This window comes from Mustelus asterias, chromosome 16, assembly GCF_964213995.1.
Source record: "Mustelus asterias chromosome 16, sMusAst1.hap1.1, whole genome shotgun sequence".
NCBI lineage: Eukaryota > Metazoa > Chordata > Chondrichthyes > Carcharhiniformes > Triakidae > Mustelus > Mustelus asterias.
Window position 1 is genome coordinate 92,796,590 of NC_135816.1, and position 72,089 is coordinate 92,868,678.

The following is a 72,089-nucleotide window of genomic DNA, read 5'->3' on the forward strand; positions in this document are numbered from 1 at the left end:
GAAAATAAGGCACAGAGGTGAAAAGGTGTAGAAAGGCAATTCAAGTGTTTGGAGCCTATAGGGAATGCACTTGAGGTCCTGTGGAATGCAGATATCTTAAAGGATTGTAGGGTTGGAGGGGATGGCAGAAAGAGGCAAGAAAATGACACAAAGGGTTTTGAAATCAAGATTAGTACATTGGTATATAAGATTTGCATAACTGAGACTCTGTGTAGTTCAACAAACATGGTGGTGACAGGAGGATAGGAATTGCTGCAAATTGAGACATTGGCAGTAGAGATTTAAATCAATGAAATACACGAGGTTAGAGAATTGAAGACCAGACATGAGTGGCATGGAATAATGAAATCTGAAAGTACTGAAGACATGGATGACGTTTTATGTGTTCAAGGAGCTGAGACAAGAGCGAATTGGGGCTATGCGGTGGAGGTTGAAATAAGCGATCTTCGTGATCGCGCAGCTCATGTTAGAATCAAATGTGACATCAAACGTACCAATAAACTGGCTTTATCTCCGACTGTTAACAGAAAGTGAGGTGGACGGAATCAATAGCAAGGGAATGGAGTTCAGAGCCGGGAACGTAAACAATGTCTTCGGTATTCGCGATATTTTATTGAACCTCAAATGTAGTTCGTTGGCTGTAAACGTTTTTTGAAATGTCGTGAGATTGTGTAAGGTGTAGTAAAACATCAAGCATTTTAGTTATGAGGAAATTATTGTTTTCCCGTTTCGTGATTTTGTGCACGATTGTCTGCTATATGTTTCACCTTAAATCCAGTTACTATTACATAATTGGAACTGAAAACTATGCATGTTCACACTGAGGATGGTCATGGGGCGTGGCATTTTCACCCAGGAAAATAGTCCAGATTCAGTACGCATTTAACAGATCAAAAATCCACGAGTCGCTGTGGAACATCATCAGTAGAACTGTGTTGAGTCACACCATGTGATCTCAAGGACCGACACAACACTCCTGTTACTATTAGCAACAAACCAGGGGAGCAAACTGTGTTGAATGCAGAGTTCAGGAGAGAACGCAAAGAGCAGCACCAGGCATATATTACCATGAGCTGCCAAAAGGTGAAGCTGTAAACATAGGACTCCATACATGTTAGTCAATGGAAATACCATGCGCCCGAAAGACAACAATAATCCTAGAACTCACTAATCAGGTCAATGTTCTGTAGTCCTATGTTATTTATAGGTTAGTTTATAAAATGTGGAGGAACTGTGTCAGAGCACTGCTCATGAATTTTAACAATAACATTTCTTTCTTCAACTGAAACGATTGGATTACGATAAAATACTCCTTTACTTCCTCCTTATTTTAACAGAATACACACAGATTTTAAGTTTTACATGGATTACAAAGTACATTTTAAGATACAATGGTCTCAGTAACACAACGTCCCATTGCGCACAGAGATTGTCTGTGATCAAATGCACACATTCGGCTGTGAACCCAAGTTACTTTTTGTGGATTTCTCCTCAGAAAGCCAGAAGATGATTGTCACATTAGAGGTTCCGAGCTTCATTCCCAAAACGCGCTTTAACATCTCTCACAATAATGCTTTCCCTTAGTGGTTTGCATTCAAAGGGCACTTTATTATGTTATTCTTTGCAACTTCCTTTTTAACTCAGAACACATTGTTCAATCTTCCTCGAATTCTTCAGAAAATACCTTGAACAACGAACAAAGAACGGCACTGCACAGGAACAGACCCTTCAGCCAATAAGCCTGCGCCAATCACATTGTCCTACCCCGACCAACGGCCTGTATCCCTCTCAACTCCGTCTGTTCATGTGCCTGTCCAGATAAGTCTTAAATGTCGCTAACGTATCTGCATCAACCATCTCACTTGGCAGTGCATTCCAGGCCCCCATCACCCTCTGTGTAAAAAACCTTCCCCCAAATCTGTACTGAACCTTTCCCCCCTTACCATGAACTTGTGCCTCCCAGTGATTGTCATTTCTGCCCTTGGAAAAAGCTTCCAACTGTTCTCCTTATCTATGCCGCTCATAATTTTATAAACTTCTATCAGGTTGCCCCTCAGCCGCCGTCTTTCCAGGGAGAATAATGCCAGTTTATTCAAACTTTCCTCATAGTTATTACCCTCCATACCAGGCAACATCCTGGTAAACATTTTCTGTACTCCCTCCAAACCCACGACGTCTTTCTAGTAGTGTGGCGACCAGAATTGGACGTAGCATTCCAAATGTGGCCTAGCTAACGTTTTATATAAGTGTAACATAATTAGCAAATTTATAATTTTACTGTTCGTTATCTCTGGATATTTCATACTTCTGTGGATAATACTTCTGCTATACCTTACAAGGCTCCGAATCTATTTCTGGGGTACACCCTGATACGGCTCCCAGTTGTTGTACACATACTACCAATTATTGTGTGACTCAGAATAAATTCAAAAAACAGTTGAAGAACCTGGTGAAGTGTCCCTTTGGTGTATTTGCAAAATGCACTAAATACGAGTAAACACTTTAAAGCCTTTCCAGAAAAGGAACGAAGTCATGTATCATAAAGCGAATGGCCTTCAATATGCACTCCTGGATTCTGTGATAAAGGGGCAATTGGGTTGGTGACGCCCTCCCAGAGCTTTGTGATTCATGCAGAATGCAGTCGACCTGTTATCCACATAGGGTCTGGATTCAGAATGTAGTGTATCCAGTCAGTTCTCTTCCCTCATGACACAAGAATTGTAGGGCAGTGCGCGAGTGACAGATGCAGTGGATGTTACTCTCCCTTGAATTTTCTTTCCGCGATTAATAAGCCCACTCAAAATATTCCCACGCCTCAATAATCCTTCCCCACTTTGAAACTTGCTAGTCATTCCTGCTTTTGAAGCATCTACCGTTTTGATACTTCTCATTGTGAACTGCTCAGTGACAGTGAATCCACTGCCCCCATGAAGCAACACTCAGTGAAAAGACGCCCATGAAACTCTCCCAAAGTAAAACATTCCACTCAACTGTCTGGACAATTCACTGTCCATGACCCCTGCAATAGGGAAATCAGGTATATTATCTACACTGTCATCCACCACAGATTTGTACATTGCAATACTTTCTTGGGAAAGTCTTACTTGTCTTACAAAACTACACCTACAATTTTACTTGCAACAGTCTTGCTTGCCGAAACTGCACCCATTAAAACACACTAGCCTGGTTTGGGAATGAACCGAGCGTGGACATTTGAATCAAATATTAGCAGTTGAATCTTTAGTGGATCAATTGGCTGCCGTTAAAGAGTAAAAAGCTTGAGTGCAGATGAGATATATTCCCACAATATGAAAAGGTAGGACAACAAAAGATAGAATAGGATGAAGCGGAAAAGCGGTCTAATAATAATGTCAGATAAATAAAAGAAGTGAGAGGAGTAAAAGGAAGATCAGGGCCAATAAGAGATTGAAAAGGGGATTTATGAATGGAGGAAGAGAGCGCGATTGAGGCACTAAATGAATACTTTTCAGTTGTCTTTAACAAAAGGACGATGCTATCGACGTAGTTGCGAAAGAGCAGGTTGTTGATTCAAAGATTCAGCGAAGAATTGATCAACGAGAAATCATGGAAAGGGTGACTTTATTTAAAATTGAGGCTGGATTAAGTGACATGCATTCAACAAAACCGAGGAAAGTAAGTTCATGAATCATAGACCTGTAGAGTCATTGAATCCCGACAGCGCAGAAAGACTACATCTGGCCCATGAAGTCTGCACTGGCTCTCTGAAAGAGCACTCCACTTAGGCCCTCCGCTTCCCCCTATCTCCTTAACCCCACGCATTTACCATGGCTAATCCATCTAATATACATATCTTTGGACAACAATGCGCAATTTAGCAAGGCCAATCCATCTAATTTAAACATCTTTGGACTGTGGGAGGAAAGCCGAAAATCTGAAGGAAGCACACACATACATGTGTAGCTCCACAGAGGCAGTCATACAAGGCTGGAGTCAAAATCCCTGACGGTGTGATGAAGCAGTGCTAACCACTGGGCCACCTGGGAGGTGGTAAGAGCCAGTCTGCCCCAAAAGGGAAACGTGAATAGGCTATCATAACGATTTGCAATTAATATTTTATGAAAAGATATCTATATCCAGGAGGAAGAGTTAAAAATGGATTCAACTGAAACATTTATTTGAAAAGGAAAATATAAACTGGAAAAACTCCAAAGTATTACATTTACACAGTCAACAGTACTTTGACAAACATTTAGAAAAGCATGTATGCCTAATTAACTCAGATAGAGACATCCCTTTTAGGCAACATACTTCATAGATGTCAATCTATAACAACACTAGTAATATTGCCACAACTTCACTGTTAAAAACTAAACTTCTCACACGGGCCTTTCTCTCTCTCTCTCTCTGTCATCAAATACTGAGAGCCCAAAGCAGGTATCAAAACCCTGCAGATAGAAAAAGGTTCGCTGGGAGTGGTGGCCATTGCTTTTCCACACTTCTGTTTCCAGCACACACATCGTCTTCCATTTCTCTTTTAATATCTCTTTATCTTTCATCTATAGCTCTATTGTTTAACTTCCCTTAAAAATTCATTCTGCAGAATTTACAGGTATTCCATGGTATGTTATGCGGACTCCTTTTATGAATGAGCGAACTTATCACTCTGCTCCATCGCTTTATGATCTACGATAATTTAACATGTTCCACTTCGATGCACAACAGTTAACTTTAAATGACTTCCCTTATCTTCTTAAAGTAAATTTCTATTCATGCTGTGAACTGGTACTCCAACTAATCTCTGCTCATATCCACTTCATATTTCTTGCTTTGACTCGTAACCGCCACCTCCTTTATTATGTGAACCATACTGTTTTCAGTTCAATTAGGCTATTCATACCCAAAGGAAAACACACAAACCTGTTTCACAGTACATCACAGTGATATTGGGGAAATATTTAAAAATATATAATACTTTACCACAGAAAACATAATATTCCAGTCGTTCTTAGATGCAGAGGTACTTGTAGAAGTCTAGCTAATTTGAAATGCTACACTTTTGTAGCCATTCGTGGGTCTGAAACCATATAGAGGCAATAATTCTGGACAAAATTAGCAGTCAACTGGACAATGGGAATTTATTAGAAACATAGAAGATAGGAGCAGGAGGAGGTCATTTGGCCCTTGGAGCCTGTTCCACCATTCATCAGGATCATGGCTGATCACCCAGCTCAATAGCCTAATACTGCTTTCTCCCCTTAACGTTGGACCCCATTCGTCCCAAATAAGGAGGTCATTTGGTCCATCGAGCCTGCATCAACAACAATCCCACCCAGGCCCTATCCCTGTAACCCCACATATTTACCCTAAAAATCGACATGGATTTGTCAATGAGGAAACATATTTAAATATTCTTATTGAGTATTTTCATGAGGAGACTGAAGTGGTTGTAGAACATAATTGGGTTGATGCGGTGTAGATTAAAATCCAAAATGTATTTGCTAAGGTGCCACATAACAAACTTGTCAGCGAAGTGAAGGCCCATGAAATAAAAGGGAGTGTCATAGCATGACAGGTGGTTTTAAATGTTTGCTTCAATCAGGCGGATGGTATAAAAATTGTTTTCTCAGAGATCGTTGCCAATGCCCCTGCTTTGCTTGTTCTATATGAACGATCACAGTTTGAATGTGAGGCCACAAATACAAAATTTTCGATGACACAAAACGTATAAGCATTATGAACAGTGGTGCGAATTGTTAGGGTCGGAAGCCAGACTAGATCACAACAAGTTATTTTTTGGCAACAATGTGGGAAAAGGATATTTCATTCCAGGCATGATTCCTATGGCAAAACAGGAATATTTTATATGAAATAACATTTATTTATAACAGTTTAAATATCAGGCTAACAATGGAAACAGATTACCAATCAACCGTTGAACACTACTTAAAATTGAAAGGAAAACAACGTAATTGCTAACTTATCACTGTTCCAGTTCCAAATAAGCAACATTCAATTCCACACTGAAAAATGCCACTTTCAAATACAGTTAGAAAACAAAGATCTTCTTGCTGTAATATGGGTGGACAGTCTTAAAGTTTTCAGAGAGAGAGAGAGATGGGTGGCATGGTGACACAGTGGTTTGCAAATCTGCCTCACAGTGCCAGGGAGCCTGGTTCAATTCTAGCCTTGGGTGACTGTCTGTGTAGATTTTGTACGTTCTGTCTGTATTTGCATTGGTTTCCTCTGAATGTTTTAGTTTCCTCCCACAGTCCAAAGATGTGCAGGTTGTGTTGTTTGGCCATGCCAAATTTCCCGTTGGTGTCCCAAGATGTGTAGGTTAGGGAAGTAGCAGAGTAAATAGCGGGTTTACAGGGATAGGGCCTGGGTACAATGCTGTGACGGAGAGTCGGTGGAGGCTTGCTGGGCCGAATGGTCTCCTTCCACACTGTAGGCTTTCTATGAAAACAAGTTTTTTAAAGCCTGCTAAATCCTCCTAACTTCAACCAAACTCCTGATCAACAGCAATTGAAACCAAAACCAGCTCCAAATCCCTGCCATCGAACTAGCTCTTCCCATCAACTAGATCATCACATGACCCTTTCAAACAACTCCCCAGAGAACCTCCTTTTCGTAAACAGAAGTCCATTATCTCTGCCTAAGTAAACAAAATGAATAGCTGAAATGAATAATTATCCAACTGATACAATTCTTCAGCTGAATGTTTTCTCGACACACTGAATGCCTGTGGAATAAACCTGAGCGTTAAACATTTTCCTGAAACATAACAGAACTATACGTGTGTGTGTGCACGCACACCTGTCAATTGCACACTATCATCACAGGACAGAGATCATCCTCCTAAAACTTTATAATGAGATGAATGAAATTGATGCCGAGAAGTATGAAGTGATACATTTTGGTGGAAGAACGTGGGAGACAATTTGAAAGAAAGGATGCAATTCTGAAGGGGATGGAGGACCAGGGGGGCATTTGGGTATATTGAAACACTCATTTTCAGGTGGCATGATGATGCGCATCCTTGTTATTTCTTAATAACAAGGTAATCAGGATCGTTGATGTGAAGTGGAAGAGAGTTATAAATTTAGGCGCACATAATTCAAAACTAACGAATGACGAACAAGTATAGGCAGTGGATTTGGGGTATGCTGGTGCAAGGTGTCCATTTTTGGGTCTATGCTTTAGGAAAAAATCCAGAGATTAGGGATGGTGCAGAATTCTTTTTTTATCATTTGTGTTGTCAGCTGGGGAACTAGATTTCTTCGGAAAAATGGAGTGTCCGGACTTTTGTCCATAGATAACAGACGGTTGAAAGTAGATTCGGTGGAGCTGTTCAAAATCACAAGGGTGCAGGATAGATCGTGAGAAACTTCTTATTGACAAGAAACTGAAGATATTGATTTAAGCGAATTGGCAAAGAACCAAAGAGAACTGGATGAATAACTTCTTCACAGAATGACTGGTTAGAATATGAATGCCCTGCCTTGACGAATGTAAGAGGCAAATGTCGTTGTTGCTTTCAAAAGACAATTTGAAAGAAATGTGAATAAGGAAATATTGTAGGTTGCTGTGTAAATGTAGGCAGTGGGTCTAATTGAGATGGCACTTGCAGAGCCGGCATGGACTCAGGTGCTTTCAGGAGTCGATGATTCCATCATTCATCCAGGTGTTGATACTTCCTGGAGTATGAGAGCAGAGTCAAGTGATCGTGATGCTGATCCTCTGACGTCAGAATGGGAGATAGCGCAGACTCAGATCTGGATGTGAACAGTTCACTCAGGATAGGACATGAGGCTGGGACGTCCAAAACTGAGAGACAGAAAATCGCAGAAACTGTCCATGCAATGAACTCAGTCACGTTTATAAAATAAAATCATCCACTCCCACCAGTAATCTGAGTCTGGATTCCCGCAGTGACTTCAGATCTCTCTTTCCACCTTTACTGAACTGATTCCCCCACAGCCTGAAACACATGAAACAGAAAATAAGTCAGTTTCACAACAGTTTAAGTAATAAGCAGTTAATTTTTAAAAACTAATTTCAGACACATATAACTCATCAAACTGATTTTACAAACAGCATTTACAGATACTAACCCGACCCGCTCCAGGCTCTTGCAGGTTAGAATGAGGCGGCGAAGAGCGGGGACAGATACGTCTGTGAAGAAGTTTGATTCCAGGGACAGCACCATCAGTGACCGGTTTGTAGTAAGAGCAGAGGCAAGAACCTCGGCACAAGCATCTGTAAGAGCGTTTTCATCCAAGCTGAGATCAGACAAAGCGAAATAAAATGAATTATGTAAATGCTTGGCACCCCGTTAAATGTATGTTCCCTTAACCATCACAGCACAGTGAAAGCCGCGTGGGTCATATACAAGATTCACTGCAGTAACTCACCATGGGTGTTCGGACAACACTTCAAAACTTACGCCATCTTTCACCGAGAAAATTCAGGGCAATGAATGCATAGGAGCAATACCACCTTCAAGTTGCATTCCAAGCAAAGCACTATCCTGACTTGGAACGATAGCGCCGTTCCATCACTGGCGATGGGTCAAAATAATTTTGTGGCTGTACCTGCACTAAATAGGCTGCAGCTGTTCAAGTCAGCTGCTCACCCCCACCCCGTTGAAGGTTGGGGGTGAGCAGAAACACATTCTAGTCTTGCTCTCGACGCTCACTTGACATGGAAGAATGAAACGAAATGCGTAATGTTTCCTCATGGTGCAATTATTGGCGCTGAAAATAATGCTGATGGTATGTTCTTCGCACGTAAACAGAATGCTGCTAAAATATCTCTGAAAGTGTATCAAATGAGTGGGTGGGTGGGGGGGGGGGGGGTGGGTGAGGCGGCGTATTATCTCTTCAGGGGTTATGGGATACATACAGCTCGTTGCTCACTTCCTTTAGGTTAACACTGCTATTGATTTCTCCTGTAAAACCCATTGGACACTAAATAGGCTCTCAAAATGCGTTCAACATCGCTGCAAAGTGATCTATAAACACGATTGTGCCATCTCAAAATTACTGTGATGCCCACACGCAAGGTTTCATTTCATGATATGAAATCTTCCTTATCGTTATATGTTTGCAGCTCTTTTCGAGGGCTGTCCACCAATAGGCATTTTCGAACGACCTATAACGTCTGCACCGACTGTATGAAAAAGCATCTTACCCAGGTCTTTCCTCCGCCCTATCCCCATGGCCAATCCACCTAACCTGCGCAGCATGGACTGTGGGAGGATACTGGAGCACCCAGGAGAAAACAGATGCAGAACGTACAAGCTCTAGACAACCAGTCACCCAAGGTGGGAATTGAACCAGGTTCCCTGGAGTTGTGAGGCAGCAGTGCCACCGTCCCATCATGAGGCAACTCAGATGTTGGTTGCGATGTGTAGCAGGGTACATAACTTGCAACGTGCGTATCCTGGTCTTCATGTAGTCTATTGCGTCAGGAATGTTTATTTTGAGGAAGCTCGTTGACATTCATGTTATTTTCATCAAACCAATCTGGATTTCTTCAGGTTCTGAAACCAATCAATTCTGCAGCTGTTTCTTGTAGGACAGATTTCATCTGTTCCGTCTGCTCTGCTCGGTTACTTGCTTATTCATTTTGCACAGTGACACGAGAGACTTATTGGCTGTGCCATGTCAACCAGGCAACTTAAGCCAAGCAGCGTTTGGGTTATCTTTTCAAAGCCTGTCTTAATTAGGAGACAACAATGCAATATCTGGCGGAGGATGTTTGGCCACTCATAGTGCTGCGGGATGTCCCAGGTCAACTGACAATTAACACATGCTACTTAATCCTGCATGCAGCTTGAAGCTGCTGCTTTAGTGCAATGTTTTTGTCACACTTTCTCCTCTCCTCCGAGCTGAATGACTTTTATTCCCATCTACGTTGAGCCTTTGGTAATCCCAGCAAGGGAACTTTGCATATTTCAAATGCAAGGGACTGTTAGACGCAAATCCACATATGAACAACCAACTGAACGAACTTGAGGGTAGACTCATGAGGAAAGGCAAGGAGAAGGGCACTCCTAAATAATACCAACAACTTTGCAGTTACTGCTACTGCTGTCACATCAGCCTGCTGAGCCGTTGTGGGGAAACAAGTAGCTAAAAGTAATAGTGTACTATGTTTACTGATAACCTTATTAATTATTATAATAATAATGTATACGGTCAGTTATTCACTTGGTAAAAACAATATGACTTTTATCTGGTACTTACCGCAGATCCTGTATTATGCATTTTGGATTCCTTAGAGCTTCAGATAATAGCTTTATTCCTGAATCTCGCAGTTTATTGTAACTCAAGTTCAGAACCATCAGTGACATATTTACGCTGAGAGCAGAGGAGAGGTCCATGGCACAAGAATCTGTGAGGCCGACCACAGTCAACCTAGATATCAGACAGGGAGAGAATGATTAAGACAGTCAGTAAAATCACACTGCTGAATTATAGCTGTAATACCCTTCATAATGTACAGGATCATTAATCAATGATCAGCTTCACATCGCTGATCATTATGAATACACCAGCACAGTTTATTACTTACTGTAGTTCCTGTATTTTACACTTTGGGTTACTTAGAGCCGCAGACAGTAATTTCACTCCAGAATCTCCCAGTTTATTAATACCCAGGTTCAGGACAGTCAGTGATCTGTTTGTGCTGAGAGAAGAGGCGAGATCCTCAGCACCATAATTTGTGGCAGCAACAGATTCCAGTCTGTAGATCAGCGAATTGGAAGAATAACAGAAGAATGAGCGGAATGGTGTTTGATAATGATACGATCATTATTATAACAGTGTAATGCTAGTTTATTAACATCAATGATATTTATAAGACAGAGGATTTGATAACCACTTGACCAATTCTAACAACAATACAACATTATAAACAACAAATTGTAATAAGTAAAATCCCACTCAGTCTGGTACTTACTCCAGTTTCCTTATTTTACAGTCTGGGTTCCTGAGAGCCACAGACAACACTTTCATCCCGGAATCTCCCAGTTCATTATTACTCAACCTAAACACAGAACAAAACAGTGAGGAACGGCATGCAACAATCTCCATTCTCCTGTGAAAATCTCTGGCTCAGATGCCACAGGAAAATTGGAAGAAACATATTGAAATCAAAGCACTGAACGTTAAACTCAATGGTGACCTTACGGTCTTGTATCAAAGTTGTAGGTTGGGGTCTAACAGATCCACCGCGATTTCAACAACTCGCATGATTCGCCTCTTGGTTAGTCAGAGGACAATGAAAAATTAGCATAGTGCAAACTGATTGACTGTTCACACTCAGTCGTCTCAATTTATTGAGGAAGATTAATTTCTCTGCTCTCTATATCTATGAAGATATTAAATTATCTATGCAATATTTGACCATGTCGTTCATATTAAACAGGAAGTCTGTATAAATATTAAAATGCTCACAGTTTTTTAATGGAATCCTCATTTTTCACAACAAAATGTTAATGAAGCAAATTACCATGTTAAAACAGGATTAAAGCTACATTAACAAATAAACGGTTACCTCAAAATTTGACACTTATACAGTACTGGTTCCAGCCGTTGCAGTACTTCATACTGAATGTAGCAGTTCTGTAGGTCAAATGAGTCTATTTTATCACATATTCCAATAATTGGAGCCAACATTGCACAGTCAATGGGGGTGAGTCGTAAAGAATAATGTGGGTTTGAGTCTCCAAACTTAAGTTTTTGTATGGAACCCACGACGGCACGAGCCAGGGCATTGTTCTGAGACTCAAATAGATAATGCAACGCATTCAGGAGCTTCCTTTTACCAATTTTACTCTCTGCGCTTCCTATATGAGCGAGAAAATTCTCCTTCACCCAGTCGATCATTTCACACGTTGCTTTATGTAAAAAGGGACCCAAAATCTCCTCCAGAGGCCAAGCTGACTGTGGGGAAGAGAGACCAGCAGCAAAACGGAGAACTACTTCAAATCGTCCATCTTCCTTGCTGTGGGATTCTTGGAGCAGTTTCTGGATGTCTCTGGGTTCTGTCGTCAGGAATTGTGCGAGTGCTGCTACAAACTCTTGGAGGGTGATGTGTGGGAATGTGTAAACTACACTCTGAGCAGAATCATCGTTCTCCAAAAGTTCCACGAGAAACCCAGACAGGAACTGGGACGGTTGCAAATTATACTTGATGAAGTCTTTATTTCTGAACACAATCTTTTTCTCGGAGATTCCTGTGAAGGCCATCTTACCAACCTTCAATAAGACATCACGGGGACATACACTCTCTCGGCCATGGTTTTTCAGAATGTTGTAAATATAATAGGAATATAGTTGGGTGGTAGTCTTGGGAACTTTCTGTTCTTTCCTCTCTTTCTGTGTAAAGAATGGGCCCAGTGATAGCCCGAGGATCCAGCAGTAGGAAGGGTTGTAGCACATGGTGTACAGGATCTCGTTGTCCTCCATATGTTTGATAACAACTTCTGCCACTGCCTGATGCTCAAAAAACTTGTGGAAATATTCTTTCCGTTCTTCACCAACAAATCCCAGGATTTCAGCCCAGACACTGAACTCAGCTTTTTCCAATAAATGTAATGCAGTGGGGCGGCTAGTCACAAGCACTGAACATCCTGGGAGCAGCTTGTGCTGTATTAAACTGTACACAATTTCTGACACATCAGAAATACATTCAGGATCTGTGCACATGGACTGAGGTTGTGCATTTCTCTGACTGTCAGCAAAGTCAATACTGTCCTTGAATTCATCCAAACCATCAAATATAAACAACAATCCCTCTGGGTTCTTCCAAAGCTCACCCAGAAAATTCCCAAAGTAGGGATATTGATCCAGTACCAGTTTCTTCAGGGTTGTTTTGCATTTAATCACATTCAAATCCCGGAATTTAAAACTGAAAACAAATTGAAACTGTGGATATATTTTTCCAATGGACCAATCATAAATAAGCTTTTGCATCATCATTGTTTTTCCTATTCCTGGTATTCCACTCAAAGCTGCTGAAATGCCAGAACTCGATCGCTGAAAGAAATGTTTCATTTTCTGGAGCAAACTCCCAAATTGGGAAAAACTGCTCTGAAACAATTGATCAATTCGGATTTTTTCTAGTTCTCTCCGGAGATGCTTCTCTCTCCACTCTTCATGGACTCGGCCTCGTGCCAGCAGTTCATCTTCTACAAGCGTCCGATCTCGAACAGTAGAAATGACCGTCAGTTCAACATATCGATCAACCAGCTTGAACGTTTTAACCTTCGCTTTTATTAAGATAGTGTTCATTTTCAATGTTTCAGTTTGTACCCGGAGTGTCTCCTTGTGTTTCTGCTGAACACCTTCAATTAGAAAGGAAATAAAGTGTTTTTCACTGTTGCTTATCAATTTTAGAAATCACTTGAAATACGGTTTTTCACTACAGGGAGGTAGCAAGTAACAATTTAATTAATGTTTTTTGTAGGCAGGAGTGCAGAACCTTTAAAAACAGTGGATGTGAAATGTGGGTGCCAGACTTGGTGCAATCTAATTGGCTGATAGTGCAAAATGGGGGCTGTTGATTGGCACCATTTATATTGCAATTCCATCATTACAATTAATATTCAATAGTAAATGTTTCTAACCTTCAGATGATTCATTTACTTGTCAAAAATGAAGAGGTGAATCAATTTTCTTCGGAATATAATAACATAAAGTTAGACAGCTTATACAGCAGCAATTACGGCCAATTACTTCATTTAACACATTTTGGCATCGATTCTCCAGTCGAACATACTTCTATTTCCTCATTTTAACTTCTTTCGTAGAACCCTCTGCTTTATTTATGTTTGAGTACCTCTCTAGCTTTGCAAAGAATGCAAATACCACTTATTAATTTACTATTGTCAGGGAACGGATCAGAAACCCCAGGTATGTTATGAAGCCCGAAAAGCCTGCAACAGTTTTTTTTTTCCATTTTATCATGAGTGTGAGTATAAGGTGTCTCACTCCAGGTGTGATTTTATTGGCACACTAGGAAGGTTTTGTCAAAACAAACTTTATTTAACATATACGAATGGATCAGATTAACTTTTACCAATTAAAATACCGATGACAGGTGGCACAGTTGTTAGCACTGCTGCACCAGGGACCCGGGTTCAATTCTGGCCTTGGTGACTATTTGTGTGGAGTTTGCACGTTCTCCCTGTATCTGCGGGCGTTTCCTCCAGGTGCGCTTGTTGCCATCCCGCTCCAAAGCTATGTGGGTTAGGTTGATTGGCCATGCTAAATTGTCTATTAGTGTCAGGGGGATTAGCAGGGTAAATATGCGGGATCACGGGTTAGGCTCAAGGTGGGATTGTTGTTAGTGCAGGCCTCCTTCAGCACTGCAGAGATTCCATGATTCTTCTGTGAAGATATTTAAATCTTAACTGCTCATCCATCTCGACTAATTTGCAATTCAAACAATATTCCTCTATCGACTTAACATTTTCTTTAAAATCAGTTCGCACCACACAGGCTTACGTACTTGAGCCTGTACTTGAGTTGCCAGTCTTCGAGCCTCCAGAACACCTCTGGAGAGAGAAAGAGTCAGAGAGGGAGAGAGAGAGAGAGACCTATTTCACCTATCAGGTCCAATACAGCAGCGGCCGCAGAGAGAGGGCGAACTCTTGCTTTTTTTTCAGAACCCAGCAGTAACTGCTTGTTTTTCCCTGTAAGTGTTAGCTCTTCCACTTAATCATGAGACTGTTTCTGTCAATCGACCTCATCAAAACCCTACTCTAAAATCCCAAGCGAAAAACAAAATAAACAAAAATGCATTAACTTAAAACAAACAACTCTAGCTAAAATCCTTAGCCTGCATTCTCAGCATGTGAGCTGCCCAGTTTTGCAGACCAATGGGCAAAAGTTAACTGAAAATATAGTATTTTGTTCTCTGTACATGGTGTCTTTTTTTTAAATCTTTTTTTGTTTATTTAAAAAAGGGTCTCTACTCTTCTAAATTTGTTTTTAAAAGATGAAACAAAACTGAGTTGAACTTTAAAAATACCCCGCAAAAGTACCATAATATGAATATATTTCTTAAAGGCATAGTTTCATCACGCTACCTCTGGAACCGAGTTTCACATGATCACCACTCTCTTCGGTTTCTTCGAAATTGCTTACTGAACTTCTCGGAAATTTCTTATATGATCGGCTGTAAGTTTGCAATTCTGCTAGAAACACTCACTTGCTGTGCACTGTAGTAAGGCATCTTGCCTTTTTGCAGATCACCTCTCAGCTTTCTTTTTATTTAAGATAAAAGAAACCGACCATGTGAAACAATTCCTGATATGGATACTCCAGATTTCTGCATTAACTTTGTAAATCTTTATGTTTTGCATCTTCTCCATTGCACCTACATGCTTTATTTAACATGCGCATATAGTTGCCTTCCGTGGTATTATAATCTTTGATGTTGATTCGTTCAAAAACAAAATCGCATAAACACGAGTGGCAGAAATGCGCCGGATGTGCCCTGGAGTCAACTCCTTGATAAAGAAGATGATACTTTCTATATGATCTCCACTTTTCTATCATTGCCACGGATTCTATCTTTTCTTTTATGCCAAACCCTCCATCGATCTCAGTTTGAAAATATCCTGTGTCTCTACACACCACACAGCTAAAAGCAAAGAGAATTTTTAACAAACTGAATGAATACATTTCTTCGAATCGCAGCCCCAATTCTTAGCATCCACCCTATCAAGCCTTTCAAGAATTTAATGCATTTCAATCGAACGATTCTCATTTTGTTTCCTACAATCAAATGCATATAAAGTCATTCGACTATTTTCCCACTGGGGCAACTGTATTATCCCAGCAATCAATCTACTGAACCTTTACTCAAGTCCTTCGAAAGCAACCTTATTCTTCAATACGCCAAGATGTAAACAGTATTCCTCTTCCATTTTTGGGGTTACATTATTTTCAATTGCATATTCCGATTGATTGCCCAACTGAACTTTTACCTGGTTATTATTTTACTTAATTAGACATTAAATAATTGTGTTTTTCTGACACTCTGGTTTCAGAGCCGTGTTAACGTCATTTCATAATAGATTCATGCCTATTCCGAGTTAAATGGCAATGTTGTATTTTTGAATGGGATGGTCACAAGATCATAATTGAGTAATCCTCGGTTTTAATCACGGGTACGAATTTTGGTAGCATAAGACAGACAACTATGCTTCCCCTGCAGACATCTACCTCTGTTTATTGCAAATCTTCTCGGCTTCTCGCACAGCTCGAGCCAGAGCTAAATTGAGATTGGCAAGATTAGCAAATTATATAAAATTGTCCATCCAATTTACACCATAACTGTTCTTCTTTCTGATAATGTAATGCAGTGGCCGTTTATTTAATATGTTTCCCCAACCTGCAATACCAATGTCAGCAAAAAATGTTACTTCCTTCCTCGCCAATATTTCTCTGTTAGAACGTTGTCCTAAATTTAATCGGCTCGGCTTTGCAGCTCTTAGGTTGTTGTTCAGCTGCTGTGAATGCTTTGACTGCATCAGAGTAAGTATTCTTGGGCGGCATGATAGCACAGTAGTTAACACTGCTGCCTTAAAGCGCCAGAGACCCAGCCCCGATTCCCGGCTTGGGTCACTGTCTGTGTGGCGTTTGCACATTCTCCCCGTGTCTGCGTGGGTTTCTTCTGGGTGCTCCGATTTCCTTCCACATGCCAAAGATGTGCAGGTTAGTTAGATGTGCAATTTAGCCATGCTAAATTGCCCCTTAGAGTCAGGGGCCCAGGTAGGGTAAATGTTTGGTGTTATGGGAATAGGGCCCTGGATGAGGTTGTGGCTGGTGCAGACTCGATGGGCCGAACGGCCTCCTTCTGCACTATAGGGATTCTACTGCAAACATTGGCTCTTATAACAAGCCCACCATATCATGATGTTCATTTTGTACTTTCGTCCCTCACCTACCGAAAATAATCTATGCCATGTCTGTCTAATATGAAGAACTTCTGCACATTTGTTGTCTATCCTTTCCCGGTGATAGTCAAAACGTTATGTTCTATTTATCTATAAATGCACAGCAGTTATGGCTTCCTGCCTGTATTTCTAGGACAGCGTTCAAAAGGCTCACAACCTTCTGAGCGAAGAAATTCCTCTCCTGCACAATCTTAAATTGGTACCCCTTTATTATAAGAATGTGCCTTCTGGTCCTAGAGCCTCCCATGAAGGTGACCAGCCGCTCAGCATTTATCCCATCAATCCTCTTAAGAATCCTATATGTTTCAATGAAATCACCTCTTATTCTTCCAAATGCCAATGACAGCAGTCCAACCTGTTCAACCTTTGTGGGGATCATCCCAGTGAACCTTATCTGGACTGCGTATATTAAATAATATATTTCCTTAAATAAGGAGACCAAACCTTTTCACAGTACTCCAGATGCGATCTACCCAGTACCTTGTGCAGTTGTGTCAAGCCATCCCTACTCCTATTCTCCATCTCCATTGAAATAAGGACCAAACTTCCATTAGCCCTCCTGATTATCTGATGCATGAACTGTGTGCTAGCTTTCAGTGCTTCTTGCACAAGTACTCCCAAGTCCCCTTGTGTTGCAGCTTTTTGCAGTTTTTTAAATAATACTCCGTTCTTTTGTTCTCCCTTCCAAAATGAACAACTTCGCATTTTCCCACAATATGCTTCAATTGCGAGCTTTTTCCCAACGTACTTAACCTATCAATGTTTATTTGAAAACTGTTTGTATCCATCTCACAATTTTCCACCTATTTTTGTGTTGCAAATTTTGTCTGCAAATTTGTGTTCTTCTTCCAAGTCATTAATATGCATTGTAAATATTTGCAGACCCAGGACTGGTCCTTGTGGAAACTACTGGTTACATGTTGCCAACCCGAAAAAGAACACTTTAGCCCATTTGCTGTTTCCTGCCCATTAGCAAACTCTCTATCCGCGCCAATATACTACTTCCAACACCATGGACTCATCCCCTCACTTAACCTTCTGTGAGGTACCTTGTCGAATGCCTTCTGGAAGCCCAAATACAACACATCTACTGGTTCCCCCCTATCCACTCTGGTAGAGACTTTCTAGAAAAACACATGAAAATGTTTGACACGATTTCCCTTTCATGAAGCCATGCTGACTCTACTTGATCAGATTATGATTTTCCAAATGTGCTGCTATCACTTCCTTAACAATTGATTCCAACATTTTTCCAACAAAAGATATTTGGCTACTCAGCCTATCGTGGCCTTCTTTTTGCCTCCCTCCCTTTTTGAACAGGGTTGTCATTTGGCAGCTTTCCTATTCTCCTGTAATTTTCCAGAATTGAAATGTATTTGGTAAATTACGACAATGCATTCGTGATCTCGGCAACTATTTCTTTTAGAATACTAGAATGCAAGCCATCAGGGCCAAGGACATGTTTGCGTTTAGCCCCATTGGTTTGTTTGATACTACTTCTCCAGGGATGGTATTGAATTCCTTCACTATATCCTTCAGTATTAATGCGATGTTCAAAGAATCTTCTTCCATAATTAGCTATTTAACTTATCTCCATAACTATCTCCCCAGATTCATTTTCCTAAGGGGACTGTGTTCATTTTGACCTTTGTTTTCCTTTTGAAATGTTTAAATAATCTCTTATTGCCAGTTCTAATATCCTTTGCGAGTTGGCCCTCGTAATTTATTTTCTCCCTCTTTATTATCCTTTCCGTCCTCCTTTGTTGGATTCTGCATTTATCCAAATGTTCTCGGCTATCATTGACTTCTGCCTCCTTATATGCCTTTCCTTTCAGCTTAATACAATCTTTAACCTCCTTGGTTAGCCATTGTTAGTTTACCTCTCTCTTAAAACCTTTCCTTCTTGCCGGGATATATTTTTGCTGAGTCATGAATTAATCCTTAAATTGCCACTTGTTGCTTACCGTATTTCCTGCTAATCTGCCTGCCGAGTCCATTTTAGCCAGCTCTATTCCCTATTTAATTGTAATTCTCATTATTTCAGTTAAACACAGTTATTTACAACCCAGCTTTCTCTCTCACAAACTGAATATTCAATCCTATGATGTTATGATCACTACTTTCTAGAGGATACTTTACTCCGAGGTCATTCATTAAATTTACCTCATTACCATTTTAAAAATCCATGACAGCCTGTTCCCTGATTGGTTGCATGAAATATTGCTCCAGGAAATAATCTCAAAAGTACTCTTTGAATTAATTGTCGTAGCTTACCTTTCCAGCTTGATTAACCAAGTCAACGTGAAGATTAAAGTCACCCATAATTATTGCTCTATTCCTTTTACATACTCCTACTATTTGCTGATGTATGTCCTTTCTTATAGTGCGTCTACTGTTTGGGGGTGGGGGCGGGTGGTGGATACACAGTACTTGCTGTTTTTTTTACCTGCACCTTATGGACTTTACATAATCTGAGCGTAGATCATCTCTCACTGCTGACCTAATCTCTTACTAAGAGTACGACCCCAACGCCTTTTCCTTCCTTTCTGTCTTTCCGACAGGTCAAATATTTCTGGATATTAAGTTCCCAGTTTTGATCTCCTTTTAACCATGCTAAGATATCAAATACATTTACCTTGATTTGCATGATTTATTTGTTTACGTTAGCCGGAAAGCTTCATGCATTTAGGTACAAGGACTTTAGGTTTGCTTTTTTGCCATTATTAATCATCATAACTTTTCTTTGTACTTTACCCCTTTTTTTTAACCGGTCACCCTTGATTCACGATCTACCGTTTTTGCATTTTGCTGTTCTTTCTTTCATTCCTGCCGCTGTTTCTCTTTCCCTTGTCACCTTTCTTATGTTCCTATCACCCTGCCATTCTGGTTTCAACCCTCCCCAACCACACTTGCAAATTCTCGCCCGAGGACATCAGTTCAGTTGCTGTCCAGTTTTAACCCATCCAGGTTGTAATGCTCCCACCTCCCCCAGAATTGAAACGCTACTCCTTGCACCATCTTTCCAGCCCAGCATTCATCTCATACATTCTGGGATTTGTAATCTGAGCAGCATTGACTCTGGCAGTGATCCCTAGATCATTACCGTTGAGGTCCTACTTTTTAACATGGTTCCTAACTACCTATATCTGATTTTTCGGACCTGGTCCCGCTTTTCTACATATGTCATTGGTACCGATGTGTACCACTAACACTGGCTGTCCATCCTCACCCTTCAGAATGTCCTCATCCGATCAGACACATCTTTGATTCTAACATCTAGGAGGCAACATACCACCCTGGTGTCTTGTTGGCGACCACAGAAACGCCTATTTATTCCTCTTGCCATTGAATCACCTACTACTATTGGATTCCCACGTTTTGTCGTCCACTCCTGTGCAGCAGAGCCAACCGTGAGACAACGAATTGAACTGTCAGTCCTTCCCCCTGCGAGGCCATCTCCCCAGCAGTATCCAAAGAGGTGTATCTGTTCTGCAAGGGAATGGCCACAGGCGTTTGCTGCACTAACTATCCAGTCCTCGTATTTACCTGGTGACCACCCACTCTCTTTTTGCCTGTGCAGCCTTAGCCTGTGGTGTGACCACCTCTCTGTACGTGTTATCAACGATGCACTCAGCTTCTCAGATGCTCCATACTGTCCCCAGGCTTAGAGGAGCTGCAGCTGGAGACACTTGATGCACACATGCTGGCCCCAGGCACTGGAAACATCCCCGGTTTCAAACATGCAACAGGAAGTGCATGTTTGAAGCCGGGAGCTTTGATGTATCCTGCCACGACTAGTCTTTTAAATTAAACTTTAAAATCATTTACTCCAAGGTCATTCCTTCTGGATCCTCGTTAGTATAAAACATACAAACATACATAGGCCACAAAATAACTTGCAAACTGTAAGGGATAGATGTCGTAAATTATTCCGTGATGTTACCCACAACTTGTCAACCAACCTTCTCTCTTCGAGCCTCTACTGCTGCAGCAGGGCAAGACCATTATGAAGATTTCTTTTGGAAAACAAAAATAACATGCTGGGTGTTCCTCTCTTCCTCTGCACCAAGTTCCCACTGTGCTCCAAGTTCCCAAAGCCTATACTCAACTTGGCTGTTTTTCACTCACAAGAGGTTTCCCCACTGTTCAAGAGTTCTCAGAGTAAAGGTTCTACCAGTCCGAATTTTCAACTAACCCTTGCCCAATCATTGCAGAGAAAGTTTAGATTGATGAGTATTCAACATTGTATTCGTAAATCGTTAAAATATATATATTTCAAATAAACAAAAATAGACACATGGTTTTCAAGTTTTCCGAATGGTTAATTTGCTGAATAACCCTGTGCCAGGAATAAACAAGCTATCACGTATATTTTAGAAAATAATATGATCCGTTGACTTTCACTGGGAAAGAATAGGCAGTATATCTATTGAACTTTCATCATTGGTGTAGCAGGCATTGCATATGTTGTCATTATTTATCTTGGATAGTTTGTGCACTGTGTGACCGACTAAACTTACAACATGTACATGGTTATTGCATCGGGAGTTGTGTGTGCTGTCCGTTTTTCTGTATGTACATATAGTCAATTATTTCAGCAAGACTATTCTACGCAACGGGAAGGTAGAGAGGCGAAATTCCTTTGTCAAAAAATAGGTTGGGAAAAGTGCTGTTTGGTTTATTGATTCAGCAAGGGTTTGAAACATTGGAACTAACTTTCCAAAATTAATTCATGATATGGATATAGTTAGCATATAGTTAATAAAGACAGTGAAGCACAGTCTGGTTGGCTTTTTCATCTAAAGGAAAGAATGATGATTCATCTGGAAAGCGCAATGCATGGTCCATTGAAAAGTGATTAAGTGTCCATTGAAAATCACATTCAGAACGGTGGAGTGAAGAATCTCTGACAAAAATTCAAACAGTTTGTTGAACAGTTCCCCTGATTTACACTTGATACGATTTTACTGTATAATTTAGTTTTGGAAATCAAACTATTGATACAAATGATCTGTAAATTAGGAAAAATGGGTTCTGAAATTAAGTACTAATCTCTGTGCCCACTTTCATTGTTTCACTGCCATCCCACATAACATTGTCAATGTATAGATGTCTGATTATGTGCTAATCCGTACATCTTTCCAGTTGCACCAACTTCTGACAGCTCTGTCTCTTCAATTTTGCTTATTTCCCGTATGGCTGCTTTTATCGCAATTTACTTCCTTAAACATACGCTTACTCAGAATATGACTGCTATATATCAGTGGCCTATAGGACTTTTTTTGAGCTCTGAGCTTTCAGATTCTCAACCTCCTGTATGTTCGAGCTCACGATGTGTTATCAATCGGACAGTTCTGTATGGGGATTTTGGCCAATGTGATTGGGAATTCAATATTTAGAAGGATGCCGACAGTTAAGGCAGGTATGTATGCCATTCCAGAATGAATAGCGAAACACACAGGTGATATTTAGGGTAGTCGATTGTCTCGTGGTATTATCACTCGACTGTCAAAGAGAAAGAACAAAGAACAAAGGAAATTACAGCACAGGAACAAGCCCTTCGGCCTTCCAAGTCTGCACCGACAATGAATGTCAGTCCAGAAATTCCGCTAATGCTCTGGGGACCCGGGTTCGAATCCCACCACGGCTGATGGTAGACTTCCAATTCAATAAAATATATCCGGAATTAAGAATACACTGACGACAATAAAAACATTGTCGGACAAAGCCATCTGCTTCACTAATGTCCTTTAGGGAAGGAAATCTGCCGTCCTTCCCTGGTCTGCCTGCATGTGACTCCAGAGCCACAGCAATGTGGTTGACTCTCAACTCCCCTTGGGATGGGTCATAAATGCTGGCGAGCCAGCGCCGCCCCTGCCCCACGAATGAATAAAACATAAATGGGAATCTCACAGCTAAAATTGGAGCAATGATAGATCGGCAAATCTACAATGAACCTCTGAATTTTCTGTGCTCTGGGATTTAACTGTGCACAAAACATTTGGTTTCACAACAGGTCAATGCATGTCGATTCAATCCCCTGAACGTCAGAATCAGATATTCTGTCCATATTTCGAAAAACGGACAGGTTTACTCAGTTAGATACCCTGTTCAAAATCTTAATCGCATCATTTACCTTTTAATTGCTCCGGAACTTCAGATAGATTTTCTCTGAGATTTAAGTTTTCAAATGCATCAAAACCTGTTAAGACCAATTAGACCTCACGTTACCAGTTATAAACAATAGAACAGCAATGGCTAAACATCAAATGGAAAGCAATGGAATTTCGCGGTACCAATTTCTTCCAGCTCGTTCAGTATTTTGTCCAACTTTGGAACTGCGTGGCGCATTTTCACAAATGATTTCCACATCACCCTTCTGGCCCCAGCGTCCTTGTCCATCACCAGCCTGAGTAGAAGCTGGGAACTTTCCACCCTGTTTCCCTTCTCTGCGAGTTCAGTGATTTTCTATGAAGAACCATATTAATATATTAAGAAGAAAGCAAATAAAACACGCTGAGCATAAGAAGGAAAGGATTTGTTCCCTGATCGGATTTCACAAATGATCATGATTCTGTTGCGAACACATCGAAGGAACTGAATAGTACCCTATCATTGCTCTGCTCTGTGCTGCACATTCAACGATTGCTGGTCGGTAGTATCCAAAGAACTCAGTGTAGAGTAAAATTATCCTAGTTCTGCCAACTGACTGAACCGCAGCACAAATCAATACTGCTACGTGATAGACATACAATTATCATATATCTAACATGACAACCATTTTGCAATGCGCACGGAGCTATGGTAAATAGTGTTCGCTTTCGTGCACTACAGATGGGGATACTAATAAAATCGGTGATAAAAAAAAGACAAATTTGAAGGAGTGAAGAACTGTGGAGTTTTATAAATCCGGAGAACTGGCAGGGTGGGCAGAAGTCATGGAAGAATTTGAAAACAATTATGCACCTATTAAATGAAAGGAATTATAAAACCAGAGCAACCAATACAACTCAGCGACGAGAGAGGTACTAAATTAACAGAACTTGGCGATTGTCCTGATGTAAGCAGCAGTGCCCCGGCTGAGCTTAAACATATGCAGGGCGATGATTCTTTGGTGATCTGATTCAGTCGCACACAATTCTATTGGGGTCAATAGGGTAGTTGCAGGAGCAATGATTCCTCTGGCTGTGGTGTCTAGAGACAGGGGACACAGATCCAGGGAAAGTGGTCATTCATATAGAACTGAGGTCAGGAGGACTTGTCTCACTCAGAAGATGGTGATTCTTTTGAATTCTCTGCCCCAGAGGGCAGTGGAGTCTCAGTTGCATAGTTTGTTCAAGACTGAGATCTGTAGATTGCTGCATATTAAAAACATTAAGGGATATGGGGATAGCGCAAGAAAATGGAGCTTGAAGTAAAACATTAGCCATGATCTCATTGAATGGCCCGACACGAATGGCTCAATGGCCGATTCCTACTCCGATTTCTTATGATGAGAATTAGGGCAGGAGAGCACTCCACCAATCAGGTCTAGAATGAACGAAGAAGTAATAGTGGATGACCCGAAGCAGTTGTGATGGTGGCTGATGTTAAAATGGTCGAAATGGGCTGTCCTAGTGATGGTATAGATATGTCACAATCTCCTTTACAGAATACACACTAATCACTGTTCTGTACAATACATTAAACTAGTTGTAAAACATGATGATCACTGCTCTATGCAGTGCATTGTAGTAAATGCAGAATACGATCACAGCACACTGCACAAATTGTACATTCTATAAGGCACATTGCAATCGTTATAGGCACAATTACCCACTTCCTGTTGCAAAGCGTTGAACTATATGTAGAATATAATAGTCACGTCCCTGTGAGTTAAATTGAAATAACTGCACAATACAAAAACATACTCGCTACAATGCATTCAAGCAACTGGAAGACACAGAGAATTGTTCTCTGCACTGTACTCGAAGCTAAGTGTATTGAACGATGAGCAATGTTTTGTGCTATAAGCAATTGCAGGGCAGAAGGATCAGTGCTCTGCACTCTCCATTGATCAGCAGATTACGGTAATAACTTCGCTGAATCATAAATTAGCTGTAACACAATAAGCACTATTCTTAAAGCAGACTGGCAGAACCTCAGCAATAACTTATTTATGCTTTCCGCTGTGTTCTGTATATTTTGTGTCTGAACTGCCATCAAGGAATTAATTTGATAATAGCATCTTTTCACGTTCTAATGCCAGCATTTTTTTTCTAATTCAATCTAAACTTTCCTTTACTCATCTCTTCGTTTTTTTTTCATACCACATGCATTTTGATATGTTCAAGGATTGTTTATAGTTCTGGATTGAGCTCCAGCCTATTGTTTTCCCTTCTAAACAACGAATTTTGCATGGTGAAAATTGACACCACACCACACTCCCAACTCTACAATGTACTCTATTTCTTGATCCTGTTCATTCACTAACGGCCTCAGAGTAATCGGCAGGTTGCTTAGCGAATTGACTTTCCTCTGAAACTTGTCCTTTTTCATCATTGATGCTAATGCAATTTACCTTGACTTGTTTAAATCTCCACTGCCGTTGGGTTTGCAGTAATGTTTGTGCGAGGAGCATTAACCTCAAAGCGAGTGCGGCGGTGCTCATGGGACTGCTGCCTACTTTCACGGCTTGTATTATGTAAGAGTTGCCGTATTTCGGATTAACTGTCTGTCTACTTTATATTTTGTATTTCTATAATTCATGGATCCAATGCCTTGCCTTCATATTGAAGCTGCTTGAACTCTTTATATTTCAATCTTGCTACATCCGGAAATATTCTCTTTATGACCCGTGTTCAACTCCCGCCTCGACTGACTGTGTGGAGTTTGCACATTTTCCCGTGTCTGCGTTAGTTTCCTCTAGGTGCTCCTGTTTCCATCCACATCTCAAAGATGTGCGGGTTAGGTGGATTGGCCATGGTAAATTGTCCCTTTGTGTTCAAAAATGGGGAGGTTAGGTGAATTGGCCAGGGTAAATTGTCCCTTAATGTCGCAAGGCGTGTAGGTTAGGTGGATTGGCCACACTAAATTGTCCCTTAGTGTCCCAAAATGGGCAGGTTATGTGGATTGGCCATGATAAATGTGTGGAGTTACAGGGATAGGGCTGGATGAGGGGTGGGGTGTTGGTGGGCCTGGTATGATGGTGAATCGCTGTGGACTCGATGGGCCAAATGGTCTCCTTTTGCATTGTAGTGATCCAGTGGTGATCTTTGCAATTTTGGCATTCTTGCATTTGTCCTGATGAGTGCAGGATATAAAGTTGCGTCAGGATATCACTTGCTTGTTAGTAATAGTTATTTTTCCCTCCTACTTACCCGATGTTCTTGCCCATTGAATTGATTCTCGTATGTCAACAATGAGCTGACTCCATCCACACCCTTTTCAATCGCCTGTTCGAGTCTGTCCCTGTAGAATTTCGTCAACTGGAAAAGTTGGTAATCGTCGCACTTTTTCAGAATGTCATTGATTGAAGAGATCCGCTCTAAGCGAACAAAATGAAATGAACATATTTCTTAAGTTTTTTTCTCGGACCTGGATCTTAATGCAGCCTTTTCATTTTTGTATCTCTATTGTAATATGTTCATATTCTGCAGAGCACTCCTATAATTATCTCGTAAAATATCGGCCAAATCTACATTAAAGTACTTAATGGGAGATCTCAGAGGTGTATCTGCAGTTCTCAATTCCGAGGAATGTAGTTTGCCGAAGTCATGCCATTAGCCCTGCCACAATGCAATCCATTGGCCTAGCTTCGCACATCTGTCGACATGGTGGCCCCTGCATTCTATACAATGCTACCAATATTTTCAACTGACTAGCCGTTCCGTGTACTTCTATCGTTATTCCCACGTCCTGCTGAAGACCTGAAGCCCACAGAACATGAATGAAAATCGACGTTACAAATGCGAGAGATTGTGATTTGTAACACGTGAGTTACGGAGTATACATCAAAGGAAAGTGAAAATTACATTACAGACAATTGCTCATGAGTTCTTGGAGTCGGCTTACTGTGCAAGTGCCAATGTAAGACACATTGGTGAGCTGTATCTGTGTGGGGTTGTTGGTAATGATAGAACTAACAATTGAAACGTGCTTCTTTTTCTTGCATTATTTTTCTTACCGGTGACTTTCCTTGTTCTTGATAGAAATCTCACGTTTTCCTTTCGATTCGGACCTTCAGTCATTGTCGTGATCGACCTTCTGGTATTCTAATACACTGGCATAAATGTAATTGTTATATGACATTTAGACTGAACGGTTAACATGAGAACTATTTTAATTCACCTGACCTCGTCATTGGAGAAACTATTGGTTATGTGTTTTATGTATTCCTTCATAGAATGAATGCACCGCTGGCTGGATCAGCATTTACTGCCCATCCCTGGGGGTATTGTTGTGGGTTTGGAGTCACATTTAGGCCAGACGAGGTATGGAGGGCAGATTTCCTTCCCAAAAGGGCATTAGTGAACCAGGGGCCTCTTATGACAATCGATTCATGGTCATCAGCAGACTTTTAATTCCATTTTTTAATGAATTCAAAATTTAACCATCTGGTGTGGTAGGATTTGAACCAAGAGGATTAACAGGAGCGCCTGGATTATTAGTTTAGCGACGATATCATTACGCCACTGCCTACTTCCTATGACTTGTGATGCAGAACGTCCTGGTCCTTAGATGACTCACCCACTTCAGGTGCTGCCCAAAAAGTCGAAGAATAAAATCAGTTAAGCCCCCAATCCCACAAGGAGTTGGTCGGGTGAAGCCCCGACCAGCAGTGGGGTTCAGTGAAATTTCTTCCGGAAGTGCAGACGAGCTCTCCCCATCCCCTCCCCCTCGCCCCCATCCCCAGCCCCCGAAGCAACAAATGTTCCCCATGGAGATATGGGCTAATATGATTGCAGGAACAAAGGTAATTGTAATACCGTATCTAACCCATCATTTATTAGGGTCGGGGAGGTTATTGACAGATGTGGGCACTGTTAATATGTGCATATAGATTATTTGGAAATATTGAGATATTACAATACCCGCGAATAATTCACTTAGACCTATCAACGGCTGAAATTGAAAAAATCCTAATTTCTTCTAAAACACTCAATGTCCCTTGAAGCAAAATATTTTGTCTGAATGAGACGAACGACGCAATGCGCGGACAATTGCCAGACTGAACCCGACACTCGATTAGGCCAAAAGGAAAATCACCCTCAGTGCTGAAGGGATTCATGATTAGCTGTGATTCATGGCTGTATTATCAGATCGAAATGGAACGAAAAGACTTAGAGGAAAGAAATCTGGAACAATTGATGTTCTTTTTAGGAAGAAATGTTACAGATACAGGGTAGGTGCATTGCAGCAATATTGAAAGAAAACGGAACCAAAACAGCTCTCCTTTGAAAACGGGAGGGATGGGGACATGATGAAACAAAAGAGAAGAGGTGCATCATTAATGTTAATTGATTTTTTTTCCAAGCAAGAACCAAGCCAACAGTAAATAGGTGAATTAAAGAGGATAACGATACTGGGAAAGAAAACATGTGAGAATAGAGTGGCAAAAAGGACCCCAAAGTATTGCTTTCGCATTTCAACAATAAGGGGTAATGAGAAGGGTGTTGGGCGGGTCTGTTGAGGATAAAAAGGGTGATGCAAGGCAAGGCTACATGAAGTCATACATTTCTGTACAGGTTTTGACTAAAGGCAAGTTGCCGCTGAAATCGCAGAACCCCACTAATTTCTATGAGTTATGATACAATAGAGTCATAGAGATTTACAGCATGGAAACAGGCCCTTCGACCCAACTTGTCCATGCCGCCCTTTTTTTTTAAACCCCTAAGCTAGTCCCAATTGACCGCATTTGGCCCATATCCCTCTGCACCAATCTTACCCATGTAACTGCCTAAACGCTTTTCAAAACACAAAATTGTACCCGCCTCTACTACCACCTCTGGCAGCTTGTTCCACGCTCTGTGTGAAAACATTTCCTCTCTGGACCCTTTTGTATCTCTCCCCTCTCACCTTAAACCTATGCCCTCTAGTTTTATACACACATGCCTTTGGGAAAATATATTGACTATCTAGCTGATCTATGCCCCTCATTATTTTATAGATCTCTATAAGATCACCCCTCAGCCTTCTACGCTCCAGAGAAAAAAATCCCAGTCTATCAAGCCTCTCCTTATAACTCAAACCATCAAGTCCTGGCAACATCCTAATAAATCTCTTCTGCACTCTTTCTAGTTTAATAATATCCTTTCTATAATAGGGTGACCAGAGCTTTTTAACAATATTCCAAGTGTGGCCTTACAACTTCAACAAGACGTCCCAACTCCAGTATTCAATGTTCTGACCAATGAAACCAAGCATGCTGATTGCCTTCTTCGCCACTCTGTCCACCTGTGACTCCACTTTCAAGGAGCTATGAATCTAAACCCCTAGATCTCTTTGTTCTGTAACTCTCCCCAACACTCTACCATTAACTGAGTAAGTCCTGCCCTGGTTCAATCTACCTAAATGCATCACCTCGCATTTATCTAAATTAAACTGCATCTGCCATTCGTCAGCCCACTGGCCCAATTGATCAACGTCCCATTGCAATCCGAGATAACCTTCTTCACTGTCCACTATACCACCAATCTTGGTGTCATCTGCAAACGTACCGACATGCCTCTTATATTCCCATCCAAATCATTAATATAAATGACAAATAACAGTGAACCCAGCAGTGATCCCTGAGGCACACTGCTGCTCACAGCTCTCCAGTTTGAAAAACAACCCTCTGCAACCATCCTCTGGCTTCTGTCGTCAGCCAATTTTGTATCCATTTAGCACCTCACCCTGGACCCCGTGAGATTTAACCTTATGCAACAACCTACCATGCGGTACCTTGTCAAATGTCTTGCTAATGTCCATGTAGACAACATCAACTGCACTGCCCTCATCTACCTTCTTGGTTTTCCCTTCAAAGAAACTCAATCAAATTTGTGAGACGTGATTTTCCACTCACAAAGCTATGCTGACTTCCCCAATCACTCCTTGTGTCTCTAAATGCCTATAGATCCCGTCTCTCAAAATACCTTCCAAGAACTTACCCACCACAGATGTGAGGCTCACCGGCTGTAGTTACCAGGCTTTTCCCAGCAGCCATTTTTAAACAAAGGCACAACATTTGCCACCCTTCACCTTCAGGCACTTCACCTGTGACTATCGATGATGCAAATATCTCTGCTAGGGGACCCTATCCTAGCCTCCCACAACGTTCTGGGATACACTTCATCAGGTCCCAGGGATTTATCTACCTTGATGTGCTTTAAGACTTCCAGCACCTCCTTCTCTGCAATATGTACACTCCTCAAGACATCATTATCCATTTCCCCAAGTTCCCGAACATCCATGTTTTTCTCAACAGTAAATACTGATGAGAAATATTCATTTAGATCTCACCCATCTTTTGTGGATCCACACATAAATGACCTTGTTGATCGATTAGAGGCCCTACTCACTCCCCTAGTTACTCTTTTGGGCTTTATGTATTTGTAGAAGCTCTTTGGATTCTCCTTTGCCTTATCTGCCAAAACAATCTCGTGTCCCCATTTTGCTCTCCTGATTTCACTCTTAACTCTACTCCTACACTCCCTATACTCATCAGCGCTTTCACTTGATCCCAGCTGCCTCTGCATGTCATGTGGTTCCTCATTCTTCTTGACCAGGGCCTCAATATCCGGAGTCATCCAGGATTCCCTACTTCTACCAGCCTTGCCCTTCACTCTAAGAGGAATGTGCTTACCCTGAACCCTGGTTAATACACCTTTGAAAGCCTCCCACTTACCAGACGTCCCTTTGCCTTCCCACAGACTCCCCCAATTAACCCTTGAAAGTTCCTGCCTGATACCATCAAAATTGGCCTTGCCCCAATTTAGAATTTTAACTTTTGGGCCCGACCTATCATTCTCTATAGCTAACTTAAAACTAATTATCTATTAGAACAATGCACCAGAGTAGCTGAAGAGGGCAGCACCAATAAAAGCTGTCGCAGCTAACTCATTCCAAAGCATTCATCGCTGCCACACTGGGCATAATGCATGATTGACGAGCTTTAACTTACGAAAAGAATTGACACCAGCTTACGTTCCGCCAATTATCTCCCAAACAGGAACCTAAAATGACCAGAAACTTGATAAATGGGCTTATGAGAAGTGGCAGCGAGTGCCAGCATTGATTCGAATATGAGCTGCTCATGGCCCCCTGCCTTGATTGCAGCTGAGGTCTTCAAATTCGGACTGATTGACAGATGCAAAAGAGGCAATTGCAACAGTCCCTGACAACAAGGCAACATTGCACTAACATTGGAACATTAAAAAAAACTGGGCATCTTGATCTCGTTCGGGCTCGTAGAGTGACTCACCACCAGTCCTTCCACCGCCCCCTTACCAATCACACCCTCCAGTAACCCCCTTCCAAACTTTTGATTTTAGAGAAGGAAATGGATTATACTGAAGAATTGTGACGTCGAACCATGTATTCAAAGATATTCATTGGGTTGTATTTAAATGCTATTTACAGCATTTTTGAGAGTCCTGTTGCATTTTGTGAATTGGCGCTGTTTCCAGGAAGTTATTTTTTGTTAAAGTATTTTCACCTTATAGTTACATTGAACAAGAGCACTGAATAATTGAACACATAAACGGGGGTGAGAAGTTCCAGTGAGCTAAAATACTGGAATTCTGCTCGGGTAGATTCATGGCCTTACCTTGTGCTGCGTCTCCGGATTTGCTTCTCAGGGAGTCGGCGAGTTACGTTGCATGTCTTGAACATACTCTGGTTAAAGATCAATTACAAAATGCACTCATAAACCTGACCTTCGGACTTATACTTTACAACCGCAACGAGCTCTGATTGTTTGGAGCAACGATAATTCGAATCTGACGATCTGTCATTCGATTGAAAAAGAAATGCGATTAATTGCGGTGTCCAATGCCATAGGACATGTGTCTGGTAATATTAACTCACCGCCCCCCCCCCCCCACAATTACCCGCCCCCCCACCCCCCCCACCCCCCCCCCCCCACCCCCACTCAAACCCAACCCTAAATTTTCCACCCATGTTTGTTCCGTACACAAATATATTTCCATGTCGTCAAACTAGTTTTATTTTTTACAAACATTTTTTTTATGACTGGTCTATAAAATGAGGCAAATAGATTTTACAAAGATCTCTGTCATAAAACAGTGGAGCAAAGGGCACAGCCATCCCGGCTCATTCTTATCACACATCCTTGAAGTAGTCGAACTTGGAACCAATAGTTGCTTCCTGTACAAATGTGATTCACCTCTTTGGTCGGACGGTTAGTGAATTGAATGTATGGATTGTGACGTGGGTTTAGAATTGAGGAGCGTCAGGTGGGAGCTGCACAGACCAGCAAATTATCAGATGAAAAAAACTGAAAGATTAGCGAGGACGAAGAGCTAGGAATAATAATGGGATTCACCATCTTTCATATTTTACACAATGAAATACCCAACGAGAAAATCATCTCTGTGTCAGGGAGCTGTCGATTAGAGCAGCGACCGGAAAGAGGACGGAAATTGAAGAGAATACTGGTGTTTTCTGACGGAGAGGGACTGGGATCAGTAAAAAAAAGTAGAGAGTAGGATGAATGGCTGGATCCTGAATGGCTGCCGTCCATAAGCAAAGGAAATGGCCCACATTACAGTAGATTCAACGAATTGCAGCAATTATTTTTTCCCATGAGCACTTTCGAAGTATCCGCCGTTAAGTGTCGTGGTTAAATTCCTTGCCTTCTACGCTGGGAAGCGGGGTTCAATGCGCCATCATGGCGAGTTTTCATTACGACTAAGGACGACACGAAATTAGAAATATACTTTAGAATTGGAAATTGGTTGCGATATAGAAGACTGGTGAAGATTGTGTATCAGTGAGCACCTTGATTGACAGCAATGTTAATTCCGCTGGTTTCAAAGTTCAGAGTCCACGCTCAGTTAGACCAAAGACCAAAGAACAGTACAGCACAGGAACAGGTGCTTCGGCCTTCCAAACCTGCGCCGAAATGATGCCCTAACTGAACAAAAACAAAACCCTTCTGCCCTTACTTGGTCCGTATTCCTCGATTCCCTCATTATTCATATACTTTTAAATGTTGCTAATGTGCCTGCTTTCACCACCTCCTCTCGCAGTATGTTCCAGGCACACACCATTCTCTGCATGAAAACCTCCCCGGCACATCTCCCTTAAAATTTATCTCTCTCACCTTGAACCTGTGCCCCTTGTAATTGACACTTCCACCCCTAGGAAAAACGCTCTACCATGTCTATGCCTCTCATAATTTTGTAGGCCTCGATCAGGTCCCCCCTCAGCTTCCATCTTTCCCATGAAAGCAATCTGAGTTTATTCAACCTCTCCTCATAACCGACACCCTTGAGGCCAGGCAACTCCTGTTGAACCTTCTTTACACTCTCTCCAAAGATTTCACGTTCTTCTGGTAGTTTGGTGATCAGAACTGCACTCAACACCGAAAATGCGGCCCAGCCAAGGTTTTATTTAGCTGCAAGATGATTTCCCAACGCTTGTGCTCAATAAAAACGGGACTGCAATAGGAAAGCGGGGATGATATGCTGAAATTTTCTCAATGAATCATAAGAGCCCAGCTTCAGTATTACCACCCATTCCAGACCCTGCCTTTCTCTGTATCCTCCTCAAGCACAATGAATTTTCCACATTTCAGTTCTTCTGCAATCTTGTACGTTCCCGATTTTAATCTCTGCAGCATTGACAGCCGTGCTTTCAGTCGACCTGGTCTAAAATTTTGGACTCCCTCCTTAAAACTCCCCACTTCTCCAGCTCCATCCTTGCCTAAAACTCCCCACTTCTCGAACTCCATCTCTGCTTTAGATGCTCCTTCAAATCCAACACGTTGATCAAGCTTTTGTCAATTGACCGAATATCTCCTTCTGTGGCTCAGCATAAACTCTGTTTTACTTTAATAATAACGCACTCATTAACAGCCTTGGGACTGTATGCTGTATTTATGGCAATTTCAGTGGTATAGTAGCAAGCATAGCTGGTTTCTGAGCTGTTGTCCCGGGATCGATTCCCAGTCATCGCAGTCTGTTCATTTTTAAACCTCTCAAATAAGAAACCTCACGCTTGGAGCTAAATTGAATCCGTTTCGGTGAGATTTTGCTTCGAAAACATACGCGGGTGTAATTAAAATAAACAAATTTCCAAACTCCACTTATCTTGCATTAGGAATGCAACTCAGCCTTCCTTTCTTATTGCTGATAATGATGGTTTTCCCTGAACTGTAGTGTGGAGCTGAGATAGTATTATTCGGATTCAGCAAATAGAACGAATCGATTCTTTGAATCTTTTCCCGCTGTTGCTTCCCATTTCTTATTTAATATCATTCCCTCACAAGGATTGTTTTATTGTTCAAAAAGTGACGTACAGCTCACGCCCGGAATCTGAAATAATAACAGTCGATGCTGGAAACGCTCAGCAGACCCGGCAGCATCTGTGGAGAGGGGAAGGGACAGTGGACATTGCAGATCTATACAAGATTTAAAGAATATACCCGCGAACAGAAACTGTCAGAGCTGCCGAATTTTCACATTTCCTTTCTATTTGAGACTACTTTTTCTCGCTGTATCCATTCCCCATTTGAGTCTTTCCTGTAAAAATTTCCTTGTTGCACTCAGGTCTTTGCCTTTTGATGTTTCATATGAAGTTGTGTAGACTACTGAGAAATCAAACAGAAATACTGCTCAGAAATAAAATACTGCGGTTGTTGGAAATCTGACTGTAAATATAAAATGCTGGAACAATAATTAACTGCAAATAATTAATAGCAACTGTGGAGATAAACAGATTTCATGTTTTACGACGATGACTTTTCATCCCTTGGCTGCACGGTCATGCTGGATTGAATAGGGCTTGAGCAAGGCTTTCATGTTACAGATGTGGTTGAATACAATTCTGCTGCTACAGTTGGCCGGCAGCACCTCATCGATGTCCAATTTTAATGAGATATCTTTTCTGAATCTACACCAGTAAAAACAGAAAAGAACGGGGAGAGTTCCAGTTAACGCAATCAAAATGAGAGGTATGGAGACAGGACAAGTGCTTATTTTTACCGGTTTTGCAGGTTGACTTGGAGACATCTCGACGTAGATAATAGAGCGTTGGATCAGTTCATATTGATGGAAGTTAGCTGTATTGGCCATGACAAATTGCCCCTTAGTGTCTGGAGGTATGTAGGTTAGGTGGGTTAACCATGGTAAATGCGCGGGGTTAAAGCGTAAATACCGGGGGAGGGGGGGGGGGAGATGGGGGAGGGTGGGTGGGTGAGGGGCGGGGTGGTGGGGACAATGCTGCTTAAGATGTTCTGTTAGTGAGCCGGTGCAGACTGGGCCGAATTGCCTCCTTTTGCACTGTCGTGATTCTATGGCTCTAAATTCGAGGGCGCGTGCTCTGTCCAGAGTGCGTGAGCTGGCGAAATTTAAGCAGGATTTGGAGTTGCTGTATTTGTATGAAGCTTAAATAATTCTCAAGAATCTACATTGAAATAGAGGCGATGGAATATCAATTGGACATTCTCTTTGTCGGCCATGATATTGCCCGCATTTGTTTAGGCTTCAATTTCGATCTTCAATATTCTAGTGTGAAGAATTTGAAATAGGGAACTGTCGCATTAAACAGGTCTTTTGTGTCCCTAGGTTAAGTGCAAACTGCGGAATGTCGTAAGAGGAATAATAAGTGAAATAAAATAATAGTGAAACGGGTCATGATGAAAAATTCAGGACGGAGCTAACCTTATACTTACTGTTTAAGAGCCGATAGAGCGCTGCTGTAAGCAATGTCTTGCTCCTGTATAGTAAAACTCACCGATTATGGACTGACTCAGTATACCGAAAACCCATGGTGAAGTTCGTGATTCACTTGCTCTGCTCAATTGATTCGCAACAGATATGTTTTGCCCTCATTTTCAAACTGGAAGTGCGACATTCATCTGTTAACTCTTTATTTAATTCCATACAATAAAATTCACAAACAATGCAATTGATCATAATTGCAAGCATAACATTTCCGATGGTTGCGAAATTCAAATCTTTCAGTACATACAGATTATAGTTGTGTGTTTGTCTTGCAGAAGGAAGTCATCAGCAATTGTTTGAAAGTTGACTCCGCGTGAGAGAGAAAGATAAAGAAAAAGATTCATGAGACGTGACTTGCCGGTTTGAAAAAGATAAGAAAGCGCAATACTCATGTTATGGAGTGATTATTAATTAATTAATTTTTATTTATTTATCAGTGTCACAAGTAAGCTTACATTAACATTGCAATGAAGTTACAGTGAAAATCCCCTAGTCTCCACACTCCAGTGCCTATTCGGCTACACTGAGAGACAAGTCAGCATGGCCAAAAGACCTAACCAGCACGTCTTTCGGACTGTGGGAGCAAACCGGAGCACCTGGAGGAAACCCCTGCAGACAACGTTATAATTATAGATCATGATTATCGTTAATTTTCATCCCAAGCTGTGTTTGCAGATTTATAATTGTAAAGTCCAATTTTTAAAAAAATCAATGAAACAATGACGAGCACAGGAGGCACTACTTCAAATTACCTTAAAATTTAAACACAACATGAATCATATAAGAGTGATCGTTACGTGTTTGTGATTATATTAACATTGAAAATGTCGATCAAAGCGATTATTTCAAACGTTTTATTTTAGGCTTGTATGGAAATTAGTCGAGTGGGTTCGCATGTTGAACTGTATTTCGTTCCAAGCATCTGGACGGGAATGCCTTAACAATTTATACGCTAAAGCAGATTTTGAATTGGTTTGATGTACAATTTTTAGTAGTTGAGTTGAGAATGAAAGAATTCAATTGAAGAATTCAATTCATGGGAATGCCATAATTTGAATTAATGGTGTCTCTAAGTCAACAGCCCAACTAATGAGAATGCTCCAGCTTTAAAACAAATCTTTCTGGGATTGGGGCACTCGGATTCAGCCAGTACTTATTACGCATCCCTAATTGCTATTAAGAAGAGGGTGGTGAGCTGCCTTTTTGAATAGCTGCCGTCCATGTGATGTAGACACACCCGTCGTGTTGTCATAAAGAGAGTTCTAGCATTTTGATCTCTGTGAAGCTTATATCAGAGCTTTTTATTTTTACACTTCGGGTCACATGTCACGTGAGACTGCATTATTATTCAGCAGATTGTCTTAATTAATAACCTTGATGTATTCCGTGTTCTGATCCTGCCTGCTGCCTGGGGTTCATTTATGTCAATTAATTCTTAAGTTTTTGTTTCATTAATCACTTTGTATCGGACGTATTCCTCCATACATTGCACAGCTGTATTGTCCACTTGAGCATCAAACTTATTGGCGAACAAGCGGTCCTGTTGGACAATCCAGTGTAAGTCTCCCGACCCATAAACACAGAGTTGGTGACGGTACTTCCCAGTGCAAGGTGGGTATGGGGCTCCTTTCGCTACATCACCAGCGATAAAAGACCATTTCACTACTCGGGTAACAACAGGGTCACTCTCATAGTTCCCTGGAATGTATGGCATATAGCCGGGTATCTCGGGCATTCTCTGCAGTGTTGCCCAGACGTGTTCGTCGGGGCTGTAGGTGTCCTCGGACCACTTGAAAAACGCCTGAATTTCTGGGTTCGCAAATAGAACACTCACGAATGTTCTAGTGACAATAATGTATGCACCCCCCGCATACATGGGACTGCGTATGGGTGGAGGACTCTTCTTTATATTTGTTCTGACGACACTCTGCGTGACATTATGATGAAATTCCCATCGTCTCTGAAAGTGAACATAAAGAATAAACTTTTATTTTCATTTTCCAATTGAATCTTCATTTTCCGACCACATCAGTACGAGAAACAATAAATATAAGCTAGTTTCCATTCGATACACTTTATTTGTTCCTATGAAATGTGTCATTTTGCTAAGGAAATGTTGAAAAGTGGAACCATAGTGTAAACCACGCGGCTGTGGCATACGGTACTAGAACATAGAACATAGAACAGTACAGCACAGAAAAGGCCCTTCGGCCCACGATGTTGTGCCGAGCTTTGTCTGAAAACCAGATCAAGCTATTTCCTCCCTATCATCCCGAAGTACTCCATGTGCCTATCCAATAGCTTCTTAAATGTTCCTAAAGTTTCTGACTCCACTATCCCTGCAGGCAGTCCATTCCACACCCCAACCACTCTCTGCGTAAAGAACCTACCTCGGACATCCTTCCTATATCTCCCACCATGAACCCTATAGTTATGCCCCCCAGTTACCGCTCCATTCACCCGAGGAAATAGTCTTTGAACGTTCACTCTATCTATCCCCCTCATCATCTTATAAACCTCTATCAAGTCTCCTCTCAACCTCCTCCGCTCCAAAGAGAAAAGCCCAAGTTCCCTCAACCTTTCCTCATAAGACCTACCCTCCAAACCAGGCAGCATCCTGGTAAATCTCCTTTGCACTCTTTCCAGTGTCTCCACATCTTTCTTGTAGTGAGGTGACCAGAACTGCACACAATATTCCAAATGCGGTCTCACCAAGGTCCTGTACAGTTGCAGCATAACCCCACGGCTCTTAAACTCAAACCCCCTGTTAATGAACGCCAACACACTATAGGCCTTCTTCACGGCTCTATCCACTTGAGTGGCAACCTTCAGAGATCTATGGATATGAACCCCAAGATCTCTCTGTTCCTCCACATTCTTCAGAACCCTACCTTTGACCCTGTAATCCACATTTAAATTTGTCCCACCAAAATGAATCACCTCGCATTTGTCAGGGTTAAACTCCATTTGCCATTTTTCAGCCCAGCTCTGCATCCTATCTATATCTCTTTGCAGCCTACAACAGCCCTCCACCGCATCCACTACTCCACCAATCTTGGTGTCATCAGTACATTTACTGATCCACCCTTCAGCCCCCTCCTCCAAGTCATTTATAAAAATTACAAATAGCAGAGGACCAAGCATTGATCCCTGTGGCACTCCACTGGTAACCGGTTTCCAGTCCGAAAATTTTCCATCCACCACCACCCCCTGTCTTCTGTTAGATAGCCAGTTACCTATCCAATCGGCCAAACTTCCCTCTATCCCACACAGCCTTACTTTCTTCATAAGCCGACCGTGGGGGACTTTATCAAACACCTTACTAAAATCCATGTATATGACATCAGCTGCACTACCTTCATCTACACACTTAGTTACCTCCTCAAAAAATTCTATCAAATTTGTGAGGCAAGACTTGCCCTTCACAAATCCGTGCTGACTATCCCGGATGAAGCTGCATCTTTCTAAATGGTCGTAAATCCTATCCCTAAGGACCTTTTCCAGTTACTGGAATTACTAATTCATTACTAACATTACTGTTAGTAATGAAGAACAATGATGCAAAAAGTGACACCACTTAAGCACAGAATCGATTCCCACAATTAGATTAAAATAAAATAAGCCATTATCCGTCAGATTTCGAATGCCAGTGTTCATAAATAATGTAACAGACAGAACATTTTAACTTCCCAGCTCTTCAGTTGCCTGGAAAGAGCAACTTTCCTGTTCTTCTGTTCGTATTAAGTGAAATCAATTAAGTATATGTTAAGCATTTGGACGAGGGAACCACATGTATTAACTCCAAATTTTCAGTTGACATAATGTTGGGAGAGTGGGTGAGATGTGAGGACGATGCAACGATCCTTCAGTGTGAATCGGACAGGCTGAGTGAGTGGGCATGTGCATGGCATAAACAGTATGATGTGGATGAATGTGAGATTATCCACTTCAGTAGCAAAAATAGGAAGGCAGATTGTTATTTCAATAGGCGTAAATTGAGAGAAGTGGATAATCAGTGAGACAATTGTGTCGTTATGCATCAGTTGTTGAACGCAAGGAGCAGTGCTCCGAAAGCTTGTGATTTCAAATAAGCCTGTTTCACTATAACCTGGTGTTGTGTGATCTTTCATCTTGTCCACTCCAATCCAACATCGGCATCTCCTCATCATGGCCACGATCGACACTAGTGGAGAGGTTCTCCAGGAAGATCATGCACATCGACAAAGACATCAAATTCCTACACTTCACCTGACGGAGGAGCAGCTCTCCGGAACCTTGTGATTTCAAATAAACTTGTTGGACTATAACCTGGCGTCGAGTGACACCACCTCTCAGCTTATCCACCCGAATCTAGCACCGGAATCTCCACGTCATGATCAGAATGAATGGCAGAGCAAGATCGAAGGGCCAAATGGCCTACTTCTGCTTCTATTTTCTCTGTATGTTTCTATGTATGAGTAATGCAGTGGTCTCACACTCCACGTTTAAGTGATGCCAAAGCAGTGAAAGTACAGCAAGACCACATGCAGGAGATGGTTTCAAAAAACATGTGCTGAACCTGACACGGAAAGAAGACACTGTACTGCAAACAGATTAATTTTACATCAGCTGTGGCGGGAATGCTGAAACTTACTCGAAAGGAAGTCTAAAAATGCACCTGGGAAAGCGTTTTACGATTAGAAAAATTGAACGTAGTTTTACGAAAGATAAACCACGTTTGACAAATGTATTCGCGTTTTGATGACATATCGGATAAATCTACAACAGACACTCTCAGTTTAAGAGAGAAGGAGGGATGGGGACATGGGGAGGGATGGAAGGAAGGAAGGGAGGAAGGGAGGAAGGAAGGGAGGGAGGAAGGGGGAAGGGAGGAGGGAGGAAAGGAGGATGGAAGGAAGGAAGGAAGGAAGGAAGGAAGGAAGGAAGGAAGGAAGGAAGGAAGGAAGGAAGGAAGGAAGGAAGGAAGGAAGGAAGGAAGGAAGGAAGGAAGGAAGGAAGGGAGGGAGGGAGGGAGGGAGGGAGGGAGGCAGGGAGGTAGGAAGGGAGGAAGGAAGGAAGGAATGAAGGAAGGAGGGAATGAAGGAAGGAAGGAGGGAAGGAAGGAAGGAAGGGAAGGAGGGAGGGAGGGAGGGAGGGAGGGAGGGAGGGAGGGGGGAGGCAGGATGGGAGGAAGGAAGGAAGGAAGGGAGGGACGGGAGGGAAGGGAAGGGAGGGAAGGGAGGGAGGGAGGGAGGAAAGGAGGGAGGGAGGGAGAGAGGGAGGGAGGAAGGGAGGAACGGAGGGAGAGAGGGACGGAGGGAGGGAAGAAGGGAGGGAGGATGGAAGGAAGGAAGGAAGGAAGGAAGGAAGGAAGGAAGGAAGGAAGGAAGGAAGGAAGGAAGGAAGGAAGGCAGGAAGGAAGGAAGGAAGGAAGGGAGTGGGGGAGGGAGAGAGGGAGGGAGGGAGGTAGAGAGGGAGGGAGGGATTGGTGGACGGATGGTGGGTGGACGGGTGGGCTGATGGATGGAATGAAGGAAGGAAGGAGGGAAGGAAGGAGGGAGGGAGCCAGGAAGCGAAGGGAGGGAGGGGGAGGGAGGGAAGGGGGGACGGAGGGAGGGACGGAGGGAGGGAGGGACGGAAGGAGGGAGGGAGGGAGGGATGGATGAATGGATGGATGATGGGTGGGCGGGTGGGCTGATGGACGGAATGAAGGAAGGAAGGAAGGAAGGGGGGACGGAGGGAGGAAGGAAGGAAGGAAGGAAGGAAGGAAGGAAGGAAGGAAGGAAGGAAGGAAGGAAGGAAGGAAGGAGGGAAGGAAGGAAGGAAGGATGGAAGGAAGGAAGGAACGAAGGAAAATTGATAGATGCATGAAGTGAGCTGACCCATTTACCTGTTTGAATTTTGGTGGAGCGACCGAGTCCAAAATATTTGAGCCATTCTTGGGTGTGAGACTATTGACAATTTCCCGATTGGTTTTTGTTGGAAAGTCCTGCCCGCAAAGATTAATAAGATATCTCCAGGGGACAGGGCTCTGCAGCAGCTCTTCCATACAGTTCAGATCAGCCTGAACTCGGGACCATGAGGCATATATCACCGACTCTGATTTTCTTGCAACGAAGACATTGCTGAAACAGGATGCTATGGCCTGGACCGCTGAGTGAAATGGCTTTGGAGACTTCCTGTCCACGTGGACACAGTAAATATTCTGTGGAGCATAAATGCTTCTTAGGAGCCTCTCAAACATCTCAACGTTGGTATGAATCACTATTGAATAGGCCAGCGGGAAATCTCTTTCCTCAGTACTTAAGGGGAAAGTGATATATTTGCGGTTTTTAATGAATTGGTTGCAGTCTCGGGTCATTGTTAAATAATCCATTTCAGTGAAGGCTTTATGCTTGCTTGCGATTGTAATGGCCTTTAAACGAGCTTCTCCAATGGCTTTTGGATCACCACTAATTATTTTCCAACAACTCGAGTTCTTTGCTTCCAGGTCCAAGTATTTATATTGCATATCATGACCAGATTTTCCTTTAACTGGTTTCCAAATGTGTCCGAATATATTTGTTGTCCAACAACAATATCCAACAAGAAAACTCAGAGCAAGCCCGGTCATGGTATAATGCGCTTTCAGTGTCCAGCGAACAGACTGACTCAACATTGTTATTGTTCTGCCACTGTTATTTTAAATATCCTGATTTCCAGATATAATTTATGGTCAGACGTACTAATAAGGATGCACTTGTCTTTAAAGACAGTTTCTTCAGCAAGTTGAATACACTGAACCCTAAAATTGAAGAGAATAATGAAGTGAAATCTGATGTTTCTGGTTAAGGCAGGAACTCCTTGTTCGTCAGGGTTCAACCAGCCAAAGCTCCACCCTACTCCTGGGGCTTGTTGCTCCTCTCTAACGAGTCTTTATATTTGGTTCGACTTACTCTCACAGTCACAGTCCCTGTCGCCTTCGAATTTCTGGTTTATTTAATGATTCATTTCCTTACGACTGTGATTCAATCCTTTCTTCCCAAAAACCTGGGTAACAGTTGATTTCCCCTTTATTTGAGTCGTGCCAATAAACTCATGCTTTCCACATTGTCTACTGCCTTTTTCTGCAAGTTGGATGTTACCTTCGAACATTCCTCAGTGAAGCAACAGAAAGCTGCAGTGGATTTTCTGAAAGATTCCAGATCCTATTGGATAACTGGGAGAAAGTTGGCAATAATTGAATAAAGTCCAGAATCACATGTTTCAATCTCAAATATGAGAAATCAAATATAGAATTAATTTCATTAATTTAGCCCGGCTGTGACTTTGTGCATCCAAAAATGGCTTTAAATCTAATGAAGTGCATTTGAAATATCGCCTGTTTTTACTACTGTACGCGTTACCGTCGCTAGGGAAGCACAATGCATCTCAGAACTGAACAAAGATAGTGGCTCAGCCTCATTCATGGACGTCCGGCAGCACAGCACATCTTCAGTTCTGCCCTCCTGATTGTGAAGCGATGTTTCCATACTGTCAGCTGACAGAACTGCTCTTCATCAGTACTGCGATTCCGATGATACTGCATGTCTTCCAGACATATATTCTCAAACTACTGCACAGCCGCAACTTTGACCAAGTTGCACTTAATCAACAATTGCTTCAGACCCTTCCAGATGTGCTGCCCCTCCAGTGGGTGCTGTGGAGAGCTGTGGAGGCTGAGTCGTTTAGTATATTCAAGACTAAGGTCAGTAGTTTTCTACATATGACACAAATCTGTGATGATACTGTGCCTTTAAGAAATATATTTGTCATGTTTCTTGTACAGGATCTGTCTTAGCAGTTCTGCTTTTAATTATCGTTGCTGTTCTGTCTGCATCCTATTCACATACTGTAGCAGCATAATAGCTCCTAATTGCTGGAGTGTTGTTTTAAATCTGGACTAATGCTGTTCTGTTGTTCTTAGTATTCCCCTGGGGATTTGCAGAGTAGGGCCTAATTAGATGATTGACAGGGAACAAATCATCTGACTGGGTGGAACTAGGCTTACACAGAGAAATCAACTCAGCTGCTTTCTGGCAGTGGTCAAAAGAAGTAGATCTGAATCACAAAATTCCGGAGACTGGGATTGGACAGAGACTTGGTTTATATCTCTGAGTTGTTTGAGGATATATCTTTCACTGAGAATTTGCTGTTTGAAAGTCTTCTGGAGTTCATTCCAGAGCGGTAAAAGGGCTGAAAATCTCACATTCAGCTGAGCATGTTTTTTTTTTCATGTTAACTGATTCTGAAGAAGGGATTTATGTCTATGGGATGTTGCTAAATGTGAGCAACAGAGATTGATACGAGTAAGAATTATTTTGTCATGTTTAAGTATTTTAATTGGTAAAACTTATGCTAATTATTTTATTACATTGTAACAGTGCTATTTTAAAAAAATATTGTTTTGATAAAGACTCCCTCGTGGATCAATTGAATCATAACCGGAGGGAACAACTTTACACCCACCCTGATGCCAAAATCAAAAAAAAAATTACTCTAATCTACTTGCCGTTTCTCATCTGGTCCTTATCATATCCAGGGATAAGTGCATTGTGCAGGAAAATGGTGCTCAATTGGAATATCAGGCATGATCTCATTGAACAGCACAGTGGGCCTGATCATCTGAAGTGATGACTCCGGCTTGTTATGTTCTTATTCATGTCATTCATTATATTTCAATTGTCGAAGCGAACGTTTATTTGGAAAATGTCGCCAGCAGCGTTCTTCTTTGTTCCTATTATATCATATTTTTGAATTTTTTATTGAAATCTTATATTTTAGAACTTTCTGACATGTCACATTTTAGACCATAAACTGGAGCATATATTTACTAAACAGCAAAGGATAGTAACTTCAGGGCCGTCCGTTTCTACTGGCTTATGGAAATTTGTGAATAACAGGCACATGACCTGCGCTATCACTGGTGAGCGTTACCTCGGGAATGATTCTGATACCGACCCACCTGATTGGCGCTCTATTTTACTTATTTATTTATCAGTGTCACAAGTAGGCATACATTAACACTTACATTGTCATTTGCATTAACCCACATTAAAAAATAAATGCTGAGATCTGGCAATTGTTTATATTTTAAAAATCACCGGAAGAGGCTGTACATACTTTTGCACGTCTTTAGCTTCAACCATGTTTCCCTTGCCACTTATCAAACCCCATTGGTTTCTCCTGTTCTACTACGTCTGTCTACCCAGTGCTTTACGTAAGTCGCCAATACTGCGATTTCCTGTGTCCGACTTTATTACAATGAAAACATCTAAAGTTTTTTATTTCTCTTCTAGCTCATATTTTTCCTTTTCAACCAGAGGCCAACTATCCTCACTACCTCCTGATGAGGTAGTAAGGATAATTTGCCTCAAGTTAAAATTTGCCTTTGCCATCTAAGGATTTCCTTTTCCCCAGTTGCTATCCCTCGCAGGCAGAAATTGATGTTGAAACCCAAATTTTGATTGATGAACAAACCCAAAACCATCTGCTATTTAGACCGCTACTCAAAGAATAAAGAGAACAAGAACAAAGAACAGTACAGCACAGGAAACAGGCCCTTCGGCCCTCCAAGCCTGTGCCGCTCCTTGGTCCAACTAGACCAATCGTTTGTATCCCTCCATTCCCAGGCTGCTCATGTGAATATCCAGGTAAGTCTTAAACGATGTCAGCGTGCCTGCCTCCACCACCCTACTTGGCAGCGCATTCCAGGCCCCCACCACCCTCTGTGTAAAAAACGTCCCTCTGATATCCGAGTTATACTTCGCCCCTCTCAGCTTGAGCCCGTGACCCCTCGTGATCATCACCTCCGACCTGGGAAAAAGCTTCCCACTGTTCACACTATCTATACCCTTCATAATCTTGTATACCTCTATTAGATCTCCCCTCATTCTCCGTCTTTCCAAGGAGAACAACCCCAGTCTACCCAATCTCCTCATAGCCAAGACCCTCCATACCAGGCAACATCCTGGTAAACCTTCTCTGCACTCTCTCCAATGCCTCCACGTCCTTCTGGTAGTGCGGCGACCAGAACTGGACGCATTACTCCAAATGTGGCCTAACCAGCGTTCTATACAGCTGCATCATCAGACTCCAGCTTTTATACTCTATATCCCGTCCTATAAAGGCAAGCATACCATATACTCTTGCAATCTTACCCCAATTATAATTTTCCTTCCAGTTCCTGAAGTTCTTATTCTCTCTCTTTATTATTATTTTTTCCTGCCAGGACTATTCTCTCTCTTTCACTTACTACTCTTTATTTCTCTTTCTATTGAATTTTCCCTTCTCGTTCCTTCTTTTTGGCCGCAACTCTCTCTCTCTCTCTCTCTCCCTCTCCCGCTCTCTCTTTCTGTTGCAATTGCCTTTCTATCTTTGTTTTTCTTTGTATTACAATGCAAATTGTCTAATTTCCTGGGTGAAATTATCTGTTATTTTCCTGTCCAAGTTTTTTTCATTTGTATTTGATTTTAACCAGCTCAAATGGCACACACCCCAACGCACATGTTTCTACCCCTGCACACTCGTTCTGCCTTCTTACACACATTCTGTCCCCGCACACTGACAATCTGACAAAAATCAAACTCTGTCTCTGCACAGGCATCTGGCCCTGACAGACACTCAGATGCTCCCTCTCCCCTCACACTAATCGAAACTTCCTCACCCACCTCACCGGTATCAACACTCCACACTCACTCAACCCCTCACACTCTGTCACCTAATTCACATTCTCTAATCCTCACAAGCACGCTTCCATCACCCTCACAACTCCCAATCCCCCCCCACCCCTCCCCCCCCCCACCGCCCCCCCCCCCCCCCCCCGCCGCCCAACCCCCACACACACTGACACACACACACACTTTCAGTCTCCCCTATGAAATGTGAGGCAGGGGTAATGGAATTCAACGATGAATTCCATTACCCGTGCCTCACATTTTACTCCAGCCTTGGCACCTTTCCAAAGAACGTCCACTCTGTGCAAATCCTTCCGTTGGTTTCCCCTCCCCCTTCTCAGTCAGCCAAGCGTCCGCAGTTCTCCCTCTACGCCCCCTCCCCCGCGCCCCCCTCCCCACCCCACGCCCAAACGCCCACTCGTCTCCCCGCAACATATCCATATTTGAATCGCAACTCTCAAACCATAGGTTCGGCACACAACGACAGCACATTCACATAGCCCTCCAAGGCAGATTAATACTTTGTCGGGCCCTTTGGCTGAGCTTCATTTTTCCATGCCTGTGATAACATAAATGAAGATAGAACATTAATCGAAAAGGAGAATACGTTGGTCTTTCTCAGGGAAAGCAAGTTTAACTTGGAATAAAATGCCCTGGTCTCAGTGGAAAGGGAGGGATATACTGCTGAATGTGTTTTTCTCTACTATTGAGCTGATGGTGCACTGCTACAGCCGATATTCCACTGTGAAGGGGACGGCGCCTTCAATACTTATAGTAGCCAACTGTATCACAAGACCAAGTGACACCCCTCTGGGTGAAGGCTACTTTCAGGATAGGTTCACCACTGAAAGAACCTGGATACAAACGGGTCTTCCAAACATATCGCACATAATCAGGGTTTTCACAGAGGTGGATGGCTGGTGAAGCAGAAAGGATGAAGGTCAGAGGGATAGTGGTGAGGGAGGGACAATGGGGGTGCAGGATGTGTGGATTGTGGGTGAGGGAGGGGAATGGGTGTGTAGAAGGGGGATGAAGGGGTGAATGTGAGGTTTGGAGTGGGGGGGGGCTTTGGCGGATGAGAGAAAGGGAATGGGCATTAGGGTGAGGGGATGTGAATGAGGAAAGGGTGGGGAAGAGAGGGCTTTTGGCTGTGGAAGGGATTTGTGGGTGAGAGAGGGGTATAGAGGTTTGAGTGAGGGAGTCTGGGGATGGGGGAGGGGGATGGAGGAGAGGAGGGTTTTGGCTGAGGGAAAGGGTTGGCAGGTGAAAGAGGTGTATGGAGGGGTGAGGGAGGGATTTGAGGTGAGAGGGTTAGGGTAAGGAGGGATTTTTTGGGGGGTGAGCACTCGATTTATTTTGATTTATTATTGTCGCATGCATTGGGATACAGTGAAAATTATTATTTCTTCTGCACTATTCATACAAAACATACCATTCATAGAGCACATAGGGAAGAAGAAAAGGAGAAGGTGCAGAATATAGTGTTACAGACATAGCCAGTGTGTAGAGTCAGTTTAATTCATGTAGCTCCATTCAAACTTCTGTGGCAGCAGGGAAGAAGCTGTTCTTGAGTCGGTTGTTAAATAATCTCAGACTTTTGTATCTTTTTCCTGACGGAAGAAGGTGGAAGAAAGTATGCCCGAGTTGTGTGAGGTCCGTGAGTATGCTGGCTGCTTTTATGAGGCAGCCAGAAGTGCAGCCAGAGTCGATAGATGGGAGGCTGGTTTGCGTGATTGACTGGGCTACGTTCACAACCCTTTGTAGTTTATTTGACTTGGCCAGAGCAGGAGCAATTCCAAGCTGCTATACGTCCGGAAAGCTTGCTTTCTATGAGCATCTGTAAAAATTGGAGAGAGTCATAATGGACAAACTGAGGAGAGATGGGTGCGGAAGAGGTTTGTGGCCTGGTGTAGATGAGTTAGGGGATGAGGATGAGTAAATGATGGTGTAAGGGTAGGGTGGGGCGTTGGCTGGCAGGTGAGGCTGTGGATCGCAGGGTGTGGCTGGGCGATGGTGGTAAAGAAGGGGGGGGGGGGAGAGGAAGTGAATGCGAGTGCCAGGGATTGAGGGTGGATGCCAGTGGTTGAAAAATGCTAACGGGGATTATAAGGAAGTGAGGGAGTGGAAATTGTCGAGGTGAATGAAGGTAGTTGGGAGATGAATGACAGAAACCCTACAGTGCAGAAAGAGGCCATTCAGCCCATCGACCACAATCCCACCCAGGCCCTATCCCATATCCCTACATATTTACCCGCTAATCCCTCTAACCTACCCAACCTAGGTCGCTAAGGGACAATTTATCATGGCTAATCAACATAATCCGCTCATTTTTGGATTGTGGGAGGAAACCAGAGCGCCTGAAGGAAACCCACGCAGACACAGGAAGAACGTGCAAACTGCACATAGGCAGTGACCCAAGCCGGGAATCTAACCCAGGTCCTTAGAGGTGTGAAGCAGCAGTGCTAACCACTGTGCTACCGTGCCGCCCAAGGGAGGAAGATCCTGGGGGCGAGGGGGGAGTGAATGAGGGTTAAATGGTTGAAATAATGGCTCCCGCCGCCCGGACTGGGATTTACAAGTGGGCACCACCAACTCCAGAATCCTGGGCCAAACTGCTGGTGCGCACGTCCGAACTACAATTCCCATCAGGCTCCGCAGACTGGGTCTCCACTCATTATGTAATGCCGTTCGGTACACTCCTCATCGGTAATACGGTTCCAACTGTCGATTGTGTCATTAAAGAGCTGCTCCCTCCTCTCTGATTTGCTCAGCAGAAAGATTGACAAATAGGTTTCGCAAGAGGGTTCAAAGTAGTTCTCTCGCTGATTGGTGCCCGCTCATCATTTTGGAACACGTGTCGTTTGGGTGCCTTGCGGCTGGGCACTGTGCGTTTCATGGTAAATCCGCCCCTTACAACATCGCACTCTTGCGCCACTGACACAGTCCTGCACCTACGCCCCTCTGACTAAGCCCCAAATCCACACCCCACTGAGCAAACCCGATACTCACATCGCACTGTGTTAACCCAACATCTACAAAGCACTGACCCAGCTACACACCCACTCCCCAATGACCCAGCAACACACCTACATCCCACTGACCCAGCCACAAACCCATGCCCCATCAAATAAGCCTGGTACCGAGACCCAACTGAAGAAGCCCGATACCCTTAGCCCACTCAACCAGTCCTACATGTACAGCCTACTATCAAAGCCTCGCAGCCCACTTATCCAACCTGACAACCAAATCCCACTGAAGGAGCCCTAAACCGACACCACAATATCACAGTCCCTGACCTACACCTCACTGTCCCAGCCTCGCACAGCACTGATGGAGCCTCACTCATCCTGCTGATCCAGGCACCAGCACATACCCACTGAAACGTCCCAGATCCGCTGTCATAGCCCCACACTCACAGTCAACCAACCAGGTCCGCATCTCATTGACCCAGCCCCAAATCCACTGACACAATCCCACACTCACACCACACTCACACAGCCTCACGCCCACACTCCTTTGACCCAACACCACACCCACATCCGCTGTCCATGCCCCACACCAACTGATCCCCCTGACCCGAACCTATACCCACTAACCCAGCCTCTCATTCACTCATCCAGCCCCACACCCACATCTCACTGAACCAGTGACATACGCACACTCCTCTGATCCAGGAACAAAACAACTACCTCAGCAGACACAGACATATTCCTTTCACCCAGCATCACATCCACGCTTTATTTTCTCAGTAACAATACTAAATTCCTATCCACACCTCAGTCACCCAACTTCTCTAGTACAGATACACATACCACTGACCCAACCTCAGAATCCACAATCACTCCACCCAGCCGCACTTATGCAAACTCATGGCCCTGCCCTACAAATATAATCTACTGACCAAACTGCGTACAGATATCCCAGTGACACACATGAAAGCGCCATTCTTTCGGCCCCCTAACTTTATTCCAGTGCATGACCAGCCATGCCATTGACTGAGTCATCCAAGCACATGGATTACCCACACAGCCCCAGACACGCACATCACTGTCCCTGTGAACATCAGTTGATGTAATCTTACACCGTTTGCCTGGGAAGCCTTTAATTGTGTCTCTCGGATCGCCTCACTCCACCTCTTTCGTACCCCGCGCTCTCACAAAAAACACACACCCTGACACGAAACACTGTACTTCACCGGTTCGCTTTATAAATAGTTAAATCCGGTGATATGAGGAAGCTACTGCTTCAATTTTATTACAGCATCTATTCATAAATCCCCTCAGTGTTCTATCATATGAATCATTTCCTTATTCTTAAGTTAATGTCTGCTACAAAATGTGTCAATTAATAAAACACGTTCGACCGCTCTGGGGTAAAGTTCACTTTAAATTAACTATAATAATAAAAATTAAACTGGCTCGAACTGGAACATTTGATGCTTACATGCGAAGATACATTTACACCCCAGCTGGACAGTTGAGCTGAGTTGTCACGCTGGTGGTCATCATTGAGAAATTACAAACACAAGCCTGACGTTCGTTCTGCCTGCAGTAATATTATTCGGTACACACTCAGAACCTTGTCTACAATATTGCTCAGTTTTTACTGCACACATTTCAGAGAGAGCCCGAAACAGATAAAACTTGCTGGGATTATTTTAACCAAATGGTGAAAAGCAGTGCTAAATAGTTGCATTATTAATGAGAATATTGTGTTTGAATAGGGCAGATTTATTATCGTGGCACTACTGCTGATTGTTACATGTTGAATTTACCTGAAAGCATTAAAAACAACCATGCTACTTTAGCACTCGTGCGTCGATTAGGTGAAGTTCATAAGAACATAAGAACATAAGAAATAGGAGCAGGAGTAGGCCATCTAGCCCGTCGAGCCTGCCCCGCCATTCAATAAGATCATGGCTGATAAGAACAAAGAACAAAGAACAATACAGCACAGGAACAGGCCCTTCGGCCCTCCAAGCCCGTGCCGCTCCCTGGTCCAAACTAGACCATTCTTTTGTATCCCTCCATTCCCACTCCGTTCATGTGACTATCCAGGTAAGTCTTAAACGATGTCAGCGTGCCTGCCTCCACCACCCTACTTGGCAGCGCATTCCAGGCCCCCACCACCCTCTGTGTAAAAAACGTCCCTCTGATATCTGAGTTATACTTCGCCCCTCTCACCTTGAGCCCGTGACCCCTCGTGATCGTCACCTCCGACCTGGGAAAAAGCTTCCCACTGTTCACACTATCTATACCCTTCATAATCTTGTACACCTCTATTAGATCGCCCCTCATTCTCCGTCTTTCCAGGGAGAACAACCCCAGTTTACCCAATCACTCCTCGTAGCTAAGACCCTCCATACCAGGCAACATCCTGGTAAACCTTCTCTGCACTCTCTCTAACGCCTCCACGTCCTTCTGGTAGTATGGCGACCAGAACTGGACGCAGTACTCCAAATGTGGCCCAACCAGCGTTCTATACAGCTGCATCATCAGACTCCAGCTTTTATACTCTATATCCCGTCCTATAAAGGCAAGCATACCATATGCCTTCTTCACCACCTTCTCCACCTGTGACGTCACCTTCAAGGATCTGTGGACTTGCACACCCAGGTCCCTCTGCGTATCTACATCCTTTATGGTTCTGTCATTTATCGTATAGCTCCCCCTACATTAGTTCTACCAAAATGCATCACTTTGCATTTATCAGGATTGAACTCCATCTGCCATTTCTTTGCCAAAATTTCCAGCCTATCTATATCCTTCTGTAACCTCTGACAATGCTCCTCACTATCTGCAAGTCCTGCCAATTTTGTGTCGTCCGCAAACTTACTGATCACCCCAGTTACACCTTCTTCCAGATCGTTTATATAAATCACAAACAGCAGAGGTCCCAATACAGAGCCCTGCGGAACACCACTCGTCACAGGCCTCCAGCCAGAAAAAGACCCTTCCACTACCACCCTCTGTCATAGAAATCATAGAAACCCTACAGTGCAGAAGGAGGCCATTCGGCCCATCGAGTCTGCACCGACCACAATCCCACCCCCCACCCCCACATATTTACCCGCTAATCCCTCTAACCTACGCATCTCAGGACTCTAAGGGGCAATTTTTAACCTGGCCAATCAACCTAACCCGCACATCTTTGGACTGTGGGAGGAAACCGGAGCACCCGGAGGAAACCCACGCAGACACGAGGAGAATGTGCAAACTCCACACAGACAGTGACCCGAGCCGGGAATCGAACCCGGAACCCTGGAGCTGTGAAGCAGCAGTGCTAACCACTGTGCTACCGTGCCGCCCCGTGTCTTCTGTGACCAAGCCAGTTCTCCACCCATCGAGCCACCTCCCCCTTTATCCCATGAGATCCAACCTTTTGCACCAGCCTACCACGAGGGACTTTGTCAAACGCTTCACTAACGTCCATATAGACGACATCCACGCCCTTCCCTCGTCAACCATTCCCGTCACTTCTTCAAAAAACTCCACCAGGTTAGTGAGGCATGACCTCCCTCTCACAAAACCATGCTGACTATCGTTAATGAGTTTATTCCTTTCTAAATGCGCATACATCCTATCTCTAAGAATCCTCTCCAACAACTTCCCCACCATGGACGTCAAGCTCACCGGCCTATAATTAACTGGGTTATCCTTCCTACCCTTCTTAAATAACGGGATTACATTAGCTATCCTCCAATCCTCCAATCCTCTGGGACCTCATCTGTGTCCAGTGACGAGACAAAGATTTGCATCAGAGGCCCAGCGATTTCATCTCTCGTCTCCATCAGGCCCTGGGGATTTGTCAGTTTTTATATTCCCTAAAAAACCTAACACTTCCTCCCTTGTAATGGAGATTTTCTCCAACGGTTCAACACTCCCCTCCAAGACACTCCCAGTCAACACATCCCTCTCCTTTGTGAATACCGACGCAAAGTACTCATTTAGGATCTCCCCTACTTCTTTGGGCTCTGAGCATAATTTCCCACTTTTGTCCCTGAGAGGTCTGATTTTTTCCCCTGACAACCCTTTTGTTCCTAATGTATGAATAAAATGCCTTGGGATTCTCCTTAATCCTGTCTGCCAAGGACATTTCGTGACCCCTTTAATTTAATACTCTCCTTAATTTCCTTCGTTATCCACGGCTGGTTATCCCTTTTCTTACAGCCCTTCTTTATCACCGTACTGAAAAGGATCTCCTTAAAAATCCTCCACTGTTCCTCAGCTGTCCTACCTACCAGTCTGCTCTCCCAGTCCACCTTTGCCAAATCAGCCCTCATCCTCTCGTACTTCCCTCTGTTCAAACAGAGGACGGTGGTATGGGACCCTACTTTCTCCTCTTCCATTTGTATCAGAAATTCGGCCATATTGTGATCACTTGACCCAAGAGGGTCCTTCACAAGAACATCCTTAATTCTACCTACCTCGTTACACATTACCAGATCTAAGATAACTCGTTCCCTCGTCGGTTCTGTAACATACTGTTCAAGGTAACTATCCCGACAGCATTCTAAGAGCTCTTCCTCCATCCCACCCCTTCCAACTTGAGTCAGCCAATCAATATGCAGGTTGAAGTCCCCCATGATTATTGCCGTTCCGTTTTTGCACGCATCCATTATTTGCTTGTTTATAGCCCTCCCCACCTCAACATTATTATTTGGGGGCCGATAGACCACGCCTACTCGTGTCTTTCTCCCCCTACTATTCCTTATCTCTACCCATAACGATTCCACGTTTTGTTCCTTAGAGCCTATGTCATCCCTCACTACTACCCTGATATTATCTTTTATTAATAGAGCTACCCCACCACCTTTTCCTTCCTGTCTATTCTTCCTAAATGCCTGGTACCCCTGGATATTCATCTCCCAGTCCTGGTCTCTGTGCAGCCACGTTTCTGTAATGGCCACTAGATCATATCCATGAGTGCTGATTTGCACCATCAACTCATTAACTTTGTTCCGAATGCTTCTTGCATTCAGGCAAAGTGTCTTTATTCCAGCTTTTATCTGGACCCGATTTGATGAAACGCTAGCAACCTCTCCCTCGCCCTCTACTCCTTTAACTACTTGAATGCCCTCATTCACTTGCATTCGCTCCCTGTCCTCTACCATTGATTTCGTAATTCCTCTTACCTCTGCACCCTCTCCCCAATAAATTAGTTTAAAGCCCTATCTACAGCCCTATTATTACGATTCGCTAGGACTCTGATCCCAGCACGGTTCAAATGGAGACCATCCCATCTATACAGGTCCCATCTGCCCAAATACAGGGGCCAATCCCCATGAATTCGAACCCATTCCTCTCACACCAATCCTTGAGCCACACATTCGTCTCCTTAATCCTATTAACCCTGCGCCAATTTGCGCGTGGCTCAGGTAGTAATCCAGAAATTACCACCTTGTTGGTTCTGCTTTTTAATTTGTTCCCCAGCTCTTCGTACTCTCTCTGTTGATCCTTAGTTCCCGTTTTGTCTGTGTCATTGGCACCTACATGGACCACGACAACTGGATTTTCACCCTCCCACTCCAGATTCCTCTGCAGCCCAAATGATACATCCTGGACCCGAGCACCAGGCAGGCAACACAACCTACGGTATTGCTTCTCCTGGTCACAGAGAACAGCGTCTATGCCCTTAATTACACTATCCCCAATTACTACCACATTTCTCTTTGATTTCTCCGTTGCAGCAGCACCCTTCACCCTGGCACTGCTGACAGTTTGCTCGTCCTTCCCGCAGTCATTTTTCCCATCTACACTGGTGGCAAAAACCTCAAATCTGTTACAAAGATTTAAGGGCTGAGGTTCTTGGGACTTTACCTCCCGCAAACTACTTCCCTTCTTCTCCCCACTTCCCGCCTCACTGGCAGCCACTCTCTGTTGTCCCTGACCCCCAGCTAAGTGTCAGTCTAAGGGGCGTGACTTTCTCTTCATACACATTATCCAGATAGCTCTCCCCTTCCCTGATAAGCCTCAGTGTCTGTAGCTCAGAGTCCAGTTCATCTATCTTGAGCTGGAGATCCTCCAGCAACCAGCACTTACTGCCGACATGGTCCCTGGGGTCCACCTTGGGGTCCACTTCTCCCACATCATGCAGAAACAGCACATTACATATCCCTTCATACCAATTTACCTTGTATGAGTTGGTGTAATTTAAAAGTGAAACTCTACCCTGCCTCTGCCTGTCCTCGCCGAAGCCCTGTGAACCAAAGCCAGTTCACACTCTGCTCCCCACTCACTCCGCTGCCCGCTGCCGACGCTGCCCGCCGCATAGATTGACTTTTATACTAAAAAAACACAATCTCCCAGAATCCCCTGCGGCCTACTCCCACTTCCCTTAGTTTAAACCCTTGAAAAAAGCCCGCAAAAAAACGGATTAAATAAATAAATCACAGCACTTTACTCACCCTCAGCACTGCTGCTGAGAATCTCTCCCTCTGTCCTGCTCCAGTCGAACAAAAGTTCCCTTAGTTTTTTTTTTCTGTCGATCCTCGCAACTGTTCCCATTCATCATGTACAATGTTCTGGCTGGCTCACAACAGCCCAAAATAAGATGGCACATGGAGCGAGGATCGGAGTGAACAATTTACAGGATAGCACACTGGAATTCATCAAGGATGTCGTCCAGGGGAGGAACCTTGGGCTACACTTAGGAACGTAGGGAATCAAAGCTGTAGTAAGATGTGAAGGCATTGGGGAGAGTTTACAAGTGTTGACGAAAATTATTCCAGAGCTGAAAAGCCTCAGCTTTTCAGTGAGTTCCTTCACTGTTGCTGGAGAAGTCCCTATCTAACAACATGTGAACGTCCTCTGATTCTCTTTGAACAGATGCTGCTAGGTCCGCTGAGTTTATCTAGCATTTGCAGTATTTTGTTTTTATTATTATGGGGGTATCTTTCTCATATGGACTACAACAATTCAATGAGTAGGCAATGAATGCTGGCCTTAGTAATTGTGCCCACGTCGCATGACGGGCAAAATGGTATGGCCCTGTTAATCGTGATTGTATTCTTTTGAAATAGGAATCAGTGGAATGCCTGCCTCAAAACAGCTTATTAGTTTTACGTGAAAGGCGAAATAGTCCAATGTATTTCCTGAGCATTAACAACGGCTTTGAGTGGTAATCTAACTAGAATCCTTGTGGCTGTTCCTCGCGCTGACTCCAGTTCATTTCCTGAGATGAAATCATGCACCAAACAATCTAAACAAACGTTCCCATCCCTTTCCTCAGATTGGCAAACTACTAAACGTTTTCATTCTGCTTAAACTATCCGATTCCATCAATTCTCTTGACTAATATTTACATCACAAATCATATTCCCAAATGGTCCATATTCTTTGTATGGCAACTGGAATCTCGTGTTTGAAAGGGGAGTATTATTTCATGTTTGGAACTGGCAGAAACTATTCAAACACATGAAATATACGAGATTGATATGTTCTGCTAATATCTACACAGATATTTGGAATCAGAAATTTCAAGTATTACGAGATAGTGAATTGGAATGTCGAATAAAAATTCAAGAACATTCTGATCACCTCATATCTATGTTCCTCATTGTGCATCCAATATCATTTACTGAATTAAGATGAACAGTCTTCCAACAACAACGACATATCTTTGAATAATGTCGCTATTAAGTAGAAGATACTGTGAACTGAATGTTCAGGTCTTCATTTGAGGTTGGTTTTGCTTAGAAATTCGGAATTGAAAATTCACCAACACCTGAACTACATTCGTATTGCTTCCTTTCAATAACCTTATTTTTTAAAAAATATGACGTTTTAAATGTTTACCTTGCAGCTGTAGACAACAAAACGCTGATTGGCTTTCTCAGGCAATTTCAAGAGTGGCCTTTATAATGCTTGGATTTACCTTGTGCAGTCGCTCCTTATTCTCAAGTGGAATTGTCAGAGCCAGTATTTAACATGCTGTGTCGGATGTGAAATCACTCCAGGAAACGGCCAGTTACATATCACAGCTGTGCAGTAATACTCGAACTTGTTATCTCCCCACCCTGTTCTATGATCAGAGTGGAGGCTGTGTCACAACTTGCAGGTTTATTGTGTTGGCAAAGTAACAGATCCCTGAAAACAATTTTAGGCTTAGTTCCAACCGTAAAGGAAGCAAAATAACATTTTCGTGCGTGTTTGCATGCTCCATCTTGGCGAAGGGGAGCAAAGTAACAATCTTGGAATTATTAAATCATAGGGCAGAAGGAGGCCTCAGCCGTCACCTGAACTCCTCCAGGCTACACCGACACTCTATCAGAGCATCCCACCCTGGTCCAACCCTATAACCCGACGTACTCACCCTGCGAATCCCCCGAACCAAACTTTCTGGGACACATGTGATGATTCCACACAGACAGTCTGCCAAGGACAGAATTGAGCCCGGGCCCTTGGTACTGTGAGGTAGCAGTGCTCACCACTGTGCTACAGTGCCGCCCCTGCTTATTGAACGATTCATTCAGAGATCTTAGTAATATTCTGGAGAGGCGAGTTCAACTCTCAGCAGGGCTGCTAGCAGTTTAAATACAATGGATTAATTTTTGAAAATGGATTCTGGTAAGAAAGTTAGATTGATCCAGATGTGACCTAACCCTTAACTGCAACATTACAACTACTCTTGAGTATTCTAATTCTCTCTCGTTAAAAAAACAACATTCCATTGTTTTTAACATGGTTTTTCCTTGCTTCAACCGTCTTTTCAGACATAGCATTTCAGATCATAACCACACATGCAAAAAATGTATTTTTCCTTCACTCCTCTGATTCTTTTGTCAACTACCTTCGATCTGTGTCCTCTGATTGGCAACCATTCCGCAACTCAAAACAAGGCCTCCTAATAAATTCGATCAAAACATCTTTTGACTCAGTTCAATTTCCCATTATCCTTCTCTCCCTGCTCTACCGGGGGAAGGAGGGTGGTGATATATTGCAGTTGGACGGAACGGTGTCTGAAATTGTGGCAGTCACACGTCACTTCAGAGTAAACTTGACCTTCCATCTACTATCTCTATCTATAATGCCCGGATCAGCAATAAATTTCAGAACGGCAAGAACTATTGAACAGGAAACAACACTGCAAGTATGAGGTGAAGGAAAGGCCATTCAGGACCCCCGCCCCCCCCTCCCCGTGCCTATCCATTCAATGAGATTGTGACTGTTCTGTGACATAAATCCATATACCCGTCTTTCTCCCGATAACTTTGCTCAACGAAGATCTATAAATATTAGATTTCAAATCAACACTTGATAAAGAACAATTGCCACTTCCGGGAATGAGGTTAAAACTTTTGCCACAGTTCCTTTGCAAAAACAAATCTACCTACATTTCTCAATGGCTGCCTCTAAACTTTATTTTCTGTCACCTTAACTTAGTCTTCTCTAGCATCAGCAATTTTTTTTCTATTTTATATCATAAAGTGTTCAATCAAATCGCCTATTGACTTTTTTGAACGTCACTGAATGGTATCATATCTTGTGCAAACTCGCCTGACAATATAAATCCTGGACTTCAGGTATCCTTCTGTTAAATCTGTGTTGCAATCCCTCCAATTCAAATATTGTCCCAACTAATTGCTCAGGGCCACATTAGCATTGCGCCAGAGACAAACTACTCCAGATAAATGCCCATGAGCATATTTCAAAAACACTTCCACCTCTTTGCAATTTACAGTATTACTCTAGTCACTGAAATTCCATGGAATCATTAATCTGCAGCTTTTGTGCCGCTCCAATTTCCATGCAACTCTGTGTTATCTTTCTGACGATTTGGTGGCCTACAGGATATAAGCAACATAATGTCTGTACTATTCGCTTAGCCATGAGTAAATTGGCTAAAATAAGATTAATAATCGAATAAATATGATTAGAGAGCGAAATGAATGTTTTACGGGTTAGACTGGGAGAAATGGGTTTAGATTACCTGGACGCTGGAATCAGTATTGAGGTAAACAGGACTGTTGGTACAGTGTCACTGCTCTGGGACAAGTGTTCTGCTGAATCAGATAACAATGATGTGGAGGTGGAGTTCCCGGCGTTGGACTGGGTAGGCACAGAAAGTAGTCTCACAACACTGGGTTAAAGCCCAACAAGTGTATTTTACAAATACATCTATTGGACTTTAACCTGGTGTTGTGAGATTACTTACTCAGATAACAATGGGAAGAGATAATGCTTTAAGCAAAATAAGGCTAAATAAAAGCTAAATAAGTCCAAAGATGTGCGGGTTAGGATGATTGGTCTAAAATTGCCCCTTAGTGTCCTGGGATGCGTAGATTAGAGGGATTAGCGGGTAAAATATGTAGGGATATGGGGGGTAGGGCCTGGGTGGGATTGTGGTCGGTGCAGACTCGATAGGCCGAATGGCCTCTTTCTGTACTGTAGGGTTTCTATGATTCTATGAAGGGGCATAGGGAGCATGTGTTGAGCTAAAGAGAGCAGACGATAAGGTCAAAAAATGTACAATCAAACGTAGTCAATTCAGCCCATCAAGTCTGCTGCGCCATTTAATCAAATAATTCACGAATCTAAATCCCTGCCTTATCACTGTAATCCTTGATTATCTGCTGATTTAAAATATGTCTATCTCAGTTTTGAACATAGTTAATGACTTAGCCTCTGCAGCTCTCGCCGGTAAAGAATTCAACAGATTCTCTGCCCTCAGATAAAAGAGAATTATCTTTATCTCTGCCTTAAATGGGGACCCCTTCCTCTGAGATTATGCACTCTTGCCCTGGACTGCCCTCAAAGGAAAACAACCTCTGATCATTTACCCTGCGAAACCTTCTGAGAATCCTATAAGTTTCAATAAGGTCTCTCATTCTCCTGAACTCCAACCAGTACAGTCCCAACCTACTCAAACTCCCCTCTTCAGAAAATCCCTCCATACCCCAGATCAACTTAATAAAACTTCTCTAGATGGCCACAAATGCCAATGTACCTTTCCTTAGATAAGGGGAACAAATCTATTCACGCCGTTCCTGATGTGGTGTCGGTACTGACTTGCAACTTATCAACTCCATTCTCTTTCAAATAAAGGCTAATACTCCATTGAGCTTCTCTATTATCTGCTGAACCTGTATGCTAACATTTTGTGATTCATTCATGCGGACCCCAAAGACCGTGTGTGCTGCAGTTTTCTGCAGTCTTTCAGCTCCTTTCGTTCTTCCTACCTAAGTGCATAACTTTACATTTTCCTACATTATATTTCATCTGCCAACATTTTGCCCACTCATTTCACCTGTCTATATCCCTCTTTAGATTATTTGTGTCATCTTCACCATCCATGTATTTTTGTGTCATTCGCACACTTGCCAATTGAAAATTCACTTCCCTGGTCCAAGTCATTAATATGCTGTAAGCAAAATTTTGCCACAGTACTGTGACACTCCACAAGCTATGGTTTGCCATCGAGAAAATCTCCTCTAATTGCAATTCGCTGTTTGCTATCAATTAACAATCCTCTATTCATGCGAATATATGACACCCAACACCATGGGCTTTCCTCTTTTAAGTGGTGCCATACGGATTTCCCCTTCATGGGACAATGCTACTCTGTCAATTATATTATGTATTGTTAAATACTCTGCTATATTGGGCTGCAATATTTTCTCAGTGAAATATGTAAGTTAACTGGCCTATCGTTACCTGTTTTATGTCTGAATAAGGGCTGTTATCACATCCTCTGGCCCTTTTCTCGAATTTAAGGATTTTTGGAATTTTGCTACCAGTGCATCCATAATGGCTGTAGCTACTACCTTCAATACCCTCAGATGCAGCCCATCAGGGCCAAAGGAATTATGGACCTTTAGCCCCATTAGTTTGCGAGTATTTTTTCTCTAGCGATAGTTATTTATTTCATCTAATTCCCAACCCCACCTTTGCCCCTTGATTATTTAATATTTAAAAATGTTATTAGACTTTTCCATCGTGAAGATTGACACAAAGCACTTATTTTACTCCTCTGCCGTTTATCGTAGGATTCGAGAACCGTGGATAACCAGAGAAAATGAGGGATTGGTCAAAAAGAAAAGAGAGGTGTACGTTAGGTCCAAGCAGCTAAAAACGGAGGGAGCTCTGGAGGAATACAAATAAAGTAGGAAAGAACTCAATCGAGGAATTAGAAGGGCAAAAGGCGGTCATGAAATGTCCTTGGCAGACAGGATTAAGGAGAATCCCAAGGCATTTTATTCATACGTTAGGAACAAAAGGGTTGTCAGGGAAAAAATCGGACCTCTCAGGGACAAATGTGGGGAATTAAGCTTAGAGCCCAAAGAAGTAGGGGAGATCCTAAATGAATACTTTGCGTTGGTATTCACAAAGGAGAGGGATGTGTTGACAGGAGTGTCTCGGAGGGGAGTGTTGACCCGTTAGAGAAAATCTCCATTACAAGGGAGAAAGTGTTATGTTTTTTAGGGAATATAAAGACTGACAAATCCCCAGGGCCCGATGGAATCTATCCAAGGCTGCTCAGGGAGACGAGAGATGAAATCGCTGGGCCTCTGATGCAAATCTTTGTCTCGTCACTGGACACAGGTGAGATCCCAGAGGATTGGAGGATAGCTAATGTAGTCCTGTTATTTAAGAAGGGTAGGAAGGATAACCCAGGAAATTATAGGCCGGTGAGCTTGACGTCCATGGTGGGGAAGTTGTTGGAGAGGATTCTTAGATATAGGATGTATGCGCATTTAGAAAGGAATAAACTCATTAACGATAATCAGCATGGTTTTGTGAGAGGCAGGTCATGCTGCACTAACCTGGTGGAGTTTTTTGAAGAAGTGACTAGAATGGTTGCCGAGGGAAGGGCCGTGGATGTCGTCTATATGGACTTTAGTAAAGCATTTGACAAAGTCCCTCATGGTAGGTTGGTGCAAAAGGTTGGATCTCATGAGATAAAGGGGGAGGTGGCTAGATGGGTGGAGAACTGGCTTGGTCACAGAAGACAGAGGGTGGTAGTGGAAGGGTCTTTTTCCGGCTGGATGCCTGTGATTAGTGGTGTTCCGCAGGGCTCTGTATTTGGACCTCTGCTGTTTGTGATTTTCTAAACGATCTTCAAGAAGGTGCAACTGGGATGGTCAGTAAGTTTGCGGACCACGCAAAAATGGCTGGACGTGCAGATAGTGAGGAACATTGTCAGATGCTACAGAAGGATATAGATAGGCTGGAAATTTGGGCAAAGAAATGGCAGATTTAGTTCAATGCAGATGAATGCGAACTGATGCATTTCGGTAGAACTAACATAGCAGGGAGCTATACGATAAATGGCAGAACCGTAAAGGGTGTAGATATGCAGAGGGACCTGGGTGTGCAAGTCCACAGATCCTTGAAGGTGATGTCACAGTTGGAGAAGGTAGTGAATAAGGCATATGGCATGCTTGCCTTTATAGGACGGGGCATAGAGTATAAAAGTTGGGGTCTGATGTTGCAGTTGTATAGAACGTTGGTTCGGCCGCATTTGGAATACTGCGCCCAGTTCTGGTCGCCACACTGCCAGAAGGACGTGGAGGCTTTATAGAGTTTGCAGAGGAGGTTTACCAGGATGTTGCCTGGTATGGAAGGGCTTAGTTATGAGGAAAGATTGGGTAAACTGGGGTTGTTCTCACTGGAAAGACGGAGGATGAGGGGTGACCTAATAGAGGTGTAAAAAATTATGAAAGGCATAGATAGGGTGAACGGTGGGAAGCTTTTTCCCAGGTCGGTGGTGACGTTCACGAGGGGTCATAGGTTCAAGGTGAGGGGGCGGGGGGTGGGGGGAGGGAGGCTTAACACGGATATTAGAAGGACGTATTTTACACAGAGGTTGGTGGGGGCCTGGAATGCGCTGCCGGGCAAGGTGGTGGAGGCGGACACGTGGGGAAAGTTTAAGATTTATCTAGATAGCCACATGAACGGATCGGGAATGGAGGGATACAAAAGAATGGTCTAGTTTGGACCAGGGAGCAGTGTGGGCTTGGAGGGCCGAAGGGCCTGTTCCTGTGCTGTACTGTTTTTTGTTCTTTGTTCTTTGTTGATTCCACATTATTATTTCGTCAGTCTCACACTTTAAGGGTCTGATGTTCAATTAAGTCTCTCAATTTGTTATACATTTGAAGAACATCTCAGTGTCCATTTTTATGTTACTTCCTAGTTTGAACTGAAAGCTTATCTTTTATATCTTCATTTTCTTAGTCATCTTTTGCACATTTTTTAAACTTTCCCAATTCTCTGTCTTATTTGTAATCTTCGCTACATTTTATGTTTTTTTTGTTTTCAGTTTAATACTATCCGCAACTTCGCGGTTAACCGTGGTTGATTTATCTCCTTCATAGAATTTTATTCCTCATTGCGTTATATCTTTGTAACGAGTCATGAACTATTGTCATAAACATCTGTCATTGCTGATCAACAACCACTTTTCCTGGTAAACTCCTTTCCTATTGCACTCCCATCTACTCTTCCCTCCCTTCTTTATAATTACCCACATTTAAGTTCAACACAGTTGACTTTGACCCAAATTTATCACTCTGAAAGTGATTGCAAAATTCTATCATGTCACGGTCACTGAAGTTGTTCACTAAACCTGCTTCATTACACTTTACCAAACCCAATATAGCCTAATCCCTAATCCTTAGCATATTGTTGCAGGTAACTATCCCAAATGCATTCTATTTAATCTTAGCTACCTCTACAACATTGATTTTCCCAATCGACGTGAAGATTAATGTCACCCACGATTAATGCCCTGCCTTTTGCACATGACCTCTCCACTTCAATTTGCAAGTACATTGGTCTCAAAAAGGGTCAGATGTTGGCTATCCCAACAGTATAGCCCTTGTTATTTATTATCTTCACCAACATGGGTGCCACATCTTCTTATCCAAAAACATTGCTTTCTATCATACTTATTCAAGCTCATACTCACAAAGCTACTCACCACCCTTTCCTTCATGCCTTTCCTTAAAACAAATCACATACCACTGAATATTTAGTTCGCTGTTTCGATCTTCTTGTAATGATGTCGCTGTAATGAGCATAAGGTCATACGCATTAACAACAATTTGTGTCAGTATTTAAAGAGCCATTAATTTTGTCACTTAATCATTGTTCCCCATTTAACCCTTTTGCTGTTCAAAAGAAACATTTTTACACTCTGTTGCTTTTTGTCACTCTCTGGGTATCATTAGCTAAATGCCTTGCAATACTGTCATATCCTTTTGCTTTGAAACCTAAATAACCCTTCTCTCGTGTAAGAAATAAGCTAACTCCAGACATCTGGGTGGCATGGTGGCACAGTGGTTAGCACTGCTGCCTCACAGCACCAGGAACTCAAGTTCAATTCCGGCCTCGTGTCACTGTCTGTGTGGATTTTGCACATTCTTCCCATGTCTACGTGGGTTTCCTCTGGGTGGTCCGGTTTCCTCCTACTGTCCAAAGAGGTTAGGTTGATTGGCCATGTTAAATTGACCCTTGTATGAGGGGGATTAGCAGGATAAATATGTGGGGTTACAGGAATAGGATCTGGGTGGGATTGTGGTCAGTACAGACATGATGGGCCGAATGAGATCCTTCTGCACTGTAGGGATTCTATGATTCTGTAAGTTATCCTTCCTCTGTTTTGTTTGAAGCCCTCTCCACTTCAATTTGGAAGAACATTGGTCTCAACAAGTTTGAGATGTCGACTATCGCAACAGTATAGCTCTACTTTCCCAGTACCAATGACAATCCACAGGAACTAAAACCCACTCCTCTTACACCATTCTTTGAGTCACATATTAATCTGCCAGTTTTCATGTACCCTATGCTAATTTGCACGCAGTTTACGTAATAACACGAGATGACAACCTTGGTGGTTCTGTTGCTTATTCTTATGTGCTCCCCACTTGAATGTCATCTTGTACCACAGTGCTAATGGCCAGTCAGCTCATCCACACCGAGCCCCCACTCTGATCCTTACAAGCTGAGAAAACCACAAATCTGTTGGTCAATTGCAGAAGCCAACACTCTTGCTCTCTCGTTCCCCTTGCCTACCTCAACTGCAGGTACGTCCTCACTTCACTGACCACTTTCCAAACGGGAAGATTCTATCCTAATGGGTGTGATTGCATCCAGGTAATGCGCCCATGCGTTCAGGCAACTCTCTTTCTTTCCCTGATGCGTTGCAGTGGTGGGAGCTCTACCTCCAGCTCACTGACTCTGAATCAAAGCTACTCCAGCTGCTGAACTTACTGCAGACCTACTTGTCCTGGTCAACACCATGACCCATGACCTCCCACATGCTAACGCATTGGCACATTGCCAGTCCTGCTTTAACTGAGTTTAACTGAGCTTTAACTAATTACTTAATTATTTATTTTCTTTGAGATATTTATTAATCTGATCTCAATCTCCAGCATTATTTATCGGAAAATAGACATTGATCACTAATCTGGGAAATTTCTAACCAGTTAGTAAGGTTTTTAAACAGAATGTACTATGACATTAACAAGACCACCAGTAGAGTTAAATCATTCTTGAAACTAGTTAATAAGCCAATGAGGAGAATAGATTATACACATGTGAAAGCAGTAAGAGAATTAAACAAGTAATTATGATTTTAAATCATATGTACTAATATTTTAACATAGTTCATGTATTGTGTTAATCATTGTTCGCTCCAAAAAAGAGCAGGTTACCACAAGGCATGATGGTAACAGTGAATAGTTCACAGACAAAGGCATGGAAACCCAAAGTTAGCAAAATTCATATCAGAAGGTTTCTTATGTGGAAACACATATTGCAACATCGATTACAAGGTTTATTCATTGCCGAGACTTAAGATAGGCGTGTACTTGGACACAGGATCACATGTCTATCTAGCTTGGCAATGATCTAGTGGGAACATCCACTTTGACCTTTGCAATAAGCCTGTAGGGCAACCAGGCAATAAGTAAGTGACTTTAGCCAAGATGCCAGTTAGCATCCGGATTAAATGGACAAATGAGACATCATTATGCTGGGTGGTAAAATGCAAATGGATGAGGTAAATGTCAGGGGTTATTAATGTATGTATATTAAATGTAATTGATTTAAAACTAATAGAAGGCGGGAATGATTGATAAGAAAAAATTATAATTGATTTGTTTTGGTTGTATACATCAGATTCATTAGAGAGGTTTTGTCATTCTATCTCAGAGCTATTGAACCCTTTTGGTGATCTCCTTGCAGCTGCTTGTTTTGTTTTTGAGTAAGTGCTACGTCTTTATGCAGAGAAATTTACATCATGAGATTTTTTATTGTCCATAGTTAAGACAGTATTAGTCATCTTGATTTACTCTACAACAGTCTTTTTGGTGACGAGGATGGTATAGAGTGACCAGAGTCCGGCGACGAGACTTGCCTCCTCAGGGTGAGTATTTTTACTCTTTCTAACTAACCGGGTTAGTTAGAAACACAAATATGACAAGTTGTTGGATCCGTAAATTGGCATATCCGATCAATCAATTGGGGTCACAACGGCAGTATTGTTGGTTAAAGAAATCACGCTTAGTGTGGGGGGGGGGGGGGGGGGAGGGGTGGCGGTGGGGAAACGATAATGTAATTTCGACAGCCACCCATTAGCAGAGCCTGAGAGATACGCAGTAAGGGGGAGACATAAATTTGTGGGATGCGCATAACCCAAAAGACCAGGGATGGAATCTTGGTACTGTTCGACAGCGAAGCAAATTGAAAGCTACATATCCAGAGCTTAAAGCTAAAATCACTTGAAGGTGTGGAGGACGGTCGTCTGAGACGCACAAAATTCCCCTTGCGGGTGGGAGAGTGAAGTATTGTTGAAATTATTGAAGAGGAAATCTCAGTGGAATTCCCCAGCGTAGGAGAAGTTTGAAAGTAGGAGTCGTGCTTTCGGATGAATGCCATGGGCTTAGACGTAGGACAATTCCCAGAGGGGGTCTGTGGAATTGAGGAAAGTGGGTAAGTAACAGAGAAAAACGATAGCCAGAAATCAAAAGCTTGCCCTGAGAGAGAGAAAGAGGGAGATTGTACAAGGCTACACCTTACTTGGTTAAAGGATAATTCTTTAATACAGACCGTGGTAACAGAAAATAGCAAATTAATTAGGAAATTGATTGGGAATGAATATGATCCAGATTCTTCTGATTCTGAACAAAAGTCTTGGTGGAAATGTCAGAATAAAAAATAAAGCAGAAATGGCGGCAGTAATCCTTGATTACTTGATGAGAAATTGCCTTCAAAAGGAGCCAGCTATCATACAGCCAGTCCTCGTAAAAGCAGTTCAAGAGAATTCTAAAAATGAGCCCGTAGGGAAGACGGTAACAAACTCATTGTATCCTTCAATTCCAGAGGGGTCAAGGTGAGGAGGAAGAAGATCGGGAAGATCCAGTAGGAAAGACAACTCAGGGAGCTAGAGATTCGCTTAGCGGTAGTAAAATGGAACCGCCTGTTCCGGTAGCACCACTCCGCACTAAAATAGTATCATTTGGTAAAGACTGACTTCTGTATCGACCGAAGACTGAGAAACAGATGCTAATGAACAAATAGGCCTGTTAAAAGGCGAACCACCAAAATTCAGCTTTTTGGGAATATATAGATGAGTTAAGAGAGATCCACCATCTGACTTTGGATGATATAAGAGTTTTAATAAAGGGAAAATTGGATGGGTCAACATGACAAATATTACCCGAGGTTTTGAAGAAGAGAGATTGGATTGGTGGTCTAAGAAAGTGAGGACGAGAGATATCAGCAATTTAAATGGACGATAGGGTGAGCCATAGGTAAAGGACACGCTAATTGGGTTAAGGTAACTAGTAAAGCAAAATGCCGATGAAACTATGGAATACTGTGCAGAAAGGATATTAGGGCTTATTTAGACAACGGAGGGATCGAAAACCCCACTGGGGATGATGATATGTTTTTGGTTATGCTCAAGGAAAGGTTTAGTCCTGCTCTGAATCCAGTTATAGGAATGGGCATTCATTTAGGAAATATTTTAGAGACAATTGTGGTAAAATAGGTCATGACATAAAACACTGCTTGGCGAAGGGGGGGGGGCGGGGGGCGGGGGGGGGGGTGGGGGGGGAGGGGGAGGGGCCGGGGAGGGGGGTGGATGTAGAGGAAGAAGATGGTCCGAGTAGGGCGTCCCGAAGTTCAACCCCAGTCACGGCAATCATCGCAGATAGTAATTCAGATGACAGTAGAGGAATTGCAGAAGTTGTTGGATCAGAAATGGCAATTAGCAGCTCTTGGGACTAAAGATAAAGATTCCTGAATGTATGTAGAAGCAGTCTATGTCTGCTACAGATCTAAATTTGCCGACAACTGATCAGGCCATACGGTTACGAAGAATAACAATGTGTGGAAGAGGATTTCTAACCAGCCAGTAAGATTTATAGACAGAATGCCGTCTTTCAGAGGATAAGAAATCAGTAACGAGTTAAATGATTCATAAAACAGCTAACACAAACTGTTTTAAACATATATGAATGCAGTAAGTGAATCAAAAAGAGTAGTTATGATTTTAAAACATAGATATTGAGATTTCAAATGTATTTTAATGTACTGTTTACTATGATCAAGCAACGTTACCAAATAAAAGTCAATAGTTTAAAGCCAAAGGTCTGGAAACAAGTTAGTCAGCAGTAGGCTTATCAGGAATTCCGATGAGGGTACGTATTCTGCAACATTAATGAGTAGATGCATTCACTGCCCAGACACAAGGATTGATATGCCCCTGGAAGCAGGAACACATGTCTATTCAACTTGGCAGTGAGCCGATAGGAATGTCCACTTTGATTTTGCGATAGCATCTGCCGTTCCAAGGAAACAGGGATGTAGTTAGAGCCAAGAATGGTGGCCACGGATGAAATATCACCATGCTATTAAGTATATGGTTGGCTGAGGTACTTTACAGAGATTTGTATTGCTATATCATTGTTAAATGAAATTAATTTTAAGCTAATGAAAGGTGGAATTATTGATTTGGAAAAAATATAATTCATCTCATTTGACCGGACTTCAGACCTTTCGGAGAGGTTCAGTGGCTCTATTCCCAGAGCTATTTAACCCTTCATGAGTCTCCGGTCGGGTGCACACTTGTTTTATTTGTTGTATGTCTTATTTGTAAAATAAATTTTGTTACGTTTTTGGGCAGAGATATCTGCCTTGCGACTTTTGAATTATCTAGTTGAAAACACAAATGGCCACCTTCATATTTCCCCACAACAGTCTCTTCTTCATGACGAAGGACGGGATAGTCATTGGACCCTGGCGATGAGACGCGCCTCCGAGAGGGTGAATTTGTTTCAGTTACCACACTTCTGAGAGAGAAACGCGTCAAATTGTCGGATCCATAAGTGGACGTATCCAAACAGTCATTTGGGGTCGTGAAGGTAATATCCCGAGTTGAAGAATCACGCTAATATGGGGAGGGGGCGGGGGAGACGTAGTAGTAAATAGACTGCCTACTACGCAGTCTATTTAGCAGAACCTGAGTGCCGCATGATAAGACAAGGCATAAATTTGTGGGGCGGTGCTTAATCCAGAGGATCAGGGATGGAACATTGATACCATCTGGGCAGCGGATGCAATTGAAATCCGCGCACCCATAACGTCAGGCTACTATCTGGAGGGGTAGATGAAGGTAGTGAAGACATTAAATAATCCCGTGAGGTAGAATGTGAAGAATCTTTTTTTAAAGCGTTCGAGGGAAAGTTATGCTTTCGGCAAATGCCACGGGTTTACATTTAGGAAATTTTCCAGAGAAGATGTCTGTGAAATTGGGAAAGAGGGAAAGTAACAGAGAAATCAGCAGATAGAATCCGGAAGCTTGAATGAGCCCAGCCAGGTGGTCGACGTTTCAGTAGGGGATCAGTTCGGGAAGAGTGGCCAAAACTCAGTAAGCTTTAAGCTACTGATGGATAAAGTCCAAAGATGTGCGGGTTAGGTTGATTGGCCAGGTTAAAAAAAAAAATTGCTCCTTAGAGTCCTGTGATGCGTAGGTTAGTGAGATTAGCGGGTAAATATGTGGGGGTAGGGCCTGGGTGGGATTGTGGTCGGTGCAGACTCGATGGGCCGAATGGCCTCCTTCTGCACTGTAGGGTTTCTATGATTTCTATGATTTCAACAAGTGTCGTCCTCAAGTTAAGGTGCTAAATTGGGGGAAGGCTAATTACAAGAATATTAGGCAGGAACTGAAGAATGTAGACTGGGGGCAGATGTTTGAGGGAAAATCACCATCTGGCATGTGGGAGGCTTTCAAGTGTAAGTTGATAGGAATTCAAGACCAGCACATTCCTGTAAGGATGAAGGATAAGTATGGCAAGTTTCGGGGTCCGTGAATAATGAGAGATATTGTGAGCCTCGTCAAAGAAAGAAAGGAAACATTTGTCAAGGCAAGGAGGCTGGGAACACATGAAGCAAGTGTGGAATACAAGGAAAGTGGAAAGAAAGTTAAGCAATGATTAAGGAGGGCTAAAAGGGGTCACGAAAAGTCATTGACCAGCAGGATTAACAAAAATCCCAAGACTTTTTATACATATATAAAGAGCAAGTGGATAACATGGGAGAGGGTTGGCCCACTCAAGGACAGGGGAGGGAATCTATGTGTGGAGCCAGAGGAAATGGTCGAGATATTAAATGAGTACTTTGTGTAAGTATTCACCAAGGGGAAGGACTTTGTGGATAATGAGTCTGGGAAAGGGCGTGTAGATAGTTTGACATTAAAAAATGTGCTGCAAGCAAGCTACATTAATACAATATTTAAGATAAAGAACGAGCAACCAAAACAAGTTACTACCTGGAATCAAATGGAAAGATTTGTTTGAAAGATGTTATTATGTTATAAAATTCAGTAAGAAAGAAATTCCAGATGACCAGAAGAAGGTTATACATTATGTACAGAAGCCTCTCACCAGAAAAAGGGTACAACAAGTATTGTAGGCTTTTTTACTATTGCAGGAATTTAGTGAAAGATTATGTTGTGATTGCAAAAGCTTTACAGTATTTCATCAAAGGAAGCAGAGACAGTAGAGAGAGAGCGAGTAGAATGGAAGGGGTGGAGGGTGGAGAGAGAGAACTAGGTGTTTACGGATTTAAAATTGGCTATGATTTCAGCCCCAGCATTAGGGTTATTGGATCTCACATTTTCACATTTTCTGCCAGGCAAATGATGGAATGCAAGCTGCAGTAGTACCAAACGATATGGAGATAGATTAAGAACACTGGGGAACTCCTCCTGCCAACTAGACTTAGTTGCTTGAGGTATGCATCGATGTGTGGGCACGAGTATGTGTTTCCTGGGCAATAAGCGTGTCAGAACTACTCACCTTAATGGGAAAAATAATTATTCACAACAGCAATTATGCAGGTTTTCGAAGAAGGGAGATTGAAAGGGGTTTCTCCTGGGAGATATCAAAGTGGGAGGCAAATTTCTTATCAGGAGACAAGCATGTAGAAATCAGTAGAGACATGGGGGGGGGAGGGTTGACAGTGTTAGGAACTGAACATGAATGTGTTGCAGATGCCAATGAAGAGACAAGCGAAGGCTTAT

General features: G+C 42.7%; 1 protein-coding gene across 1 annotated transcript; it reads right to left on the reverse strand.

Moving 5' to 3' along the window:
• Positions 1-7,860: 7,860 nt before the first annotated feature.
• Positions 7,861-58,380, reverse strand: LOC144505394 (NACHT, LRR and PYD domains-containing protein 3-like). Its single transcript, XM_078231505.1, has 15 exons — positions 58,350-58,380; positions 55,503-55,636; positions 41,756-42,070; positions 37,346-37,846; positions 31,746-31,813; positions 26,834-26,865; positions 26,317-26,483; positions 23,254-23,425; positions 23,094-23,159; positions 11,545-13,336; positions 10,948-11,034; positions 10,561-10,731; positions 10,233-10,403; positions 8,097-8,264; positions 7,861-7,963 (listed from the first exon to the last, which is right to left on the reverse strand). The coding sequence occupies exons 1-15, from the start codon at positions 58,378-58,380 to the stop codon at positions 7,861-7,863; spliced, it is 3,978 nt and encodes a 1,325-aa protein (XP_078087631.1).
• Positions 58,381-72,089: the final 13,709 nt, after the last annotated feature.

Bases quoted from the DNA above. Each gene is read 5' to 3' on its own strand.
- LOC144505394 (XM_078231505.1), bottom strand. From the start codon at position 58,380: ATGGTTGCCAATCAGAGGACACAGATCGAAG. The intron at 37,847-41,755 runs GTAAATGGGTCA...GTTCACTTTCAG, and splicing joins CTCCACCAAAATTCAAACAG to AGACGATGGGAATTTCATCA. The intron at 23,160-23,253 runs GTACCGCGAAAT...TGGTCTTAACAG, and splicing joins GAACGAGCTGGAAGAAATTG to GTTTTGATGCATTTGAAAAC.